This window comes from Carcharhinus amblyrhynchos, unplaced genomic scaffold, assembly GCF_965287045.1.
Source record: "Carcharhinus amblyrhynchos unplaced genomic scaffold, sCarAmb.v2.hapA scaffold_52, whole genome shotgun sequence".
NCBI lineage: Eukaryota > Metazoa > Chordata > Chondrichthyes > Carcharhiniformes > Carcharhinidae > Carcharhinus > Carcharhinus amblyrhynchos.
The window spans coordinates 1,988,762-2,053,517 of record NW_027649793.1 but is presented as its reverse complement, the minus strand read 5'-3'; the positions used below and the strand labels follow the sequence as shown (position 1 = coordinate 2,053,517).

General features: G+C 46.5%; 1 protein-coding gene across 1 annotated transcript; it reads right to left on the bottom strand.

Annotated features, from left to right (window-relative positions):
- Positions 1-28,065: 28,065 nt before the first annotated feature.
- Positions 28,066-60,171, bottom strand: LOC145337533 (proline-rich transmembrane protein 1-like). The gene is made up of 4 exons (XM_080182325.1): positions 60,018-60,171; positions 41,465-41,760; positions 31,835-32,020; positions 28,066-28,346 (listed from the first exon to the last, which is right to left on the bottom strand). The coding sequence occupies exons 1-4, from the start codon at positions 60,034-60,036 to the stop codon at positions 28,170-28,172; spliced, it is 678 nt and encodes a 225-aa protein (XP_080038451.1). The 5' UTR covers positions 60,037-60,171; the 3' UTR covers positions 28,066-28,169.
- Positions 60,172-64,756: the final 4,585 nt, after the last annotated feature.

The window sequence follows — 64,756 nt, the reverse complement described above, 5'->3', positions numbered from 1 at the left end:
GGGAATCAAACTGGGGTCACTGGCGCTGTGAGGCAGCAGTGCTCACCACTGTGCACCCTCTTTTCTTTGGCTTCAGCTCCGTCGAAAGGTCACCCAGATTCGAAACGCTGGCTCTATTCTCTCTCCACACAGATGCTGTCAGCCCTGCTGAGATTTTCCAGCATTTTCTGTTTTTGTGTCTAACATTACCAATCACTGGCTTGAGCCCATGTCCCCTCATCCTGCAGGAGTAATGAAAAGAATTGAATGATTTTCATTCCAGCGCATTGGAGCTGTTGGTCGCTGTATGTTTGAGCTGTGTTTCAGCTTATCAATGAGTAAACAGAGAAATGTGCTTTATTATCTGGGGAGTGTGGTTAATAAGTAGCAGAAGGTCAATGAATTCTCTTAACAGGAATAATGCTAATATAACTGGGGTAAAATCTGTGGCCTAGCGGTATTATTGCTCGAGATTATTAATCAAGAATAGTGTTCTGTGCTAATTTTCCGTGGACCCGGGTTCAAATCCCACCATGGGAGATGGTGGAATTTGAATTCAATAAAATAAAATCTGGAATTAAGAATCTACTGATGGCCATGAATCCATTGCTGATCGTCAGAAAAAACCCATCCGGTTCACTAATGTCCCTTTAGGGAAGGAAATCTGCCATCCTTACTTGGTCTGGCCTACACGTGACTCCAGAGCCACAGCAACGTGGTTGTCTCTCAACTGTCCTCGGGCAACTAGGGATGGGCAACAAATGCTGGCCAGCCAGCGACGCCCATGTTCCACCACCCACCTCTACCATCCTCCCAGGTAGCGATTTCAGGTCCTCACCACCTTCTGGGTAAAGGCGTTTTTCCTCAAATCCCCCCTAAACCTCCTGCACCCCACCCCCCACCTTGAACCTATGTCCCCTCATGTCTGACCCTTCAACTAAGCTGCTCCCTATCCACCCTGTCTATGCCCTTCATAACCTCGTACACCTCAATCAGGTCACCCCTCAGTCTTCTCTGCTCCAGAGAAAACAACCCAAGCCTACCCAACCTCTCTTCATTACTTAAATACTCCATCCTGGTGAATCTCCTCTACCCCCTCCAGTACAATCCAGTCCTTCCTATAATGTGGCGACCAGAACTGTACACAATAATCCAGCTGTGGCCTCAACAAAGTTCTATACAACTCCATCATAACCTTCCTGTTTTTGTAACCTCTGCCTCGATTGACTCTTGGAGGCCTTGTCAGGGTAAGAAGCTGTTTCTCCTTGGTTTGGAATGGCGGGGGGGGGGCGCATAGTCTCAGGATTAGGGATCAGATATTTAGGACTGTATCATAGAATCAGCCATGATGAAAATGAATGATGGAACAGGTTCGAAGGGCTGAATGGCCTACGCCTGCTTCTAGTTTCTGTGTTCCTACGAGATAGCAGCATGAAAAATGATCTGATTTTGACTAAGCCTGTTCGCCCATTACCTTTGCAATCCCACTGACACCGGCCTTTGATGGATTGTTCCAGCTATAGTTCCCTCGGTGAGATTACGAGCTTGGAGAATGAGCTCGGTGCTGCGAAAGCCCTCACTCTTTAATAGCATTTCCTTGTTGTGATTTAGAGAAGTTGTCAGAAACAAACATTTTTTTTGACACTGGCCTGTCGCAGGATTTATGTTCGGGACTCGGCAAACCAATTAATTCCTTTCATTCACACAGTCGGGAAGGTGGCACTTGTCATTCTCTTGTCAATTAGGTTTGAGTCTAAAACATGCTTTTAACAAGGCTTTCTGAGGCTTGTGAGTGATTGCTTATCTGTGTGTGTCACTCAGAATAATAGCAGGCGTAACTCACCAGCAAGGAACAAGTCTGGAGAAGTATTTGTCCAACAGAGACCATTCTTCATTCAGCATTGCTCATTATATCTAATAGAGTTCCAAATTCCATTCCCTGTCCTGAAGTCTCGGCGAAGCTTGTCACCATCCCTCACCTCCACCAGCCCGACAATCCTCCGCACTCCTCTAATTCTGGTGGGAGCTCCAACTTGGAGAGAAGGAGGGTGGCCCCAATCTGAGAGGCCTTCAGAATGAGAGACCTTCTGACTCAAGTTGGGGGTGGCACGGTGGCACAGTGGTTAGCACCGCTGCCTCACAGTGCCAGGGACCCGGGTTCAATTCCAGCCTCGGGTCACTGTCTGTGGAGTCTGCATGTTCTCCCCGTGTCTGCGTGGGTTTTCTCCAGGTGCTGCAGTTTCCTCCCACACTCCAAAGGTGCGCAGGTTAGATGGATTGGCCGTGTTAAATTGCCCCTTGGTGTCAGGGGATTAGCAGGGTAAATATGTGAGTTTACGGGGTAGGGCCTGGGTGGGATTGCGGCCTGTATAGTCTTGATGGGCCGAATGTCCTCCTCCTGCACAGTAGGGATTCTGTGATGGAGAAAGGTTATTTTCCCCCTCTGTTTCACACCTTACGCTCACCAGCACCCACTCCCTAAAAAATACAGCTGGGCAGAAAAGGGCCTTTAAGTGGCCCTCAAGTAACCATTTAAGGGCCTTAAGAAGTTTAACTTTATTTATTAGTGTCACAAATAGGCTTGCATTAACACTGTGAGAAATCTCACAACCCCAGGCTAAAGTTCAACAGGTTTATTTGGTAGCACGAGCTTTCGACGCACTGCATCACTCACCTGAGGAAGGAGCAGTGCTCCAAAAGCTCGTGATTCCAAATAAACCTGTTGAACTTTAACCTGGTGTTGTGAGACTTCTTACTGCGCCCACCCCAGTCCAACACCTGCACCGTCACATCATGGCTACCACTTATATTAACAATGCAATGAAGTCATTGTGAAAATCCCCTTGTCGCCACATTCTGGCGCCTGTTTGGTGACACTGAGGGAGAAATTAGCATGGCCCATGCACCCTAACCAGCGTGTCTTTCGGACTGTGGAAGGAAACCGGAGCGCCCGAGCGAAACCCATGCAGACACGGGGAGAATGTGCAGACTCCACACAGAAAAAGACCCAATCCCGGAATCGAACCCAGTTCTCCACCCTGTCAGGCAGTAGTGCTAACCACTGTGCCACCGTGCCACCCTTACTGGGCGTGGGTTCCTTTTGCTGAAGGGTTAAGGCTGATTGATATTTGTACTTGCTAAACTCTCGCTCATTGCTAATTGAGGGTTTTTATTGTTTAAAAGGATTGTATTGTTGTGTGATTTCTGCTGCTGAGGCCCAACCTCTTGGACAGGTTGCCACTGCCAATGAGAATTGGCTCCCAGTTGAGGCATCTGGTTAAACATAGGTCAAGGAAAATAAATAAGGAAATTGTCAACATCAGCTCATCAAATATGGGCAGGGCATCAATACCCAACTGCTAAAGAAAGATATGATTGTGTCAATGGAGACATACGCAATAGTCTCTCCTTTAATATCATTGAGAAATACATGCAAACGAACAGTTAGGTTTTATTTGATTCTTAGTGTAAGGTCTACGAGTATGAAGCATTTAAACAAGGACCCTGTTCTCAAAGTCACTCTCCTTGCTTTGGGCTTGATCCATCTTGCAGCTGTAATGTTTCCTTGTGTTTATGAGAATTGCGAGGATAACCATCAGGGAGCTGTTATCTGTCTTCCCCATAGCAGCAGAGTATAGGGTGGAAATTGAACGTGTGTGTAGGATGAGGAGCTTAGATCAAATCATTGGCTTTTAACACACACAGTTAGTGAAAGGTTTATGAATCGAGAAGAATGGGCTTCCCCCAGGATATTATCAGTGCATTAAATCTAGGCACTAAACATTGTACAAAAACAGAGAGCCCGTTCCTGGTCTTGGTTTGCCACAGAGAACCATGTCCATGGTTGAGGTGCTGCCAGGCGGATGGTTCTGGGTGTCTAACAGGGTGCTGCTCACATCACACAAGGTCCGGGCCCGAGCCTCACTCCTACAGCAAGTGCAATGACCAGGTTAGCGACAGAAGGTGGAGTGTGCAGATGAAACCTCTGGAGCACAGCTGTAAAGAGGAGGGAGAGCTCCACCTTGGCCAAAGTCTCTCCAGCACAAATCCTGCGACCTGCAGGGTAAAGAGAAGGAGAACTCATACAGTCTTACTCAAAAACTCTTGGCTTCTTCAAGCTTATGGGGCTAGAGGGAGTTGCTGTCATGGTAACAGCGCAATTGTAGCAGTGGACTCCACTATCAGGTACAATATGATACAACGTGGGGTCAGAGCAGTTTACAACAAGGGTTTCCTCTGGGTGCTCCGATCCAAAGACGTAGGTTAGGTGGATTGGCCATGCTAAATTGCTCCTTAGTGTCCAAAGATGTGTATGTTAGGTGGATTGGCCATGCTAAATTGCCCCTTAGTGTCCAAAGATGTGCAGATTAGGGGGATTGGCCATGCTAAATTGTCCCTTAGTGTCCAAAGATGTGCAGATTAGGTGGATTGACCATGCTAAATTGACCCTTAGTGTCCAAAGATGTGTAGGTTAGGGGGATTGGCCATGCTAAATTGCCCCTTAGTGTCCAAAGATGTGCAGGTTAGGGGGATTGGCCATGCTAAATTGCCCCTTAGTGTCCAAAGATGTGCAGGTTAGGTGGATTGGTCATGCTAAATTGCCCCTTAGTGTCCAAAGATGTGTAGGTTAGGGGAATTGGCCATGCTAAATTGTCCCTTAGTGTCCAAAGATGTGCAGGTTAGGGGAATTGGCCATGCTAAATTGCCTCTTAGTGTCTAAAGATGTGCAGGTTAGGGGGATTGGCCATGGTAAATTGTCCCTTAGTGTCCAAAGATGTGCAGGTTTGGGAATTAACCGTGGGAAATGTGTGGATTGGGTGGAAGAGAGGGTATCGGTCAGATACTCAGTCAGAGTTGGTGCAGAGTTGATACAATGAAGGGATTCTATGACTCTATGGTGGTTGCAAATGCATGTTCCTGCTTTGAATTTTATTTAATTTAATCATGGGACGTGGGTGTTGTTGGCTGGGTCAGCATTTGTTGCCCATCTCTGAGAGCACTGAAGCGTTAATGACTTCGCTGTGGCTCTGGAGTCACATGTAGGCCAGACCGGGTAAGGACGGCAGATTTCCTTCCCTAAAGGACATTAATGACCCAGATGGATTTTTTTCGACAATTGATTTTTTATTGAATTCAGTTGTCACCTTGGTGGGATTCGAACCCTGTTCCCTTGGTCTCTGAATTACTAGTCCAGTGATAATACTACAAAGCCACTCCCTCAGTATTATCAGCATTGATTTTCGCACTCAAGGTCTGAATCATAGAGTCATAGTGATATACAGCGCAGAAACAGGCCCTTCAGCCCATCTCGTCCATGCCAACCAGGTTTCCTAGACTGAACTAGTCCCATTTGCTTGTATTTGGCCCATATCTCTCTCTAAACCTTTCCATCCATGTAACTGTCCAAATGTCTTTTAAATGTTGTAATTGTACCTGCCTCTACACCTCCTCTGGCAGCTCATTCCAAACACGCGCCGCGCTCTGTGTGAAAAGGTACCCCTCAGGTCCCCTTTCCCCTCTCACCTTTAACCTACACCCTCTAGTTTTGGACTCCCCTTCCCCGGAGGAGAGACCTTGCTATTCACCTTATCTATGCCCCTCATGATTTTATAAATCTCTACAAAGTCATCCCTCATCCTTCTATGCTCCAGGGAAAAAAGTCTCAGCTTATCCAGCCTCTCTTTAGAATTCAAACCTTCCAGTCCGGTTAACATCTTTGTAAATCTTTATTGTGCCCTTTCCAGTTTAATAACATCCTTCCTACAGCAGGGTGACCAGAATTGTAAGCAGTGCTCCAAATGTGACCTTACCAATGTCTTGTACAGTTGGAACAGAACATTAGGGCGATCTGGTGGTACAGTGGTTAGCATGGCTGCCTCACAGTGCCAGGGACCCAGGTTCAATTCCAGCCTCGGGTCACTGTCTGTGTGGAGTATGCACATTCTCTCCATGTCTGTGTGGGCTTCCTCCGGGTGCTCCGGTTTCCTCCGACAGTCCAAATGTGCAGGTTAGGTGGATCGGCCATGCTAAATTGCCCCTTAGTGTCAGGGGGACTAGCTAGGGTATATGCATGGAGTTATGGGGATAGGACCTGGGTGGGGTTTGGGTTGGTGCAGACTTGATGGGCTGAATGGCCTGCACTGCAGGGATTCTATGTCCCAACCCCTGTACTCAATGTGGAGACAAGTGTGCCAAATGCCTTCTTCACCACCCTGTCTACCTATGATGCCACTTTCAAGGAGTTGCACCTCTAGGTCACCCTGTTCTGTGGAGCTTGTATTTAACCAACGTCCTTTTGACTGGGGCAGGGGGGAGAGGAGGGCAGCACGAGGGCGCTGCCCACTGAGCCACAGTGGCTGGCTTGCCTCTCGCCACTTTGGCGGTAAGCTGGGGAAATGGGCGCCCGTCGGCAGTGCCCGCTCCCACATCAGTGGAAAGAAAGCTTTCCGAAGGTTTGTGCAGTGGGAAGTTGGAATGAGGATGGATGTCTCCCTGGATGGACTGTGCGCTAGTGGCCGTGTTTGCTTGACTTTTAGGCACTGAAGAGTTGGGGAGGAGGGGTGGGGGGGGTGGGTTGGGGGCGGGGCGGGCTACCCGTCAGTGTTGAAGCTGATCGGTTCCAGGATAATGCAGCATCAGGCTCCAGTGCTATTGGTGTGCTTTGGGATTTAACCCTTCTCTCTGCTATCCAGTGTAAGCAGCAGAATGCAGGAGAAACCATGCGTATCATGTAACACGGACACCTCAGTGGCGAGATCCAAGTTCACGGTATTATTGAGTCAAACAGCGCAGGAAAGGGCCCTTCGGCCCATCGAGTCTGAACTAACAATAACGACCACTAAAGGCGCGCTTAATCCCATTTCCAACACTTGTCCCACACCCTTGAATGTTAGGGTGTTTCACATGCCCTTCCAAATACTTTTTTAAAGGTTTGTAAGGTATCCAGCCTTCCCATGCAGCACATTCCAGATTCCCACCACCCCTCTTTTTTATCCTTTTGCGGGACGTGGGTGTCGCTGGGCCAGAATTTATTGCCCATTCCTAGTTGTCTTTGGAGGGGAGTTGAGAGTCAGCCACTTTGCTGTGGACCTGGAGTCACGTGCAGTCCAGACTCGGTCGGGGCAGCAGATTTCCTTTCCGAAAGGAAGGGTGTTTCCAATAATTGACATTGGTTTCGTGGTCATCAGTAGATTCTTAATTTTAGATGTTTTTTATTCATTTCCACCATCTGCCATGGTGGGATTCGAACCCAGGTCCCCAGAACATCAGCTGAGTTTCTGGATTAATAGCCTAGCGATAATACCACTAGACCATCACCTTCCCCTGTTAAAGTTTAAAGTTTATTTTACTTGTGTCACAAGTAGGCTTACATTAACACGGCAATGGAGTTACTGTAAAAAACCCCTCGTCGCCACATTCCGGCGCCTGTTTGGGTACACAGAGGGAGAATTTAGCACGGCCAATGCACCTAACCAGCACGTCTTTCAGACTGTGGGAGGAAACCGGAGCACCCGGAGGAAACCCATGCAGACATGGAGAGAATGTACAGAATCAGCACAGACAGTGACCCAAGCCGGGAATTGAACCCAGGTCCCTGGCGCTGTGAGGCAGCAGTGCCAATCAGAGTGAAAATATTGGGGTGAGTAAACTCACTGGGAGGAGTAATAAGATCCTACATAGGTGACCATTTATCTCACTCAGATATCCTCCGGAGTAGTGGGAGAGTAGGGGGAGAGTTCTCAGACTGGTTGCAATATAAACAGTAAGGGTTCTTCTCCTAAGATGAGACAGAGCAGGAGCCATACATAATGTTCCTATACGTGCCTCCTGTTCTGCCCAAGACCACAAGAAAGTACAAAGGGTCATGAACGAAGCCCAGTCCATCTCGCAAACCAGCCTCCCATCCATTGACCCTGCCTACACTTCCCACTGCCTCGGAAAAGCAGTCAACATAATTAAGGACCCCACACACTCCAGACATTCTCTCTTCTACCTTCCTCCTTCAGGAAAAAGATACAAACTTCTGAGTCACGTACCGACCGACTCAAGAACAGCTTCTTCCCTGCTGCTGTTAGACCTTTGAATGGACTTATCTTGCACTAATTTGATCTTTCTCTAGCTATGGCTGTAACACCACATTCTGCACACTTTCCTTTCCTTCTCTATGAAAGATATGCTTTGTATGGTGTGTAAGGAACAATACTTTTCACTGTGTTCTAATAGATGTGACTATAATAAATCAAATGGTGTCGCTGGATGTTTGGGGGGGGTAGTGGGGGCAGGCACAGAGGAAACTGAGTCCTTTGAACCACAGAGTGAGGGGAGAGGAAGACTCGAGGCAAGAACACTCCAATAGACGGACACTAATATTGCGAGCCAGTGATTGGTGTGAATGAGGTTCAAACCCCTGAAACGTCGGATTTAGAGGCAGGAATGTTACCGCTGAGCCAAGGGTGGCTGGCACTGCCGCTCCTGTTGAGTGCTACTTCAAGAGGGCCTCTCGAAGGGGTGGCCAACCACTCACCTGCAGAGAAAGACACGAAGGCATCCTTGTTCACAAACCTCCCCTCGACATCCAGAAAGTGATCCAGGTTGAACTCACCCAGCCTTTCCCATTGAGGGGTTTGGGGGGGGGAAGCAGAGGGGGCGTCTATCGTCAAACACAGAGGTCAGCAGTGGCGAAACATACAATTCCCCGGGAACGGTGGGGGCAGGAGAAGGGTGGTTGTCCTGGCAACCTAGCTTCTGGTGACACTCAGGTGGTTGCCAAGGTGATGACCTCACAGTGGGTTGTCATGGGGACGTGACAGCTCTGCCGTTGCTATGATGTCATTGCTTGGATGCCAAAATGTCTTTGACTGTGGTGTTTGTTGTGGGTTGGAGACCACCTCCGAGTTAGAGCCCAGAACATCAGTAACAGGACGCAGAGAGAGTGAGTGTTGTGTTGTCCTTTCAATATTGAGACATGTTTCGTCGCTGTCACCTCAAGGAAGGTTTATTATGCATTGGCCCCTTAATGAGATTGTAATGAGTTTCATTTATTGACACAAAAGCAATGCTAGCAAAAACCATTAACAGAACATTGAAACCCTGCAGAAGAGGGAGATCTGAAATAAAAACAGAAAATCTCAGGAGGCCTGTGGATAGAGAGAGCGAGAGAAAAGCAAAGTTAACACAACGGGAGTACTGTGCGCAGTTCTGGTCATCACATTATGGGAAGGATGTGATTATACTGGAGAGGGTGCAGAGGAGATTCACCAGGTTGCTGCCTGGGATGGAACAGTTCAGCTATAAGAGAGGTTGGATAGGCTTGGGTTAGTTAGGTGAGTGGAGAAGACTGAGGGGCGACCTGCTCGAGGTGTACAAGATGATGAGAGACATGGACAGAGTGGATAAGGAGCAGCTGTTCCCCTTAGTTGAAGGGTCAGTCACGAAGGGGAATAGGTGAGGAGTTGGGAGGTTTAGGGGGATCTGAGGAAAATCTTTTTACCCAGAGGGTGGTGAGGGTCTGGAATGCATTGCCTGGGAGGGTGATGGAGGTGGGATGCCTCACATCCTTTAAACATTCAGGGCTATGGGCCAAGTGTTGGCAGATGGAACTAGGTGGGAGGTCAGGTGTTTCCAATGTGTCAGTGCAGACTCAATGGGCTGAAGGGCCTCGTCTGCCCTGTTTCAGGCCTGGTCTGGGGAAAGGCCACAGACAGAAGGGTGGTGGTGAGGTGGTTGGGGGGAAGGGGGCGAGATTACAGTCTGAAATTATTGAATTCAATGCGAGTGTAGAAAGTTGTCAGGTTCCTGACTGAAAGGTGAGGCACTGTTCCCCAGGATTACACTGAGTTGCATTGGAACCGTATAGGAGACTGAGGACTGAGGGGTGAAGATGGTGGAGAAGCAGAATGATAGGCAACTGGAAGCTCAGGGTCACACTTCGAGATGGAGCGGAGGTTCACTGCAAAAGTGTCCGCCCAGTCTTGCATTTGGTCTCCACGCCTCTTAGTAGGAGGTCTTTACTGAAGTACGCTCAAGATGTCCATCCCCAGAGGAAGCCTCACGGCAGAGTGAAATGACTACGGAAAGCCAGCTGTGTCAGACTGGTTACATTTCAAAACCGGTCACCCCACTGGAAGGTGGACCACGCACCCAGCAGAAGTATATTCAATGTCAGAGGCCGCAGGTTTAAGGTGAGAGGGGGAAAGTTTAAGGGAGATGTGCGGGGAAAGCTTTTCACACAGAGGGCAGTTGGGACCAGAATTGAACTGCCAGTGGAGGGGGTGGAAACAGGCACATTAGCAACACTCAAGGTGTAGCTTGATAGATACGTGAACAGGAGGTGAACAGAGGGATAGAAACCATGTATTGGTGCAGGCTTGGTGGGCTGAAGGGCCTGTTCCTGTGCTGGGGTGTTTGTTGTTCTTCAGCTGCAGGTAGATTGCTATTACACCTGGAAAGAATGGATATTTGGGCCGTTGGATAGTAGGAAGGAGGTTAAAAAGGCAGATGTTTGTGTGGAAAGGCGATGTACTAAAACTGGGGGATTGTTGGGGGTAACTGAAGATTGGATGAGGGTGTCATGAAAGGAATGGTCCCATTGGAATGCAAACCAGCCTCCCATCCACTGACTCTGTCTACACTTCCCGCTGCCTCGACAAAGCAGCCAGCGTAATTAAGGACCCCACGCACCCCGGGCATTCTCTCTCCCACCTTCTTCGATCAGGAAAAAGATTCAAAAGTCTGAGGTCACCTACCAGCCAACTCAAGAACAGCTTCTTCCCTGCTGCTGCTGTCAGACTTTTGAATGGACCTACCTCGCACTAAGTTGATCTTTCTCTACACCATAGCTATGACTGCATCAATACATTTTGCACTCTCTCCTTCTCTATGAACAGTATGCTTTGTCTGTATAACGTGCAAGAAACAATACTTTTCACTGTACACTGTGTGACAATAATAAATCAAATAAAAAAGATCTGAAACCAGTTCATCAAAGTTTTCAGTGCAGAAGGGAGCCTGCACCAACAACAATCCCACCCAGGCCCTATCACTTTAACCCCACATATTTACCCTGCTGATCCCCCTAGCACTCAGGGGCAATTTAGCACGGTCAATCAACCTAACCTGTACACCTTTGGACTGTGGGAGTGAACCAGAGCACCGGGAGGAAACCCACGCAGACATGGGGAGAATGTGCAGAGTCCGCACAGGCAGTGACCCGAGGCCAGAATTGAACCTGGGTCTCTGGCACTGTGAGGCAGCAGTACTAACCACTACACCACAAAGGCAGTAGCGCCTACAAAGATATTTTTTTCCTCAGATATTTTGCCAGGATGAGTGATGAGATTGTGATCAAAGGAAAATAAGTGTTGCTAGGAGCCAAAAAAACTAACAAACATTCACACTTGTGATGTTAACTAAAATGGTCTATCAGACGCCATCTACGGGCACTTTTGGGCACTGCACCTCAGGAAGGGTATATTGGCCTCGGTATATTGGCTCTTCAACATTCAGATTTTTAACCAACTCAACCCCATCCTGTTTCTGGGGTTAATGTTACCCCTGAAAATTTGAACCATGTTCCTTTGAAAGAACCATCCAATTCACCCCACTCCCACTCCAAATTGTCTTTTCCTTTTCAAATATTTATCCCATTCCCTTTTTGCAAGTTATGCCTGCACCTCCCTTGGTACATCCCAGATCAGAACAAAGATTCTCCTCCTCGCTTGGCCCTGTTACCAGTTAGCTGAAGTCGATGTCAGCTATCTGTGATAAATGTGACTCAGGCACTTGCGGCCCTTGTGCATGGCTCAGTGCACAATGAGGAACTCAGTGATTGAAGGAAGTGAACTGGAGATGTGCCAGGATCTCAATCATCACAGCCCCAGGGATCTCGAATCTCAGGGTTGGCAATCAAGGCTGGTCAAAAACTCAATCTGGAAAGAAGCTCATTCCTTCTCTCCCTCTTTTGCTCGCTCTCTGTCTCTCTTTCCCTCTCTCTCTCTCTTTCTCTCACTGCCTCTCTCTCTCTCTCTCTCCCTTTTTCTTTTTTTCTCTCTTCCTCTTTCCCTTTCTCTGTTTCTCTCTTTCCCTCATTTTCTCTCTCTCTCTCCCCCTCTTGCTCTCTCCCTTTCTCTCTCTTTCTTTCCTCCTTTCTCTCTCCCTCTTTTTCTCTCTCTCCCTCTTTCTCACTCTCTGTCTCTCTCTCTCTTCTCCTCTCTCCCTCTTTCTCTCCCTCTCTTCTCTCTCTCTCTCTCCCTCTTTTTCTCTATTTCTCTTTCCCTCTCCCTCTCTGTCTCTCACTCTCACTCTCTCTCTTTCTTTTTCTCTCTTTCTCTCTCTCCCTCTTTCTTTCTCCCTGTTTCTCCCTCTCTCTTTACCCTCTTTCTCTCCCTCTTTCTCCCTCTCTGCTTCCCTCTTTCTCCCTCTTTCTCTCTCCCTCCCTCCCTCCATCACAAATACGTATATATATGCGTGTGGACACAGAAACACATACAGCCTAAACAAACCCCCACTGACAGCAGTTCAGTTAAACTGAGCTTCGCTAAGACTTTGTACAAACTAACTGGTTAGGATTATATTTACTGGAGTTTAGAAGGGTGAGGGTGGATCTCAGAAACTTATAAAATTCTACCAGGGTAGATTCCGAAAGAGTGTTCCTGATGGTAGGGGAGTCCAGAACTAAGGATCATAATTTGAGAATAAGTTTTTTTATGTTTGTTTATTTATTACTATCACAAGTAGGGTTACATTAGCACCGCAATGAACTTACTATGAAAATCCTCTAGTCATCACACTCCAGCGCCTGTTCGAATACACCGAGGGAAAATTTAGCATGGCCAATGCACCCTAACCAGCACGTCTTTTCGACTGTGGGAGGAAACTGGAGCACCCAGAGGAAACCAGAGCACCCAGAGGAAACCCATGCAGACATGGGAAGAAGGTGCAGACTCGCACAGACAGTGACACAGACAAGAATCAAACCTGGGTCCCTGGTGCTGTGAGGGGTGAACCTTATAAAACTGAGGTGAGGAGAAATCTCTTCGCCCAGAGGGTGGGGAATGTGTGGAATTCACTCCCACAGAAAGTAGTTGAGGCCAAAACGTTGTGTGATTTCAAGAAGAAATTAGGTATAGCTCTTGGAGATAAAGGGATCGAGGGACATGGGGGGAAGGGGGGGAATCAGGATATTGAATTTGATGATCAGCCATGATCAAAATGAATGTTGGAGCAGGCTCGCAGGGCCAAGTGGCCCCCTCCTGCTTCTAGTTTGTGTGTTTCTATGAACTGATGTACAGAATGGAGTGGTAAAATTGGACATGGATTGGGAGATGTATGAGTTGAGACAGCTTTATCACCTGTTGATGCCACATACCCAATATTGCATTGACTGATGTCAATGCGGTTAATTAGGGAGGGTAAGTGTATAACCGCAGATCCATCTGGCAGCTGCTCTTTGCCAGGCTACGGCTGGGATTTTCAGTCATAATGGGACCCGCGCCCAAGGAATTTCAGCAGCCCCTATCCCAAAATCCATTGGCGCTCGGCGGGACAGGACAAACACTGCTGGTGGGGCTGGAAGATACTGCCCCATACCTTGGATCAGAGGGCACCTGGTATACTGGACCCTAAACCCTCTCCCAAAACCTCTCCAACTCCATAAAACACCTCCCTCCCCTCACCCTCGTTCCAACTTTACTCTCCTTAAAACTGATCCCGTCGATGAAGCTTTCCTGACCGAATATCTCCTCGCCCAGCCCGGGGTCATGTGGTTGTCTGATAACCCTCCTGCGAATTTCCTTGGGCTGTTTGATGGACTGTGTTACGTGTACTGAATCAATGTGAGCTGTTGTTATTGGGGTCCTGGATTAACATAAAGTTTGGACGCTAAGACGGATTTCTGGATGGATGGCCTCTCGGAACACTGGGATTTGACAAAGACAAAGACAAAGAACAACACAGCACGGGAAACAGGCCCTTCGGCCCAACGAGCCCGCGCTGCCGTCCCACTGTCTCAGTGACCTATTCATGATTTTAGTCTACGCCTAATGTGCGAGGATCAGGGAGGTCCAATTTAGGGACAATTTAGTACCCAACCAATCAGCCTAAAAGCACATCTTTGGGGATGTGGGAGGAAACCGGAGCACCCGGAGGAAACCCACGCAACCACGGGGAGAACGTGCAAACTCCCACAGACACAGGCCCAAATCCATGTGTCCGCACAGCAACAGAGATAGTCTCTGAGCTGTCATGTTGCCCTCGAGATGGTCCAGTTTAAGCACACTAACGACATGAAGCAATAGGCAACTCCCGAAGCAATGTCCAAGAGCAGCCCACTACAACCTGCCGCATGCATGCCCCTTGCTGGACTTAAATGCCTGTGGAGACAAAAAAATTCATTATTAAACAGGCAAAGACTAACATCCCTGAGGCAAAACGTATTCCCGAGCCTACAATGTTTAGTAAGGCCTACTATATCCCCCTATATGTAGCCCGCTCATGTGGCTGTCTAAGTGACTCTTAAACAACCCTAGCGTGCCTGCTTCCACCACCTTACTTTGGGAGACTTTGTGTCACCACTTCCAGGAAGAGATTGGTTTCCGTGTTACGTATGGGGTTAGACACTCAGCTCCATTTGTGGGCAGAACAGTTGGAGGTTTACACGGTCTGTATTCTTGTTCTTTGATAATAGATTCTAATACTGAACCACTGCAAGTGTCAATCTAATACATGTTTAATTCTCAGGACCACTCTTTCTAGGATTCAATATTCAATAGAAAAGAAGTAGGCCATTCGGCCCATCATTTCTGTGTTGACTCTCTCGCACCCCGTCCCACTCTGACAGGGCTGGACAATCTGGATGCACGGATGTTGTTTCCCTGGCTGTGGGATTAGGAGAAGGGGTCATTGTTTCAGGGTGCAGAGTGGGCCAGAGGGTGGTGAACCTGTGGAATTCTCTACCCCAGAAAGGAGGCCAAGTCATTGAGTCCATTTTAAGAAGGACATTAAATGGATTTCTCGAAACTAATGGGCTGGAATTCTACCGGCCAACCCGCCTGGGAATCGGAGCGGGCGAGGGGTGGAAGATCCTCGGGTGGGATTTTCCAGTCTTGGGTCAAGCGAGGCTGTAGAATCCCGCCCGAGGGTCAAGGGAAGAGTGTGGGAGAGTGGGGTTATGATAGAGGATCAGACATGATGAATCATCCATGATGAATGGTGGAGTAGGCTCGATGGGCCAAATGGCCTACTCCTGCTCCTATTTTCTGTGTTCCTCTAACCTTTCCCTCTAGCCCTGTGAAGATTTTTCTTTTCAGACAGTTATCCAGTTACCTTTTGAAGGTTAAACAACCCTTGCTGTGTAAAGGGAGTTTCTCCTCATTTCGCTTTTGGTCCTTTTGCCAATCACCTTAAACGGGAGCGCTGCAATTCCCAGCATTCCCGCCAACGGGAACAGTTTCTCCCTGTCTACTCTGAGTAGATTGATTCTCCTCTCCGCCTTCCCTAAGGAGAACTGAAACAGCCTTTCCAACCGTTTCTGAAGCAAGGTTTAAATAAGGTTCAGCTGCTTCCTAACACACGTCATAGCTTTTCCTCACAGTCCGTTATTCGGTGAAGTGTATCTGCCAGGTTTCTGATCACATCTGTCTACGTTTTCTTACTCCTTTTTACAGTCGGCTGCTCCTAGTCAAGATGCATAATGTAACTTTAAGTGCTCCCTCTTTCTAATGATCATCTTTCTGTGGAAATAAAGCACTTCTTCCCATCAATATTATCCACAGTAAAGGGACTGCGGTGTGGTATACTTTAGATCAATTATAAAGCTTCTATAAGATCACTGGTTCGCTAAATATCCCAGTGCATTTCAAAGTAGTATTATCAAGTTAAATTTATTTATTAGTCACAAGTAGGCTTACATTAACACTGCAATGAAGTTACTGTGAAAATCCCCTAGTCGCCGCACTCCGGCGCCTGTTCGGGTACACTGAGGGAGAATTTAGCACGGCCAATGTACCCTAACCAGCACGTCTTTCAGACTGTGGGAGGAAACTGGAGGACCCAGAGGAAACCCACGCAGGCATGGGGAGAACAAGCAAACTCCACACAGTTTCCTATTTCCTATGTTAGAGACACTCAGTATGAGGGGCCATGGGCTTAAGGTGAGGGGGGAGAAGTGTAACACAGATATTAGAGGGAGGTTGTTCACACAGAGGGTAGTGGGGGTATGGAATGCTCTGCCAAGTAAGGTGGTGGAAGCAGGCACGCTGGAGTCATTTAAGAGTGACTTAGACAGGCACATGAGTGGGTTGGAGATGGGAGGATATAGGAGATTGTTTTAAATAAGGTTCATTAGCATTGGGACGTCCCTGGTAATGTAAAAGGATGTGATATGATAATAATGTTTTTTCTCTTTTCATTCACATGTTTTAAGTTGGTCCGCCTTGTTGTCCAACGAGGGGCATACACGCGATGGGTCGTACTGGGGCTGCTCTTGATTGTTCGAGATTGGCCTAGTGCTTCATGTCGTTAGTGTGTGCCTAAACTGGACCAGATACTGGGCAAGACGACAGCTCAGTGACTATCACTGATTGCTGTGCAGACACATGGATTTGGGCCGGTGTCTGTGGGAGTTTGCGCATTCTCCCCGTGCTTGCGTGGGTTTTCTCCGGGTTCTCCGGTTTCCTCCCACACCCCAAAGATGTGCTGTTAGGCTGATTGGAGGTAATAAATTGTCCCTAAATTAGTTTCCCTCAATGTGGATTGCCATAAACAATAGATAAGGGTCATGGGTGGAGGGGGGGACTGGTAATGTTAAAATGGCGGCGCGGGCTTGTTGGGCCGAAGGGCCTGTTTCCTGGGCTGTTTTTGTTCTTTGTCAGTGACCCAAGCCGGGAATCGATCCTGTGTTTCTCGCGCTGTAAGGCAGCAGTGCTAACCGCTGTACCAAGGAAAGCATTCTCAAATTCTCATCCTTGGTTGCAAATTTTCAGCGTCCCTGTCTCTGTAAGCTCCTCCAGCCCCACTGCAGCTTGAGAAACCTGCGCTCAGCTAATACTGTCCTCATCCAAGCCACATGTGGAAGCCGTCTCATCAACTACCAAGGCTCTAAACTCTGGAATTTCCTCCTCAAACACGACCGCTTCTCTATGTCCCTCTTTCCTCCTTGAAGACGCCTCCCATAGCCACCTCTTTGACCGAGCTTTTGTCCCACTCTCCAACAGAACTCAGGCTTTGGGGCCCAGTCAGTTGAAGGCAGGGTTAATAATGGTGTAAGCGTTAAAATTGGGGATGCTGAAGAGGCCAGAGTTGGAGGTGGACAGTTGTTCTGCAGGGTGCCTGGAGGAGATTACAGAGATAGAGTAAGTAAGTCGCCATAGTCCCACATGACCACATGCTGCTCTTTCCTTTGAGGGGGAGAGCTGACTGGTGGTTTAACATTGAGGCATTGCTTTAACAGGAAGGTCAGTCGGCTTACTGAAGGGCCTGACATCCATCTTATAAATACTCCTATACTCGTCTGTGCTGAATACAAGCCTCATGGTGTGGGCAGGATAGGCGGGGGCTGCTTTCTGTGGAAAGGTGAGATTTGATTGAGCTGTTTAGGGCATTGGTGTGTCCACACCTGGAGTATTGGGTGCAGTTTTGGTCTCCTTATCTGAGGAAGGATGTTCCTTGCTATAGAGGGGGCACAGCGAAGGTTTACCAGGCTGATTCCTGGGATGGCGGGTCTGTCATATGAGGAGAGACTAAGTGGGTTAGGATTATATTCACTGGAGTTTAGAAGAGTGAGAGGGGAATCTCACAGAAACTTATAAAATTCTAACAGGGTAGATTCAGAAAGAATGTTCCCGATGGTGGGGGAGTCCAGAACTAGGGGGTCATAGTCTGAGGATAAGGGGTAAATCTTTTAGAACTGAGGGGAGGAGAAATTTCCTCACCCAGAGGGTGGGGATTGTGTGGGATTCACTCCCACAGAAAGTAGTTGGGGCCAAAACGTTGTGAGATTTCAAGAAGAAATTAGATATCGCTCTGGGGGTTAAAGGGATCGAGGGATATGGGGGGGAGAGGGGATCAGGATATTGAATTCGATGATCAGCTATGATCGTAATGAATGGTGGAGCAGCCTCGAAGGGCCGAATGGCCTCTTCCTGCTTCTATTTCTATGTTTGTATGGATAAGCCTGTGAGGGGCCTGGATAGAGTGGATGAGAAGGATGTTTTTGCTTCGAGGAGAGCTCAGTGACTATGGGGCGCAGGTTGAACGTGTTTGGTAGAAGCATTGGAGAGGAGATGAGGAAGAATGTTTTCATCCAGAGGGTTTGGCTGAATGCCTTCTTCTAGGCTATAATATTTCTGTATCTCCTAATGCGGCCAAATTTTATTTGATCACACTCCAGAATGCTGACAGGATCCAAGCTGAAAGCGAGATGTGGAGTTTCTCTGTATCGAAGGAGTTTATTGGCTTGCTGAGTCTCTCAGCTCTCCTTCCGCACAGCCCAGTGTCCCAGCCATCTCCTGTTTCGATGTGCTCAGGCACCCATCAGCTGATTCTCTTTATCTTAACAGTGTAATTAACATAATGTTAACAAACCGTAACAGTGTCACTGACGTGACATTAACAGAGTACAGCAATGTAATTGGCGTGACACTGATAGATCGTAACAATGTGATTGACGAAACATGAACGTGCTGAAGCATCTTGGGATGTTTCACTGCCTCCTGGGTGCTGCAGGAATGTGAGTCATGGCTGATGCAGGCGGACAGAGGAAGAAATGTTTGTCAAAGTGCTAAGCTTTAATTAGATTCTTGAAGGAGGAACAACAGAGACAGAGATTGGAGAGGACTGGGGGAGGAATTTCAGTGCTGGAGGCCAAAGATCCCATCTCCAATGGTGAAGTCAAGAGATGTGAGTCAGACTAGGAGGAATGCAGAGTTCTCCAAGGGTTACAGTTAAAGGTTACAGAGTTTCAATGGTCAATTGCAGCCACTTGTTGTATTATTTACAGTACGGATCATTATCACTGGCCCCCAACACCATCCAACACAGAGCTGTAAAATAAATGAGACTACATGGCTACCATTAAAACAGCCTGGACCATTCCCCAGCTTCAGTTAGCTCAGGACTCGCAAGACCCAAGTGGAACTCGGTCTCCGCACTTTACCACCAGAGCACGCCCTATTCCTCTGAGGTTGTCACCTTCCTATCCTTCACTCAGGCTCACTGGAATAACGCAAAATGGCTCAGTAGCAAGCTCTATCAGCGGGGAAACCACATGGGAGTTTCAATTCTTCACAGTTCCATAAATTAATCCACAAACTTGGCACTCAAGCAAGTAGGTTTCGACATTATCGAAAAATATTCAGACACAAAGATTTGGATGGCTCCCCTTCCATTTTATTGGGAATTTATATGTGACTGTGTTTTACATTGCAAGTTTTTTATATCCCAACCCAATTACTTGCAAATGCAATTTCATGATAGACGCTCAATACAAATGCATGCATCTGTATAGCCCCTTTTAACTCCCAATTCTCCCAAAACAGCACCATGTTGGCCAACACGGATTCATTCATGGGCCTCGCTGGGCCAGCATTTATTGCTCATTCCAGCTGCCCTTGTTCAAAGGAAAGTTGAGAGTGAACCACATTTCTCCGGCTCTGGAGTCACATATAGGCCAGACCGGGTAAGGTCGGCAGATTTCCTTCCCGAAAGAACACGAGTGAGCCAGATGGGTTTTTCTGACAATCGACAATGGTTTCATCAGTAGGTTCTTAATTCCAGATTTTTTTATTGAATTTAAATTCCACCATCTGCTGTGCTAGGATTTGAACCTGGGCTCTCCAGAACATTTATGAGTTTCTGGATTAATAATCTAAGTGATAATACCACCCCCGTTCGTCTCATTCTGTGCAAGTTTCTCGAGAACATCTCTTGCCCTGTTGTGTTCCTTCTTGGCAATGAACCTGATTAAAACCTGTAAGGGTTAACTTTTTACCTTTGAAGCATTGGATTTATTCCAACAGATAAAATCTCATCTCTGTCCATCTCCCCAAGCCTCAAACCAGCCCCCCAGATGAATTAGAGGCGCGTTATTCAGGCTTCAGTCACTTTGGTTCACATGCAATAACCTTGAGAGGCAGCACTGTTCATCCAGGAACAAAATAAAACCTGGCAGCAGAGAAACATGTGAAAAGAGAAATAGACCTGGTGAGGGAGAAGGTTAGCTGATCTGAGAAAGCTTTCTGGATCTTACCCTCCTCATTTTACCCACCCTCCAACCCCACACCCACCCTCCATCCCACCCAGAGGTTGGTGACCAATTAAGGCCATTAAGTGACAGTAATAAGTCCTCAGAGGCAGAAGTCCCTTCACCAAAATCCCTTTCTTTGTAAGTCTATTTATAGTCTATGCTAGGAGTCCCAGAGGAACTGACATTCCTGGTACAAAGTACAAAGCAAGGCTTCCTGATTGGCTCATCAATTTGGCCCTTAATCAGGGAGCTCATATTTTAATAGGCTAATCTCAATCGCCTGATTAATGTCAGGAAAGTGACAGTAGCCGAGCAGCACAGTATATTGGGGAAAAGAGAGATGTGTTACTGAAGCTTTGCGCTCATCAAGACAAATGCAGGAATGCCAAATTTCAAATTGCCATGACAGTTTAGACAACTGACATGAGGGGTGCCAGTTGGCTGGCAAACTGGTTTCCATTGGCCAAAGTTTTGCCAGTGGGAATTTCCAATGAATACTCTGAAAGTGGTTCTTGACACCAGATGGACATCTTTTTGCTTGAGAGCAGCAGTGTAGTCATATGTAGGCCAGACCGGGTAAGGAAGGCAGATTTCCTTCCCTAAGGGACATTAGTGAATCAGATGGGTTTTTCTGACAATCGACACTGGTCATCAGTCGATTCTTAATTCCAGACATTTTTTTACTGAATTCAAATTCCACCATCTGCCGTGGTGGGATTTGAACCCGGATCCCCAGAGTATTTGCTAAGTTTCTGGATTAATAACCTAGCGATAATACCACGAGGCCATTGCCCAATCTCAAATATAAATTCAATAAAAGAATATTTGGAATTAAAAATCTAGTGATGACCGTGAAACCATTTTCGGGAAAACCCATCTGGTTCACTAATGTCCTTTAGGGAAGGAAATCTGCCGTCCTTACCTGGTCTGGCCTACATGTGACTCCAGAGCCTCAGCAATGTGGTTAAACCTCAACTGCCCTCCAAGGGTAATTAGGGATGGGCAATAAATGCTGGCCCAGCCAGCGATGCCCATGTCCCACAAATGAAAAAAACTCCCAGCCTCTCTTTAGAATTCCGGTTTAATACTGTGTACAGTTCTGGTCGCCCTGTTATAGAAAGGATGTTATTAAACTAGAAAGAGTGCAGAAAAGATTTACTAGGATGCTACTGGGACTTGATGGATTGAGTTAGAAGGAGAGGCTGGATAGACTGGGACTTTTTTTCCCTGGAGTGTAGGAGGCTGAGGGGTGACCTTATAGAGGTCTACAAAATAATGAGGGGCACAGATCGGCTAGATAGTCAATATCTTTTCCCAAAGGTAGGGGAGTCTAAAACTAGAGGGCATAGGTTTAAGGTGAGAGGGGAGAGATACAAATGTGCCCAGAGGGGCAATTTTTTCACACAGAGGGTGGTGAGTGTCTGGAACAAGCTGCCAGAGGCAGTAGTAGAGGCAGGTACAATTCTGTCTTTTTAAAAGCGTTTAGACAGCTACGTGGGGAAGATGGGTATAGAGGGATATGGGCCAGACACGGGGCCATTGGGACGAGCTTAGGGATTAACAAAAAGGGGCGACATGGACAAGTTGGGCCAAAGGGTTTGTTTCCACGCTGTAAACCTCTGTGACTCTAATAACATCCTTCCCACAGCAGGGAATCCAATTTTCATATAGAAATTGATAGCATATAGAGTGTAGGATCAAACTGGATTTATTACAAACAATCTCACAGTATAGAATAGATTTATAACACAGGAACTGTAGAATATTGGATTCATTTATGATGCGGAAGCTCATGTTATACAAAATATAGGAACAATTTGATTTGTAATATAGAATGTCATTATCTGAAATATAAGAGGAAGTCCATTTTTGATACAGGATCTGATAGTATGTACAATATAGGAAGAATTGAATTTGCAATACAGGGATAGTCAGTGTACCTATTATATAGGGGGAATTCGATATTTGATATAGGGTCTGACAGTATATACAATACAAGGGGACACAGCATAACAGAAAATGGCCAAATTATCCTCAGATAACAATGCAGACTGAGCTGGTCAGCACATAGACCCCTGCTCAATGTATGGACCGTTCCTGGTCAGCACATAGACCCCTGCTCAATGTAGGGACCATTCCTGGTCAGCACATAGACCCCTGCTCAATGTAGGGACCATTCCTGGTCAGTACATAGACCCTGCTCAATGTAGGGACCATTCCTGGTCAGTACATAGACCCCTGCTCACTGTAGGGACCATTCCTGGTCAGTACATAAACCCCTGCTCAATGTATGGACCATTCCTGGTCAGTACATAGGCCCCTGCTCACTGTAGGGACCATTCCTGGTCAGTACATAGACCCCTGCTCAATGTAGGGACCATTCCTGGTCAGTACATAGGCCCCTGCTCACTGTAGGGACCATTCCTGGTCAGTACATAGACCCCTGCTCACTATAGGGGACCATTCCTGGTCAGCATATAGACCCTGCTCACTGTAGGGGACCATTCCTTTGCCCAAGGTTGGAGTTCGGGGGGGACTTCCCAGGCTTTTCCCTGACCTGTTTAGGGGAACATAGGAGACAATTCGGCCTCTTAAACCTGTTCTAATACATCATCGCTGATCTATCAGTGAGCCCCACTCTTAACCACTGAAAGGTTGGTGCAGTCCATTTCACCAGGCAGAGACTGTCTCCAGTCCTCCCTTAAACCAACCAGATGTGGAGGGGGGAGGAGGGGGGGGTGGGACATTCTCTCTTCCACTTTCTTCCATCAGGAAAAAGATACAAAAGTCTGAGGTCACGTACTCCAAAACATCTTCCAGCTGCTGTCAGACTTTTGAATGGACCTATCTTGCATTAAGCTGATCTTTCTCTAAACCCTAGCTATGACTGTAACACTACATTCTGCACTCTCTTGTTTCCTTCTTTATGAATGGTATGCTTTGTTTATGTAACGCACAAGAAACAATACTTTTTCACTGTATATTAATACATGTGACAATAATAAATCAAATCAAATCTTTTTTTTCAGTTCTGCTTTTGTTACTCAGCTATTCCGATGCATTCTTGGATGCCACCCCACCCCCTCCACCTCCTCCACCACTACCCCCATCCACTCCTGTGAAGCACCTTAGGGAGATGGGTACACTAAAGGGGGCTATACAAATGCAAGTTGCTAAAGGTGTGAGGTGGGCTGAGCAACTGACTCTACATTCCAAGTCACGGCAAAGAACTGTAACCGGACCCCCCCCCCCCCCCGTCATTTACTGGCAAGACCTCCTGTGGCCTGTATAGCAAGAATTAGATTTCCCACAGAGGGACTAGCAAGGAGATATGGGACAGACAGCATAAAAAAGGATTGCTTTCATAGTGACAAGGTGGAATCTTCGCCCCAGTCGCTGAGCTCAGTCCATTTTTTGGAATGATAAATTCACTTTGATTTTGGCAGTGAAAGCCAGTCTCTACATAAACTAGCACAACAACACTTGAAGGAACAAGTCAGGGACACCTGGACTGCATTCTTCCCAGAGAACTGCAGTATTTTGTGACATAAATGTGATGATTGTATACTTTTAAGAAATGTATTTTTTATTATCTTTCTTGTAAGGGGTATGTTTAAAATTCAGCTCTGTTTTACAAGGTGCCGATATGTCTAGGCCAGGCAGTTCACATGCTCAGAAAGCAGGCTAATGATTGATTTGAGCTAGGGATGTGTTTGTTTTAATTTGAGGATTGTGATACTTTGTAACATAAATGTGATGATAGTGTGTTGAGTTCCTAATGTGATGATACTGGGCCTTTACAAAATGTATTTTTATCATGTTTCTTGTGAGGGGTAGGTTTAAAATTCAGCTCTGTTTTACATGGTGCCAATTTGTCTGCACCAGACAGTTCACAGAATGCAGGCTAATGATTGATTTTAGCTAGGGCTGTGTTTGTTTTAATCTGAGTTCATGCATTTTAGTTCATTTCTCCCTGGGGGTTTCAGAGTAGGGTTTGAATAGATTGATTGACAGAGACAGAGTCATGTGAATGGGAGGAGCTAAGCTTGCAGGGAAAACATACAGTTCTCTTTTATTTTTTAAGCAGTTTGTTACTACCTGAAAGAAGCAAGTGGTATCTTTCTGTCTCTCTCTCTCTTTCTCTCTGGAGGCTGCTGTTTGGGATTGTCAGAAGAAAGATATCTTTCACACTCTCTTCAGAGATGTTCAAAGGCTGTTAACGAGTACCAGCACATAAGCCAGTGTGTTTCTTACTGATTTTGAAGAGGTGTTTAAGATTATAAGAGGAATATTGCTTGAATTAGAACTAACAGAGATAAGTTAGTAGTTAAGAATTGTACCTTTTCATGTTGAAATATTTCAATTGGTGAAAGTTAAGCTAATTCATTTGTTATAGTTAAACCATATTGTTAAATAAAGTTCATTTTGATAAAATATTTCTAGTGTGTCCATAGAATCTCACCAGGGATGAAACACCTTATCCTCACACTAATGCCAAAATAAAAATACTGTGTGCTCCATAACATATTTTGGAGTTTCTGTTCTGGTACTCCAACATAATGAATGGAACTATACATTTAAAGAAGAAATTAGATTTCGCTCTTGAGCCTAAAGCAATCAAGGGATATGGGGGATCAGGATGTTGAATATGATGATCAGTCATGATCATAATGAATGGCAGAGCAGATTTGAAGGGCTGAATGGCCTACTCCTGCTTCTATATTCTCTATTTCTATATAGAATTTATATATCTATGATACAGATGTTTGATTCAGTTATGGTTTGGGTCTTTTGCATGCACTGATATGGGCAAAACTTTACAGACCCATTAAGATAAGAGGCGGGTTGGAACATGCAGCAAGCCATGTAAAAATCCATTCACCTCAGCAGGGTGGGCAGCTAGGGTTGGAGAATTCTGCGGTCTGTTTTATGACTGATTTTCACCAGTATCTCTCAGGAAGTTGCACATTTGCTTTGAGATCAACCCATTCACTGTTGGCCTTGCAGGTTCCAAAGTCACTCTGGACTTGGAGGCAAGTCTCTCAAGCAGTCGCTGCACCTTTAAGAGCACTTAAAGGGGCACTCTGGCCATTGTGATACCTCGCGCACACTGTGGTGTAGACAGGTAGTAAGGGCGCAGTCTGCCAAGATGGGTCTCTGCTGTAAACTATCCATGGCACAGAGAAAATGTGAACCCTTCACTTTGCATGAAGTACACGTCTAGAGTGGTGGGAGATATCCTCCCCTAATACAGAGGTGCGATATTACCGGGTGTTGTTTACACCAAGGGATATGAATTCTTTTGAACAAACCACAGGCGCTGGAATGAGTCAAGGCCTTGGTGATGAATTGAGACCTGATAGAGACATGGAGTCGTACCGATCTTGCTTCCAGAAAAATCTTGGAAGAAGCCTTGTCTCTACCACTCTGAGTTTACCTCCGCACCCCTCTCATCCCCCTCCCTTGGCTGCTGGAAATGGGGGTGGGAGGGAAGAAATAATAAGGAGGCAGAGTACCCATTACCCACCATGTCTTGCCCATTGGGATTGGGGCTGTCTCGGGAGGATAGCAGATCTAGGCCTCACTCTCCCACTACAGTGAATTGAAGCATGCTGCAAACTGGAAACTCTTGAATGGTAAGTGAAAAGGGGCTACAATTTTCACAGAGAGTCCCCTAATTCCCACTATAATCCTGGCCTGAAAGACTGTAAACATCTCAGTTGTATCAATTCTCCAGAGTTTCCAACAGGAGATGATCAAACCCTACATCATTCCATTGGAAATTCCCAAGTAAATCATACTCCTAAGATCCAGTCACTTTTAGCCACCATGATGATGGCCCTGCCCTTGTTTGGTGAAATGCATCCTGGGTATATTGCTGTCCATAAGCTCTATCTGTAGCTGTGTGTTATCCATTGGGGTTAATGGTCAATGTAGAGTGATCACATTTAGAACCATAGAACATAGGCCTGTTGGTAAGTTCTTGGCTGTGCCGAACCATTTCATTCCAGTCAGAATGGAAATGTTTGGATTGTTCCCCTGTCGATCATGCTGGTGGTCTCACAGCAGCAGGAAATTAAACTTATCTGATGTACATCGTTTGGATTGTGTGACTATCCTCAACTCACTGCATTTTGCTAACAAGATGATCCTGCCTTTACTCTGTCGTTCATTGTGAGTTATATTTTGCATAGTTCATAGAGATTTTTTTAAAAAGGATTCCATTAACTCTTAAATAGAGTCTTTTTAGTGTAGGGCTCTGTTTAAATAGACTCTGTTTAGTGTAGGGCACTGTTTAAATAGACTCTGTTTAGTGTAGGGCACTGTTTAAATAGACTCTGTTTAGTGTAGGGCACTGTTTAAATAGACTCTGTTTAGTGTAGGGCACTGTTTAAATAGACTCTGTTTAGTGTAGGGCACTGTTTAAATAGACTCTGTTTAGTGTAGGGCACTGTTTAAATAGGCTCTGTTTAGTGTAGGGCACTGTTTAAATAGACTCTGTTTAGTGTAGGGCACTGTTTAAATAGACTCTGTTTAGTGTAGGGCACTGTTTAAATAGGCTCTGTTTAGTGTAGGGCACTGTTTAAATAGGCTCTGTTTAGTGTAGGGCACTGTTTAAATAGACTCTGTTTAGTGTAGGGCACTGTTTAAATAGACTCTGTTTAGTGTAGGGCACTGTTTAAATAGACTCTGTTTAGTGTAGGGCCCTGTTTAAATAGACTCTGTTTAGTGTAGGGCTCTGTTTAAATAGACTCTGTTTAGTGTAGGGCACTGTTTAAATAGACTCTGTTTAGTGTAGGGCTCTGTTTAAATAGACTCTGTTTAGTGTAGGGCTCTGTTTAAATAGACTCTGTTTAGTGTAGGGCACTGTTTAAATAGACTCTGTTTAGTGTAGGGCTCTGTTTAAATAGACTCTGTTTAGTGTAGGGCACTGTTTAAATAGACTCTGTTTAGTGTAGGGCTCTGTTTAAATAGACTCTGTTTAGTGTAGGGCTCTGTTTAAATAGACTCTGTTTAGTGTAGGGCACTGTTTAAATAGACTCTGTTTAGTGTAGGGCTCTGTTTAAATAGACTCTGTTTAGTGTAGGGCTCTGTTTAAATAGACTCTGTTTAGTGTAGGGCCCTGTTTAAATAGACTCTGTTTAGTGTAGGGCTCTGTTTAAATAGACTCTGTTTAGTGTAGGGCACTGTTTAAATAGACTCTGTTTAGTGTAGGGCTCTGTTTAAATAGACTCTGTTTAGTGTAGGGCACTGTTTAAATAGACTCTGTTTAGTGTAGGGCTCTGTTTAAATAGACTCTGTTTAGTGTAGGGCTCTGTTTAAATAGACTCTGTTTAGTGTAGGGCACTGTTTAAATAGACTCTGTTTAGTGTAGGGCTCTGTTTAAATAGACTCTGTTTAGTGTAGGGCTCTGTTTAAATAGACTCTGTATAGTGTAGGGCTCTGTTTAAATAGACTCTGTTTAGTGTAGGGCCCTGTTTAAATAGACTCTGTATAGTGTAGGAGTGGAGGGGATGCAGAGCTTCAGAGGTCCTAACTGGCACCCTTCCACCCTTGGGGTCCGTACTCAATACTGGCACTCAAGTGACTGATTGGCACTTAATATTGGTGTGCCTTCACCAGTGGAGGTGATGTTTGGCTCCGATGGGTTCTCCATCTGAGGCAGCCCCACCCCCCATCACTAATGTTAAGTTCCACCCAAGGTTTCACCGACTGCCCACCTTCACCCACTCTGCCCCAATGGCGCCAATGCTTTTGGGCTAAGAATCAAGCATGTTCTTTGAAAATGAGAAGTCATTTTGTTTTTGCCATTCCCCCACCCCAGCCCCCCTTCCCACTTTTTCATTGTTCCTTGTCACAGTGTCCAGGAGATCCACTCCGGGAGCACTCCAGGAGTGCCGGGATCCCCGATGCCACCGTGACTCAATTGCCAGTCTTGCCCACTCTCGGCCTACGGGTCCCATTCAGCGTCACGGTGCTTGGCCTCGATCACCACCACAATTACCAGGATGGCGCAGAGCACCATGGCCGCGATGCCCACAGCCAGGCTGACGAAAGAGTAGTTACGAGCCTGGCGGGAGGCGATCTCTGCCGATAGCTGGTCACCCCGTGTCAATGCGGCTCGAGTCTGCAGCGGAGGGGAGAGAAAGAAGAGTGAGGAGATTTAGAAACCATTCATAACCACAGTCAAAATCTGTCACCTGTGTCCCAAGCGCACCAAGTCCCACCTACCCCAGGCTCACTGCCCAAGGACTGGGCTCTGAGGAAGAACTTCCCTCTTCTTCCACCCATTGGAAAGGTTTTTTTTATCCATCCTTGGGACACTGGCATCATTGGCTGGCCAGATTTTATTGCCCATCCTCAGTCGCTGGAGGGCAGTTGAGAGTCAACCACATTGCTGTGGCTTTGGAGTCACATGTAGGCCAGACCAGATAAGGATGGCAGATTTCTTTCCCTAAAGTACATTAGTGAGCCAGATGGGTTTTTCCGACAATCGACAATGGTTTCATGGCCATCAGTAGATTCTTAATTCCAGATATTTTTTGTTGAATTTAAATTCCACCATCTGCCGTGGTGGGATTCGAACCTGGATCCCCAGAACTTTCGTTTCTGGATTAATAGTGCAGCGATAATACCACTAGGCCATCGCATCCCCAATTCTCGCACCACCGACCTCTCCCAATGAATAGTTACTGTGGCCTGTATTCAGGCAGAGGAGATTCATTTCTTCACCAGAATTGTCAATGTTGGTGATATTTTGGCTCTGATATTTGCAGGAACACATACTTTGCAAGCTGGGTTAGATACCGAGCTGTGATTATTTCTGACATACATCAAAAAAATCATCCCATTTTGGATTTTGTAGGAAGATGTGAGGGGACATGAGGTTCTATTCATAGCCAATGGAGAGCGGGTAACTGTATCTCCTATCGAGCCTCATTAAAGCTGAAGGGGGTCACATAACTGGGGTCACACGCTTGGGGTCAAAGTCTCAAAATAGATATGGCGGAAAAAAGTGTCAAGGAGCAGAAGCAAAGAGATGTTTTATTCTGTTTACTCATTCGTGGGCCATGGGTGTCCAATATTTTGGTAGATTGAACCAGGGCAGGACTTAATCAGATAATGGTAGAGTGCTGGGGAGAGTTACAAAACAAAGAGATCAAGGAGTACAGGTTCATAGCTCCTTGAAAGTGGAGTCACAGGTGGACAGAGTGGTGAAGAAGGCATTCGGCATGCTTGGTTTCATCGGTCAGAACATTGAATACAGGAGTTGGGACGTCTTGTTGAAGTTGTACAAGACATTGGTAAGGCCATAGTTGGAATACTGTGTACAGTTCTGGTCACCCTATGAAAGATATTATTAGACTAGAAAGGGTGCAGAAAAGATTTACTAGGATGCTACCGGGACTTGATGGTTTGAGTTGTAAGTAGAGGCTGGATAGACTGGAACTTTGTTTCCCCTGGAGTGTAGGAGGCTGAAGAGTGATCTTATAGAGGTCTATAAAATAATGAGGGGCATAGATAAGATAGTCAACATCTTTTTCCAAAGGTAGGGGAGTCTAAAACTCGAGGCCCTAGGTTTAAGTTGAGAGAGGAGAGATCCAGAAGTATCCAAAGGGGCAATTTTTTCATACAGAGGCTGGTGAGTGTCTGGAACAAGCTGCCAGAGGTAGTAATAGAGGCGGGTACAATTTTGTCTTCTAAAAACCATTTTGGCAGTTACATGGATAAGATGGGTACAGAGGGATATGGGCCAAACATGAGCAATTGGGACTAGCTTAGTGGTAAAAAAACTAGTCTGCATGGACAAGTTGGGCCAAAGGGCCTGTTTCCATGCTGTAAACCTCCATAACTCTATTGCCCATTCTTAGAGCCCTTGAGAAGGTGGTGGTGAGCTGTCTTCTTGAATCGCTGCAGTCCATGTTCTGCGGGTTGACCCACAGTGCTGTCAGGGAGGGAATTCCAAGATTTTGACCCAGCGACTGTGAATGGAACGGCGATATATTTCCAAGACAGGACGGTGAGTGACTTGGGGGAGAAATTGCAGGTGGTGGTGTTCCCATGTATCTGCTGCCCTTGTCCTTCTAGTTGGAAGTGGTCGTGGGTTTGGAAGGTGCTGTCTAAGGATCTTTGGTGAATTGCTACAGTGCATCTTGTAGATGGTACACACGGCTGCTACTGAGCATCGGTGGTGGAGGGAGTGGATGTTTGTGGTTGGGGTACCAGTCAAGTGGGGCTGCTTTATCCTGGATGGTGTCAAACTTCTTGAGTGTTGTTGGAGCTGCACCCATCCAGGCAAGGGGAGAGTATTCCATCACACTCCTGACTTGCTCTTTGTAAATGGTGGATAGGGTTTGGGGAGTCAGGGGGTGAGTTACTCACCGCAGTATTCCTGGCCTCTGACCTGTTCTTGTTGCCACTATGTGGTGAATCCAGTTGATTTTCTAGTCAATGGTGACCCCCCCAGGATGTTGACAGTGGGGGATTCAGTGGTGGTGAGCTGCTGGCTCACCTGAATCATTGCAGGCCCAGGGATGTAGGTACAGGCACAGGACTTGTTGTTAATGAAGTCACAGGCAGCAAAGGTTTGGATGATTTCAAGCGTACAGAGGGTAGACTGAGGGGGACCAGCCGGGAGAACATGGGAATAGTCACAAATATAAGGCATGAATAAGGGTTTCTGCAACAGAGAAGCACTGAAGCCAGGCAGTGTTAGGAAGGTGGAAATAAATAGTCTAATTGACAATGTGGCTCAACAGTCAGAGTTTACTTTGAGTCCCGTATAACAGTAAGGTTATGAATGGGCCCGTTTTATCTCAAATAGTTGCCAGTCAGAGGGTGGAGTTGGTAACTAGGGATTTATTCAGCCAGTTTAGAGTGTTGAATAAGCACTCCAATAACGTAAAGCAAGTTTATCCTTAATGCCTGATACGGTGGCACAGTGGATAGCACTGCTGCCTCTCAGTGCCAGAGACACAGGTCCAATTCCCAGTCTCGAGTGACTGTGTGCAGTTTGCACATTCTCCCTTTGTTTGTATGTGTTTCCTCCGGGTGCTGTAGTTTCCTCCTAGAGTCCAAAGATGTGCAGGTTAGGTGGATTGGCGACGCTAAATTGCCCCTCAGTGTCCAATGATATGCAGGTTCGGGGAATTAGCCAAGGTAAGTGTGTGGTGTTATAGGGATTGGGGGGGGCAGGAGGGAGAGGGCCCCCCCCGAGAGAGAATTGGTGCAGGCTCGATAGGCCAAATGGCCTCTTTCTGCATTGTAGGGATTCTATGCTCATATTCCAGTTCGGAAAAAGCAAATGGAATATTCTAAATGCATTTAATGGGAACTAGACAAAGATATAAGGGAGAAAGGAAGAGAGGGATAGATTTGGATGAGGGAAAAGGAAAGGTGATTCGAGTGGAATTGGATGGGCTGAACGGCCTATTTACTGTGTTGGACGTCCTAGGCAATCTTATGGGCTTCTCACATCAGGTTGGCATTGGGTTTTAATGTTCATGAATCTGTCAGTTGGACATATCTCAGGGAGATGGAGTGAGGCCAGTCACGGGACTGCCTTTGTTACGGGTGGGTGAATCAGAGTGAGTACACCAAGTCTAGTCTGCTTACTTCCAGTGCTTTAATGATGGCAATAATCCCTGTTGGCCAGAAGCAGCAAACGGTGGTTAGAATCGCGATGGGGAGGTAGTCGTGAGGCGGTCGCTGTGGTTCCAGGATGCGGAATCCTGACGGCATCTGAGGCTGCTGAGAGCCCGGAGAAATCCCACTGTATCCAGGCAGGTAAGGCGGAGGATGCTGGAATGATGAAAGAGAGTGGTGTTACATATCCCTGCACAGATCTAATAACAGTACGGATAAAACCTCAGCTTCACACCGCTGCCTGATATTATCCAGTGTTTTACCAGCAAGGTAAAGCCAGCATTGCAACCAAACCCGTCCCAACACGTGGACTGGGTGAAATCGAGGTTGTCATAGATTCCCTACAGTACAGCAAGAGGCCATTCGGTCCATTGCACCAACAATAATCCCACCAAGGCACTATCTCTGTAACCCCACATATTTACCCTGCTAATCCCCCTGACACTAAGAGGCAACTTAGCCTGGCCAAACCACCTAATCCACACACCTTGGGACACTCAGGGGCAATTTGGCGATGACCAATCCACCTAACCTGCGCGTCTTTGGACATTAAGAGGCAACTTAGCATGGCCAATTAACATAATATGCATATTTTTGGACTGAGAGAGGAAACTTTAGCAATTGGAGGAAACCCCTGCAGACATGTGGAGAACATGCAAACTCCACACAGACACCAGAGGCTGGAATCGAACCTGAGTGTCTGGTGCTGTGAGGCAGCGGTACTAACCACTATGCCACCGTGCCACAGTCCAAAGATGTGTAGGTTAGGTGGATTGGCCATGCTAAATTGCCCCTTAGTGTCCAAAGATGTGCAGGTTAGGTGGATCGGCCATGCTAAATTACCCCTTAGTGTCCAAAGATATACAGTTAGGGGGATTGGCCATGCTAAATTGCCCCTTAGTGTCCAAAGATGTACAGTTAGGGGGATTGGCCATGCTAAATTGCCCCTAGTATCAAAAAATGTGCAGGTTAGGTGGATTGGCCATGCTAAATTGCCCCTTAGTGTCCAAAGATGTGCAGGTTAGGTGGATTGGCCATGCTAAATTGCCCCTTAGTGTCCAAAGATGTGTAGGTTAGGTGGATTGGCCATGCTAAATTGCCCCTTTGTGTCCAAAGTTGTGCAGGTTAGGTGGATTGGCCATGCTAAATTATCCCTCAGTGCCCAAAGATGTGCAGGTTAGGTGGATTGTCCATGCTAAATTTCCCCTTAGTGTCCAAAGATGTGCAGGTTAGGTGGATTGGCCATGCTAAGTTGCCCCTTAGTGTCCAAAGATGTGTAGGTTAGGTGGATTGGCCATGTTAAACTGCCCCTTAGTGTCCAAAGTTGTGCAGGTTAGGTGGATTGGCCACGCTAAATTGCCCCTTAGTGTCCAAAGATGTGTAGGTTAGGTGGATTGGCCATGCTAAATTGCCCCTTAGTGTCCAAAGATGTGTAGGTTAGGTGGATTGGCCATGCTAAATTATCCCTCAGTGCCCAAAGATGTGCAGGTTAGGTGGATTGGCCATGTTAAACTGCCCCTTAGTGTCCAAAGTTGTGCAGGTTAGGTGGATTGGCCACGCTAAATTGCCCCTTAGTGTCCAAAGATGTGTAGGTTAGGTGGATTGGCCATGCTAAATTGCCCCTTAGTGTCCAAAGATGTGTAGGTTAGGTGGATTGGCCATGTTAAATTGCCCCTTAGTGTCCAAAGATGTGTAGGTTAGGTGGATTGGCCATGCTAAATTGTCCCTTAGTGTCCAAAGATGTGCAGGTTAGGTGGATTGGCCATGTTAAACTGCCCCTTAGTGTCCAAAGTTGTGCAGGTTAGGTGGATTGGCCATGCTAAATTGCCCCTTAGTGTCCAAAGATGTGTAGGTTAGGTGGATTGGCCATGCTAAATTGTCCCTTAGTGTCCAAAGATGTGTAGGTTAGGTGGATTGGCCATGCTAAATTGCCCCTTAGTGTCCAAAGATGTGTAGGTTAGGTGGATTGGCCATGCTAAATTGCCCCTTAGTGTCCAAAGATGTGTAGGTTAGGTGGATTGGCCATGCTAAATTGCCCCTTAGTGTCCAAAGATGTGTAGGTTAGGTGGATTGGCCATGCTAAATTGCCCCTTAGTGTCCAAAGTTGTGCAGGTTAGGTGGATTGGCCATGCTAAATTGCCCCTTAGTGTCCAAAGATGTGTAGGTTAGGTGGATTGGCCATGCTAAATTGCCCCTTAGTGTCCAAAGTTGTGCAGGTTAGGTGGATTGGCTATGATCAATGTCCAAGGTTGCGGGGTTAGGGTGAGGGATTGGCAAAGGTAGTATGCTCTTTCAGAGGGTTGGTACAGGCTTGATGGGCCAAATGGCCTCTTCTGTTCTGTAGGGATTCTATGATTCTAACCAATTACGACCACATCCCATGAATGATTTTTTAAAAAATTGTTTCCTCCTGAATCTTTTACACAGCTTGTTTTCTGGATTAATAGTCTGGCAATAATATCACCAGGTCATCCCCTCCCTGTAGGACTTCGCTCTCCTACATCTGGCTTTTAAGTAGAAGGCAGAGGTGATGGAGAGATGCTTGTTGGCCTTTCCCGAAGGGTTTGATCTCACTGCCCTCCCTCAGAGATCCTATACCTGTACAGCCCATTAGACTGGCGCAGCTGGTAGTGTGTGGGCATCTGTGAGCGGAGAAATCTGTCTGTCTGTCAGAATGATAACACGAGGCAAGCAAATCGGGGGACATACCCTCTGCACCCTGTCTGTGTTTGTAATGGAGGCGCCCACTTGCCCACTGTATCTTTGCCTGCAGTTCCCACTCGCCACTGAGAAATCGGTCGCAGCGCCTGGCATCTGTTGCCCGGGGAAATCCAGACAACAACCTGTTCTAACAAAGCGGCAAATTGGATGAGATTCCCTCCCCAGCCGCCTTTCTTCACACACCTCCGGCTTCTTAATGTGGGAGGGCGAGGGATTTGCTTACAAGCTTTTCTCATTTGTTAAGACGCTGTCTCCATTAAGAGTGACGGCGGACTTTATTCCCGAACAGCTGCGGCACTTGTCATGTCGAGCAACATCTGTCGAACCTCCCCGCGGCTTTGCTAGGTCAGCTCAGAAGGCATTCAGAATCAATGGAGAGGGATTGTAGGCTGGAGCGCTATGTCAGAAAGACAAAACAGAGTTGCCAGTTCCCCCATTCCTGAGGGACACTATTGACACAGTTTACTTGGTTCCGACAATCTGGCTGCTGCTAATGATTCATTAAATTCACTTTTGTGGCTTGCCAACGTGAGATCTGAACCTGCGACATCTGGGCTGTTATTCCAGTTGCAACACACGACCTCGGATGATACCATGTAAGGTGAGTGAGGTCAGCTATTTCAATCCATTTTGAAATTACAGGGGACAAAACGCCCCACCCCCCCCCATCAACTTTCAAACAACTCCAAGCAAGGAATAAACAAGGCTAATGGAATGCTATCCTTTATACCAAGAGGAATTTAATGTTACAGTAAAGATGCTTCAGGGCATTGGTGAGATGACAGATACCGTGTGCACTTCCAGTGTCCTTATTTAATGTAAGCCCACAAGTGGGCTTACATTAACACCGCAATGAAGTTACTGTGAAAATCCCCTACACTCTGGCACCTTTTCGGGTACACTGAGGGAGAATGTAACACTGCCAAGGCACCTACCCAGCACATCTTTCAGACTGTGGGAGGAAACCAGAGCACCCGGAGGAAACCCACGCAGGTACAAGTGCAGATTCCACACAGACAGGGACCCAAGCCGGGCATTGAATCCAGGTCCTTGGCACTGTGAGGCAGCAGTGCTACGTACATTGGAGACGGTTCCAGGAATCAGTAGCAGGCTGATACCAGGAATGAGCAAGTTATCGTATGAGGAAAGGTTAGACAGACTGGCCTTGTTTCCACTGGAGTTTAGAAGAGTGAGGGGTGATCTGATTGAAGTTCTAAGATGATAGAACCATAGATCATGGAATCTCTGCAGATCAGAAGGAGGCGATTCAGCCTGCACTGACTCTCCGATAGCAATTTTACCCAGGATCTATCTCCATAATCCCGATAATCCCCCTAACTTATACGTCTAGGGGCACCAAGGATCAATCAATCCAACCCACATATCTTTGGAGTGTGGGAGGAAACTGGAGCACCTGGAGGAAACTCATACAGACATGGGGAGAACATGCAGACTCCTCACGGACTCAAGCTGGGAATCAAACCCAGGTCCCTGGTGCTGTGAGGCAGCTGTGCTAACCACCGTGCCACCCTGAACAGTCTTGACAAGCTGAGTTTGGAAAGGATGTTCCCCCTTATTGGTGAATCCGGAAGTAGGGGGGCACTGTTTTAAAAGCAGGGGTCACCTTTATGGGACAGAGGCCAGGAGGATTTTGCCTGAATTTGGAATTCTCAGCATCAGAAGGCAGCGGAAGTGGGGTTACTGAATATTTTTCAGATGGAGGTAGATAGATTCTTGTTAGGCACGGGAATCAAATGTTGATGGGAATAATAAGTTCAAAACACAAGCAGATAAGCCACGATCTTATCGAATGATGGAGCAGGCTCGAGCTCAGGCCTACTTCTGCTCTTATTCCACATATTTTTATATATTTTGATACCATTCTTGGAAAACATTTACAGCTTATTTGCTGCCCGTAACAGGAAAAACCGCTTCCTCCAATCCAGTTAACCGGAGTTAATTTCTGCGGATGCTGGAAAATCTCAGGTGGGTCACCCAGACTCAAAACATTCGCTGCGATCTCTATCCTCCGGGATGGAACTTTCCTTCCATTGCCTTCTGAGGAAGAGGGTTCCAGAGACTCCCCACCCACCCCCCCGAGAGGAAACATTTCTCCTCGTCTGTTTTAAATGGGCAACCCCTTATTTTTAAACCCCTGGTTCTAGTTTCTCTCACAAGAGGAAACCCCCCACCTCAACCCCGTCCCCCACCCCCACTCCCACCCCCACCTCCACCCCCACCTCCACCCTGTCAATCCCCCCTCAGTATCTTATAGGTTCCAGTCAAGTCACCTCTCACTCTCCTAAACTCCAGCGAATAAGAACCTAACCTCTCCAACCTCTCCTTATGAGACAACCCGTTAATTCCATAGAACCATAGAAAATTACAGCTCAGGAACAGGCCTTTTGGCCCTTCTTGTCTGTGCCGAACCATTTTTTGTCTAGTCCCACTGACCCACACCTGGACCATATCCCTCCACACCCCTCTCATCCATGAACCCGTCCAAGTTTTTCTTGAATGTTAAAAGTGACCCCACATTTACCACTTTATCCGGCAGCTCATTCCACACTCCCACCACTCTCTGTGTGAAGAAGCCTCCCCTAATATTCCCTTTGAACTTTTCACCCTTAACCCATGTCCTCTAGTTTTTTTCTCCCCTAGCTTCAGTGGAAAATTCCTGCTTGCATTCACTCTATCTACACCCATCAAAGTCTTATACACCTCTATCAAATCTCCCCTCATTCTTCTACACTCCTGGGAATAAAGTCCTTACCCATTCAACCTCTCTCTGTAACTCAGCTTCTCAAGTCCCAGCAACATCCTCGTGAACCTTCTCTGCACTCTTTCAACCTTATTTACATCCTTCCCGTAACTAGGTGACCAAAACTGTACACAATACTCTAAATTCAGCCTCACCAATGCCTTATATAACCGTACCATAACACTCCAACTTTTATACTCGATACTCCGATTTATAAAGTCCAATGTACCAAAAGCACTCTTTACAACCCTATCCACCTGTGAGGTCTTGGTGTTAGTCTGGTAAAACTTCTCGAAACGGCTTCCAAAGCATTCACATCTTTCCTTCTGTGTAAGTTGTTGTTAATATTCACTCCCAATGTTAGAGAGGAAGATTCCAGATATGAACATTACAAGATTGTTCCCTGGGACACTGAAGAAAGAGAGAGACACACACACACTTACAAACAACATGCACAGAGAAAATGAGAGAGAGAGAGGCTGAGATACCCCATCCCCTCACCCACTGATCATTGGGAGCCTGATCTGAAACACTTACAAAGAGAGGAGAGACACACAATAAGAAAGAGGGAGACACACGCACACACACACACACACACACACACACACACACTATGTATGAGAGAGTGACACACACACACGCGCACACACTGTATGTGAGACAGAGAGAGACACACACACACTCACACACACACTGTGTATGAGAGTGACACACACACACAGTATATGAGAGACACACACACACACACACACTGTGTGTATGAGAGAGTGACACACACACACAAAGTATATGAGAGACACACACACACACACACTATGTATGAGAGAGTGACACACACACACGCGCACACACTGTATGTGAGACAGAGAGAGACACACACACACACACACACACACACACTGTGTGTATGAGAGAGTGACACACACACACAAAGTATATGAGAGACACACACACACACACACTGTGTGTATGAGAGAGCGACACGCAGTATATGAGAGACACACACACACACACACACACACACACACACTGTATGAGAGAGAGAGGGACGGACACACACACACAGTGTATATGAGAGAGTGACACACACACACATACACACATAGTGTATGAGAGAGAGAGGGACACACACATACACACACACACACACACTGTATGAGAGAGAGAGAGGGACACACACACACACACACACACACACACACACACACTGTATGAGAGAGAGACACACACACACACGGTGAGTGAGGGAGAGAAGAATTGAGAGAGTGAGAGGAAAAGAAAACAATCACAGGAGAGTAGGAAATGCTGCCAACTATCAGAAGCAGATAGCTGATGAATAATTCAGTGTTTCCCAGCCTGTGTTAACCTCCTGAACAGTGACATTTGGGAATCAGAACTGAATGAAGCCTCCCTGTTAATGATGTATCAGCAATTAGCAATCAGAATGGGGGCTGAGTGGATGTAAAAATGACCCACTCAATCCATTCAGCACCATCCAATTGAAAGCACCAGACTGAGAGAGTTGTACTTATCACGATGATGAAACCTTAGTGCCAGCGGAGTAAATACACTAACACCAGAACAAACACACTGATTGGACGGTTCCACACAGAATAAAGCTCCTCTGTTTTAACCCAGGACGGACCCCTCAACACAACAACAACAACCTGCATTTCCAGAGCACCTTTAACAGGGCAAAATATTCAAAGTCACTTCCCAGGGCTGATTTGTAAAGAGAAGTGGACACATCAGCAGCTATTCATAGAATCCCTAGTGTACAGAAGGAGGCCATTCAGCCCATCAGGTCTGCACCGACTCTCCAATAGAGCATCCCACCCTGACCCAGTCTCCGAAACCCTACATATTTACCCCGACTAATCCCCCCCAAATGTCTTTGGACACTAAGGGACAATTTACCATGGCTAATCCCCCAAGGTGCACATCTTTGGACACTAAGGAGCAATTTAGCACGGCTAATTCCCCTAAACTACACATCTTTGGAGTGTGGGAGGAAACTGGAGCATCCGGAAGAAACCCATGCAGACATGGGGAGAATGTGCAGCCTCTGCACAATCAATCCCAAGGCTGGAATTGAACCTGGGTCCCTGGCGCTGTGAGACAGCGGTGCCAACCACCGTGCCAGCCATTCCTTGGTGTAATGTAGGAAAAGTGGCAGTCAGTTTGCGCGCACTCAGGAAGAGCGGCAACGAGATGATCAGGGTATTTACATTGTTGGATGGGGGATAAATATTGGCCAGGCTCCAGGGGAGAACTACTCTGCGCTCCGACAATTAGTTTTGTGAGGCCTGTGACGTTCTCCTGAGGCTGGGATGTTTCACCTGAAAGACAACAGCACCCCCTCCATTCTGCACTGGGAATGTCCACATGGATAGAACAGCGAAGTGTACTGCACAAGGAGCAGGCTGCGGCAAACATGATGCCAAATTAAACTAGTCCCCTCAGCCTGTCCTAGGTCCGCATCCCTCTATTTCTTGCGTACTCATGTGCTTATCTAAAAGCCCCTTCAATGCCCCTATTGTATCTGCCTGCTCCACCACCCCCAGCAGTGCTTTCAGACACTCATCACTCTCAGTGTAAAAAAACATGCCCTTCACATCATCTTTGAACTTTCCCCCTCTCACCTGAAGTGCATGCCCGTTAATATTAAACATTTCAACTCTGGGAAAAAGATCCTGACTCTTAACCCTATCTATAATTTTATAGACTTCTATCAGGTCTCCCCTCAGCCTCCACAACTCCAGAGAAAACAACTCAATCTTGTCCAGCCTCTCCTTATAGCTCATATCCTCTAATCCAGGCAGAATCCTGGTAAACCTCTTCTACACCCTCTCCAAAGCCTCCACTACTTCCCTGTAATGTGGCGACCAGAACTGAACACAATATTCTAAGTGTGGCCCAACCAAGATTTTTAAAAACTGCAACATGACATTCTGCTTCTTGCGCTCAATGCCCAGACCAATAAAGGCTGGCATGCCTTTCTTTACCATCTTATCTACTTCCGTGACCACTTCGGGAAGGTAGGCACTTTTTTATTCATTTCTTTAAATTCATTTGGGGGCCATGGGCTGGCCAGCATTTATTGCCCATCCTGAGTTGTCCTTGGACTGTAGTTGAGAGTCAACCACATTGGCTGTGGCCCTGGAGTCACATGTAGGCCAGACCAGGTAAGGACGGCAGATTTCCTTCCCCAAAGGACATTAGTGAACCAGATGGGTTTTCGACGATGGTCATCAGTAGATTATTAATTCCAGATATTTTTTATTGGATTCAAATTCCACCATCTACCATGGCAGGATTCGAACCTGGTTCCCAAGAACACTCTGGATTAATAGTCTAGTGATAATACCACCAGGCCATCACTTGAACCCCAAGATCTCTCCGTACGTCAATGCTGTTCATGTTAACTGTATATTTACCCTCAACATTTGATTTCCCAAAGTGCAGCAGCTCACATCTGCTCAGATTTAACTCCATCTGCCATTTCTCCATCCATATCTGCAACTGATCTATATCCTGCTGTATCCTTTGACAACTTTCCACACTATCCTTAATGGGCTCAAATCCTGGGAGCAGGACTTAGGATCATAGAGTTCCTACAGTGCAGAAGGAGGCCACTCAGCCCATCGAGTCTGCACATTCCCACACAGACCCTATCCCCATAACCTCACATATTTATCCTGCCAATCCCCCCAACACTCGGGTCAATTTATTGTGGCCAATCCACCTAACCCGCATATCTTTTCAACTGTGGGAGGAAACCCATGTAGACCCGGGGAGAACATGCAAACTCCGCACAGGCAGTGATCCGAGGCCGGAATTAAACCCGGGTCCCTGGCGCTGTAAGGCAGCAGTGCTAACCACTGTGCCACCGTGCCATTCATCGAACACACAACCTTCTAACCCAGCCATGAGACTGATGGAAGGTGAAATTTTATAAAGGGGCCAGATTTATGTTTGTGCGCTCTTGTCATCACCAGCCCTGCTCCACTTCACACCAATCATACATGTGATTTCCCACATGAGTTAATATTAATTTGACTAATGTCCGAAGTTAACACAGATACCTCCCTGCATGGATTCTAGGAGATTGTACTCACATTCCCGATGGGATAGACTGGGACCAGAGTTGTGTAGGGTTGAAGCTGTACGGCGTAGCCTGGGGGTGGTGGCGAGATGTATGTTCCTGCTGCCATGGGACCATGTGGCAGCAGGGCGGTGTATCCCGGTGCCCTGCTGTGGAACTGCGTCTCCTGAATGTAGCCCCGCATGCCCAAGGGAAGAGGGGACAGCTGTGGGGGCACAGAATACCCCGGTGGCAAGACATTGGGGCGCGTCTCGATCACTTGGTTGTAGGGAGGAGGCGAGGTGGGCTGGGCAACTCCGTCTGATGAACCTGAAATGCAAAGGAAGGGGGGAAGATTCATGGCTTATTGCCAAACACTTCATACCATAAATACAGAGGAACCCACAAACTGAATAGCAAAGCCCACAACTTGAATCTTGCTGAAAAGAAACACGCTGTCGAAGCTTTTCCTCTTGCACTCATCAGGACAAACACAAGTTTGCCAAATTTCAAACAATCACAACAATGTATATTATAGGAGAAAAAGGTGCTGATTGTTTTAGTTGACTCTGATTGCTTTCTTCTTCATTGTTAGACCTCAACCAATGGAGAAATGTATGGTCTCTAAACTCCTGGGTAATTTGAAAAAGTCTTGAACGTATTCCATTTGTTGCAGAGAATGGGTCCTAGTGAATGAATGTATTTCCCTTTAGCAGCGTGAGAGAACCACATCAGGAGTTCGACTGATTATCTAAAATTGGTTATTGTATAGTTCTTATCACACTCAGGGTTGTTCTATAAGTGCTGCCCAATTACAGAATCACACCAAACAGTTGATGTTTTGTTGTGGATTTTGCGAGCACAGACTGACTGAATATGGTCTGTACTCTGCCTATGACGAACAAGTGAAGGAACATCACAACTGATTCAATCAATCGGAGGAACAGACCTGGCATCTAACCAGCACTGACATTCGTACCTGAATGTGTGATCGGCAGAATATCGTTTTAACTTGAGAGCAGTGTCCTGTCAGTGGAAAGTACTACTGATATACTCCCAGCACAATCTGCTGTACTGGACTGGAACCTCACTCTCTGTTGTGTGTGTGTGTGTGTGTGTGTGTGTGTGTGTGTGTGTGTGTGTACCTGACTGCTCAAACCTTGAAGGTAGGGAGTTGAATATCACCACTTACATCAGAACAGGTGGGTAGACAGCTGCAGGAATACACGTACGCACTGTGCTGGCCGTGTATCAGTCAGTAGCACTCTTGCCCCCGAGACTAAAGATCAAGGGTTGAAAGCCATGGTCCAGAACCCGTGCGCTAAACTCATTGATGACCCTCCCAGCACCCTACTTATTCCTTCAACTGGATGTCAAAAAAATCCAGGAAACTTCCTGATCAGGTGGTCACAAAGGGATATGAGATGCTTCCCTTTATCAGTGGAGGTATTAGGGTTTTTGAGAAACATTAAGGTAGACAAGTCCCCAGGGCCCGATGGGATATGCCCCAGAATACTGAGAGAGGCAAGGGAGGAAATTGCTGGGACCTTGAGAGAAATCTTTATATCCTCACTGGCTACAGGGGAAGAGCCAGAAGATTGGAGAATAGCCAACATTTGTTTAAGAGGGGCAGCAGGAATAATCCAGGTGAGCCTTACATCAGTGGTAGGGAAATTACTAGGGAGGATTCTTCGAGACAGGATTTATTCCCACTGGAAATAAGAGGACGTATTGGCAAGAGACATCATGGTTTTGTGAAGGGGAGGTTGTGTCTCACTAAGTTGATCGAGTTTTTCGAGGAAGTGATGAAGATGGTTGATGAGGGTAAGTCAGTGGATGTTGTCTACATGGACTTCAGTAAAGCCTTTGACAAAGTCCCTCATGGCAGACTGGTGCAGAAGGTGAAGTCGCATGGGATCAGAGGTGAGCTGGCAAGGTGGATACACAACTGGCTCGGTCATAGAAGACAGAGGATAGCACTAGAAGGGTGCATTTCTGAATGGAGGGCTGTGACACATGGCGTTCCTCAGGGATCAGTGCCAGAACCTTTGCTGTTTGTGATGTGTATAAAAGATTTGGAAGAAAATGTAACTGGTTTGATCAGTAAGTTTTCAGACTATACAAAGGTTGGTGGATTCGTAGATGGTGACGAGGACCATCAGAGGATACAGCAGGATACAGATTGGTTGGAAACTTGGGCGGAGACAGGGCAGATGAAGTTTAATCTGGACAAATGTAAGGTATTGCATTTTGGAAGGTCTAATACAGATAGGAAAGGTACAGTAAATGGCAGTACCCTTCAGAGTATTGATAGGCAGAGGGATCTGGGTGTACAGGTACACAGGTCACTAGAAGTGGCAATGTAGGTGGAGAAGGTAGTCAAGAAGGCATACATCATGCTGCCTTCATCAGCTGGGGCATTGAGTTTAAAAATTGGCAAGTCATATTGCAGCTTTATAGAACCTTAGTTAGGCCGCACTTGGAATATAGTGTTCAATTCTGGTCACCACATTACCAGAAGGATGTGGAGGCTTTGGAGCGGGTACAGAAAAGATTTACCAGGATGTTGCCTGGTATGGAGGGCATTAGCTATGAGGAGAGACTGGGGAAACTTGGTTTGTTCTCACTGGAATGACAGAGGTTGAGGGGCGACCTGATAGAAATCTACAAGATTATGAGAGGCAGGGACAGAGTGGATAGTCAGAAACTTTCTCCCAGAGTGGAAGAGTCAATTACCAGGGGGCACAGGTTTAAGGTGTGAGGGGCAAGTTTTTGACACAGAGGGTGATGGGTGCCTGGAACTCAGTGCCAGGGGAAGTAGTGGAAGCAGCTACAAGACTGAGTTTTAAGGAGCGTCTTGACAAATGCATGAATAGGATGGGGATAGAGGGATATGGTCCCCGGAAGGGTTGGGAGTTTTAGTTCAGTCGGCAGCATGGTCAGTGCAGGCTCTGCGGGCCGAAGGGCCTGTTCCTGTGCTGTAATTTTCTTTGCTCTTTGCAGACGGTGGACTTTCCGATCCCACCATGTTTTCCAGTGACGGAGGTGTCCCACAGTTGGCCGCATGTTGCATGTTCCAGTCTCGTCGATGTCTATGGCAGTTTGCCTTGTTCACCCATCCTGCTGCTGGGGAAGAGGGAGGTAGAAGAGTTACAGGGCAGGAGGAGGCCATTTAGTCCCTCTTGTCCATGCCAGCCGATGAACACCATTTCTAATCCCACCTTCCTGCACTGGGCCCTGCACCTTGCAGCATTTAAAGTGCAGATCCAGGTACTTTTTAAAAGAGTTTTGGATCTCTGCCTCCACCACCGACTCAGACACCCACCACCCAAGGATGGTGGATAGAACTACCGTTTTGCTCTGGAATGATCGATCGATATTATCATTTTAAAACAGGAACATTTTGTGTGCTTTGGAGCTCCGTATATTTGGAATCGGGGAGTAATTAGATTATGGTCCAGCCAGCCACCTCCCACTGCTCCTGTCCAGATACAACACCCTCCAATCAATTATCACCTCTGGACATCACTGATACATTTCCAGTAACAGCAGGAAGTGCCACCACCTTCTGGGAAAGACAGGAAGGTCTCACTCTGCAGCCCTGAGACAGCTGGCTCAATCTTCTAACCACACAATCAACCATGAAGCCTCTCACAACTTACACTCACTGTTAATCCCCTTCTCTGAGCAGAAGGTATTTTATATCTAAATGTGCATTCATTCATGCTGCATTATCCAAACTCCATTGTAACAAACATCCTATGAATTCCATTAATTCCAAATTTCTAATCAGCATTCCTTTTATTCATTTGAGGATGTGTAAATTGCAGTGTTTGTTACATATTCCTAATTCCCGTTGAGAAGGTAGGGGCCAGCTGCCTTCTTGAATCCCTGGAGTCTACCCAGAATATCTTTGTTGTTTATTCATTCTTGGGACATGGGTGTTGCTGGCTGGGCCAACATTTATTGCCCATCCCCACTTGCCCCTTGAACTGAATGGCTTGCTTGGCCATTTCAGAGGGCAGTTGAGAGTCAACCACGTTGCTGTGGATCTGGAGTCACGTGTAGGCCAGACCAGGTAAGGATGGCAGATTTCCTTCCCTGAAGGGCATTAGTGAACTGTTAGAAAGGGAGATTCGGGACTCTGACACAGCAGCAGCTCCGAGTCAGCTTGTGTGTGGCTTGGGAGAGGGGTTTACAGGAGGTGATATTCCCTCGGCTGTCCTCGGCATTCTGGATGGTAGATGCCACAGGTTTGGAGAGTGCTGTCAAAGGAGTCTTGGAGAGTTGCCGCAATGTGGGTCGCGTGCATCAGTGATGGAGGGAATAGATATTTGATTGGGTGCCAATCAAGCAGATTACTTTGTCCTGAATGTTGTCACACGTGAGTATTATTGGAGCTGCACCCATCCAGGCTAGTGTGGAGTATTCCATCACACTCCTGACTTGTGTCCTTGTAGATGGTGGACAGGCTTTGGAGGAGTCAGGAGGTGAGTTACTCACCGCAGGATTCCCAGCCTCTGACCTGCTCTTGTAAATACACTTTTTTTTTGTTCATAGGATGTAATTGGCTGGGCCAACACTTATTGCCCATTCCTGAGGGCATTTCAGAGTCAACCACATTGCTGTGAGTCACACGTAGGCCAGACCAGGTAAGGACATTAGTGAACTAGGTGGACTTTTCCGATAATTGACAATTGTTTCAAGATCATCAGTAGTTTCTTAATTCAAATTCCACCATCTGCTGTGGCAGGATTCGAACCTGGGTCCCTGGAACATTCGCTGAGTTTCTGGATTAACAGTCTAGCGATAATACCACTGGGCCATTAGTACATTAGAGGACATTAGTGTACAATTCATACGGCTGCTCTGCCTCGGTTTCCAGTCAATGGGAAGTGGATGGTGCAGTGGTAATGGAGTCACTGGAGATGTGTTGCAGGCGAATATTCTGAGAGACACAGGTTCAAATCCCACCACGGCAGCTGGAGGAATTTCAATTCAATTAAGGAAGAAAGAAACAGCCAGCATTGAAAGCTCAGCTCTGTCATAGCTTCCATGAAATATCATTAAAACATATCTGGTTCACTAATGTCCTTTAGGAAAGGAAGTTCGCCGTGTAAGAATACTTCACATTGACTGTGACTCTTCTTCAGGACTTATTTTCACAGTTGCTGCCAGAATAATTCCAGAACTTTCTGTTTTGAGGGTGGAGGTTAAAACCCTTACAGATTTTTAAGCACCCACTGGATAGTGTAAAGGTAGCGCAGTGAGAGGAAGGGACTTCAAATCGAGATTGTAACGCTCAGCGCCGAACTGAGAGTGTGTGCCTCACTGCCAGAATCATAGAATCCCAACAGTGCAGAAGGAGATCATTCGGCCCATCGAGTCTGCACTGACTCTCTGACAGAGTGTCTTACCCAAGCCCTTTCCCTCACCCGATCCCCTTAACCCCACACGTTTACCATGGCTAATGCACCTAACCTACACAGCTTGGGATCATAAGACCAGAAGACCATAGGAGCAGGATTAGGCCACTCAGCCCATCGAGTCTGCTACGCCATTCTATCATGGCTGATATTTTTCTCATTCGCATTCTCCTGCCTTTTCCCCACAACCCCTGATCCCCGTATTAATCAAGAACCTATCTATCTCTGTCTTAAACACACTCAATGACCTGGCCTCCTCTGTGGTAAAGAGTTCCACAGATTCCCCACTCTCTGGCTGAAGAAATCCCTCCTCATCTCAGTTTTAAAGGATCGTCCCTTCAGCCTGAGGTTGTTCCCTCTGGTTCGAGTTTTTCCTACTAGTGGAAACATCCTCTCCACATCCACTCTATCCGGGCCTCGCAGTATGCTGTAAGTTTCAATAAGATCACCCTCAGCCTTCTAAACTCCAATGAGTACGGGCGTGCAAAATCATTTAAATGGCCATCGCGCCCGTTTTGGCTGTGGTCCTGACTGCGGCCATTTTCGGGCCTTGGTAAAGGGGGAACGGGTGCAGGGGCCGTCACAGATCGCGCTACTCACCTCATGCCCAACTTTACCAAGTCTTTGTGCCCAAGAATGGGCACGGCGCAATGGTAAAATCGGGCCCTAAGGATCAATTTAACATGGCCAATCCACCTAACCCGCACATCTTTGGAGTGTGTGAGGAAACTGGAGCGCCTGCTGGATAGACACGGGGAGAATGTGCAGACTCCACACAGGGAGTGACCCAAGCCAGGGACTGGACCCGGGTTCCTGGCGCTGTGAGGCTTCAGATCTAACCACTGTGCCACCGTGCCACCCTCAACCTTCAGCACACTGACTGCTTATTGAAAGGTTGGGTGTAAGCATTTTCTTGGACGGATGAGTGAAGAACATTCACCGTGACACTGTAACAGCCACTGGGAGGCACGAAAGAACTCGCCATTTCCGGGTGACAGTGACCTGTTGCCGGGGTTGCTTTTAGCATTAAGCAGCGCCATCGAGAAATGAGGCAAAACCAAAAGGAACGTCATTTTCAGACGTACTGCAGAATGCAGCACAGACTCAGTTTCAAGCCCTTTGCTCAGTGCTAAATGAAACCTCTCAGCGCTGAAAATAAAGCAGCAAAAATCTGTCACTAACTCTCCTCTCGCCCACTTACAGGATAATTAGTGAGGCTGCAGATCAGATTCCACACTGGAAGACATCTACCATTTGTTTGCGAGTAAACTGTCAACATGACTGCTGGAGCAGAGCTGATTTAAGAGGGGTTTATTTTGCTGTCACTTTGAAACAGGGAACAGCCGGCGATAACCTTTAACCTCTCAACCTGCATCAATATAACACCCTTCACAATCACAGGACACCCACAGCACCTTCGTGTCAATTAAATACTCTTGAACTGTCGTCAATATTCTAAAGGGATAATTAAGCGGCGTGCGACAATGTTAGTGTGACACAAGTGCAGATTATTGCTGTCGATTTGAAAACAGCAATGAGGTCACGACCGAATGACCTGTTTTTAAGAGATGTTGGTTGAGGGGTGAACTTGCAAACATACAAACAGGGAACAGGAGTAGGCCATTCAGCCCCTCGAGCTGCTCCACCACTCAATAAGATCATGGCTGATAGGATTGGGACCTCAAATCTTCAGCCCGTCTGCCCTGAGAGTCTGTTACCCCCCCCCCCACCACCCCCACCACCCACCTCACTTACCAGGGAAATATCTGAAAATTATTCAAAGGCTCTGCTTCCCGCGCCTTTTCAATAAAAGTTCCAAAGACTCACAACCCTCTGAGTGAAAGGGAGGAAATACAGAGGAAGTCCACTTTGTGCAGCGCGGTGGCACAGTGGTTGGCACTGCTGCCTCGCAGTGCCAGGGACCTGGGTTCGATCCCCGGCTTGGGTCACTGTCTGTGTCGAGTCTGCACATTCTCCCCATGCCTGCATGGGTTTCCTCCGGCTGCTCTGGTTTCCTCCCATGCCCCAAAGATGTGCAGGTTAGGTTGATTGGCCACGATAAACTGTCCCTTTAGTGTCAGGGAGGTTAGCTGCGTAAATGAGGGTTACAGATATAGGGCCTGGGTGGGATTGTGGTCTGTACAAATGGCCTCCTTCTGTACTGTAGGGATCCTATGATTACTTAGATTGATTCCAGAGATACGGGGCAAGATTCTTCAGACCCCCAGCTGCATGTTTCCCATGGCAGGAGGTGGTGCGTTGTTTCCCAGTGGTGAGACTCGCTAGTCCCGCCACTGCCAATGGGAATTCCTCGGGGGATTCCTGGTGTCCGTCCTCTTCACCTTCTCACTGACTGCCTTTAACCACTTGGAGAGTGTGGTGTTTGGGAAAGACTTTCGAGCAAAGATATTTCCACAGATCACAGTGTGCTGGCTGTTATCCCTCTTTGCATCAGCTCTTGCCCATCGAGTCTGTGTAACTACACGCATCATCCAACAAGAACATAAGAAATAGGAGCAGGAGTAGGCCATCTAGCCCTTCGAGCCTGCCCCGCCATTCAATAAGATCATGGCTGATCTGTCGTGGCTCAATTCCACATTCCCGCCCTCTCCCCATAACCCTTAATCCCCTCGCCTATCAAAAACCTATCAACCCGCGTCTTAAATATACTTAGCGAGGCAGCCTCCACCACTTCAACGGGCAGAGAATTCCAGAGATTCACCACCCTTTGAGTGAGGAAGTTCCTCCTCAACTCCGTTCTAAACCGCCCCCACTTTATCTTGAGACTGTGCCCCCTAGTCCTACTATCCTTTCTGAGCGGGAAGAGCCTCTCCACCTCTATCCTATCCATCCCATTCATCATCTTGTACACCTCAATAAGATCTCCCCTCATCCTTCTAAACTCTAACGAGTACAAGCCTAGTTTATTCAGCCTCTCCTCATAGCTCAACCCCCTCAACTCTGGTATCAGCCTAGTAAACCTCCTCTGCACTCCCTCCAAGGCCAAAATATCCTTGCGTAAGTACGGCGACCAAAACTGCACACAGTACTCCAGCTGCGGCCTCACCAATGCCCTATACAGCTGCAGCAAGACCTCCCTACTTTTATATTCAATCCCCCTCGCTATGAAGGCCAGCATCCCATTCGCCTTCCTGACCACCTGCTGCACTTGCAGGCTGGGTTTTTGCGACTCATGCACAAGGACCCCGAGGTCCCTCTGCACTGTCGCCTGCTGCAGTTTTTCGCCACGTAAGTAATAATCCTTCCTACCATTATTCCTACCAAAGTGGACCACCTCACACTTGCCAACATTAAATTCCATTTGCCAGCTCCTCGCCCATTCGCCCAGCCTATCTACATTCCACACCCTCCGCACAATTTGCCGTTCCACCAATGCCAGTGGGAGACCCACGGGCTGGGGTGCGCTGCTGGCGGGACTGGAGAATCCCACTGGCCAAAGAATTCCGGCCGTGGGGTTTTGCTTGCGATTGGCCCACAGTCCTGGGAGCTTAGAAGAATGAGAGTGGATCTAATTGGAGTGTACAAAATGATAAGGGGGATTGACAAAGTAGACACGGGGAAGGTGTTTCCTCTAGTGGGGCAATCTAGAACTTGGTTTGAGGATGAGGGGTAGCAGATTTAAAACAGAGATGAGGAGAACTTACTTCTCTCAAAGAGCTGTGAATCTGTAAAATTCATTATCCCCAAGTGAGGTGGGTGCCAGGATATTGAGTAAATTTAAGGAAGAAGGGGACAGATTTTTGTAATGGGTTTGAAGGGCGATGGTGAATGAGCAGGAAATTAGAATTGATGCTAAGATGAGATTAACCATGCTTGTATGAAGTGGTGGAGGAGGTTCAAAGGCCAATGAGGTGCCAGTGGGGGCTTGGGAATAGTTGTAGCCCAGGCACTTACTCAATTCCCTTTTGAAAGGTTAGCGATGTTCTACAATGTTAAAGACAGGGTTTAAATCAGGCTTCTGTTACAGAATGTGTTTGGAACCAGCATCAGTGATCCACGTGAAGACACAAATACTATATCAAAGTGAAGTAATGCATTGATTGCTGCAGGGATTTGATGTGGGTGATTGTATTCTGAGTGACTGGATGGCACAGTGGTTAGCACCTCTGCCTCGTAGTGCCAGGGACCCAGGTTCAATTCCAGTCTTGGGTGTCTGTGTGGGTTTCCTCCAGGTGCTCTGGTTTTCTCCCACAGTCCAAAGATGTGCAGGTTAGGTGGATTGGCCGTGCCAAATTGCCCCTTAGTACTAAAGATGAGCAGGTTAGGTGGATTGGCCATGCTAAATTGCCTCTTAGTGTCCAAATATTTATAGTTTAGATGGATTGGCCATGCTTAATTGTCCCTTAGAGTCCAAAGGTGCGCAGGTTAGGTGGATTGGCCATGCTAAATTGCCTCTTAGTGTCCAAATATTTCTAGGTTAGATGGATTGGCCACATTAACTGTGTGAGGTAACAGGATAGGTTTGGGGAAAGGGTCTGGGTAAGGTACTCTGTCAGAGAGTCAGTGCAGACTCGATGGGCCGAATGCACTCTTTCTGCACTGTTGGGATTCTGTGACTGACACTTCTATAGATGCACAGAGACCTGTCTGGAGCATTTTGTACAAATGGTGAGGAACAGATGAAAAGATGCAAATTCCTCAGAGAGGAATAGGATGGGAAGCTTGACAGATTGAAGTAAAGCGATGTGGTTGGATGATGAGGTCCGAGATGGATGAGAAATAGATTGAGCCACTCTTGCAGTCCAGTGCACAGTTTTAGTTTCTATATTCTGGAAAGAATATTGATTCACAAGAATGATAAGCAGAATTTGGAAGATTGTTTATCGATAGGATCTCTCTCTCGAGAACAGATACTACACGGGGAAGACATGGAGAAAATCTCTCCATCTGTGAGAGAATCCAAAACCACATCCTGTCAACCAACCAAAACAACCGCCAAAAAATCCAACTGAGAATTCAGGAGGAATCTCGTTACCCAGGGCGACAGTGGATAGACCATTAAACTCACAACAACATGGGGCAGATTCACTGGAACCACAGGCATGGATAGATTCACTGGAACCACAGGCATGGATAGATTCACTGGAACCACAGGCATGGATAGATTCAATGGAACCACAGGCATGGATAGATTCAATGGAACCACAGGCATGGATAGATTCAATGGAACCACAGGCATGGATAGATTCAATGGAACCACAGGCATGGATAGATTCAATGGAACCACAGGCATGGATAGATTCACTGGAACCACAGGCATGGATAGATTCAATGGAACCACAGGCATGGATAGATTCAATGGAACCACAGGCATGGATAGATTCAATGGAACCACAGGCATGGATAGATTCAATGGAACCACAGGCATGGATAGATTCAATGGAACCACAGGCATGGATAGATTCAATGGAACCACAGGAGGAAGGAAAGAATCAGACACAGGAATGAATAGGAATGGGCCATTCAGTTCTCCCATTCTGTCTCCGTATCTTTCCAGAAATTAGGAGTGGCACGGTCGCAGCACCAGGGACAAGGGTTCGATCCCCGGCTTGGGTCGCACATTCTCCTCATGTCTGCGTGGGTTTCCTCCAGGTGCTCTGTTTTTCTCCCATGCACCAAAGATGTGCCGGTTAGGTGGATTGGCCGTGCTAAATTGTCCCTTAGTGTCAGGGGGATTAGCAGGGTAAATATGAGGGGTTACAGGGATAGGGGCTGGGTGGGATTGTGGAGAGTGCAGATTCGATGGGATTGTATGGAATCTATCCATTTCTGTCTGGAACATGCTCGCTGATGGAACTTTCACAGCCCCCCGGGTTTGGGAATTCCCGAGATTCACCACCCCTCCAATCTCAGTCTGAAATGGCCTGTCCCTCACACTGAGAGATGCCACCTCTGATTTGTCACCCCAGCAGCCAGGGGGGACGCTCTGGGTGTGGCCTTACCAGCCGTTCACACTCCCACTGCAGCAAAGTCGGAGAATTTGGCCGGCTGAATCTCGGGAAATTGTGCGGAGGGTGTGGAGAGTCTGCAGAAGGATCTAGATAGGCTGGGCGAATGGGCCAGGAAATGGCAAATGGAATTTAATGTTGGCAAGTGTGAGGTGGTCCACTTTGGTAGGAAGAATGGTAGGAAGGACTATTACTTACGGGGCGAAAAACTGCAGCAGGCGACGGTGCAGAGGGACCTCGGGGTCCTTGTGCATGAGTCGCAAAAACCCAGCCTGCAGGTGCAGCAGGTGGTCAGGAAGGCGAATGGGATGCTGGCCTTCATAGCGAAGGGGATTGAATATAAAAGTAGGGAGGTCTTGCTGCAGCTGTATAGGGCATTGGTGAGGCCGCAGCTGGAGTACTGTGTGCAGTTTTGGTCGCCGCACCTGCGCAAGGATATTTTGGCCTTGGAGGGAGTGCAGAGAAGGTTTACTAGGCTGATACCGGAGTTGAGGGGATTGAGCTATGAGGAGAGGCTGAATAAACTGGGCTTGTACTCGTTAGAGTTTAGAAGAATGAGGGGAGATCTCATTGAGACGTATAAGATGATGAATGGGATGGATAGGATAGAGGTGGAGAGACTCTTCCCGCTCAAAAAAGACACTAGGACTAGGGGGCACAGCCTCAAGATAAAGGGGAGGCGGTTTAGAACGGAGTTGAGGAGGAACTTCTTCACTCAAAGGGTGGTGAATCTCTGGAATTCTCTGCCCGTTGAAGTGGTGGAGGCTGCCTCGCTAAATATTTTTAAGAAGCGGGTTGATGGGTTCTTGATAAGAGAGGGGATTAAGGGTTATGGGGAGAGGGCGGGAATGTGGAACTGAGCCACAACAGATCAGCCATGATCTTATTGAATGGCGGGGCAGGCTCAAAGGGCTAGATGGCCTACTCCTGCTCATATTTCTTATGTTCTTATGTTCTTATGTTCTTATGAAATCCCGCCAACATGAATGGCCATAACATTCCGGCCCCCCTGTGATACGGTCAAGAATTTTAAGTTTCAGTGAGATCAGCCCTCATTCCAGGATACACAGACACAGTCTCCCTGATCTCTCCTTGTAAGACAATCCAGCCATCCCAGGGATTAATCTGGTGAACCTCCATCTCTCTCTCTCTCTCTGGCAAGCCAGTCCTTCCTTAGGGTATGTTGGTAGGGTTAAATGAAGCAAGGTGGGGAGTGGGAGGCAGCATAGACTGTGACGTAGACACTTTGTGATAGATTGCGGAGGAAGAGAGAACTGGAACAAAGTGTTTCTCCGAGTGTGGATCTTGACAATTGCCCAAAAGCAGGGGGCTGACAGCAATATTTCAGCAAACCTGGTGAGGAGGCCATTGTTCAGATCTAATTTCGGCTCTCTGTGCTGATTCTCTCATTCTCAGATCTGTCACTGGCTTCTCAGGAGGTTGGCTGGGTTCCTCTCAGCCTTCTCCATCTCAACAACCAAGATCTCCTCCCCCAGGAATCTGCATCTCACACTGAACTTATCCCCACATTTACACCGTAAGCAAGACAGGACAGGCATGGACGTTTTCATGTCGTGTTCAACGCCATAATCCTGTTACGGCCATTAGACTCAGAAGGAGGCCATTCAGCCCATTGGGTCTATGCTGCCATTCAGATCTTGGAGAGCTGTAGGAATGAGAGGCTTAATTTAGCGTTTCATCCCAGGCTGTCCTGGGTCCTGATAGTGGGGCAATGCTCCCTTCGCCAGCCCTGAGCATTAACTCTTAAAAAAAATCACAAAGGGAGGCCATTCAGCCCATCATCTGACAGAGCATCATCCCCATCCTATCCCTGTAACCCCACGCATTTACCCTGCTAATCTCCCTAACTTACATGTCATGGAGCACTAACGGGCAATTTGGTATGGCCAATCCATCCAACCTGCACATCTTTGGAGTGTGGAGGAAACCGGAGCACCCGGAGGAAACCTACGCAGACACAACAATCTCACAAATGAGATTGAAACGGATACTAATGAGGAGCAGGATCTTTTCGATTCTGGGAGAACGGGTCGGGAGACTCAACAAGAGGTTGATGGGATTGGTGGGGGGGGGTGCAGAATTCAGCGGGAAAGTCTATTTTACATTGGTGTGAATTTCCCACGGGATTTTGTTTTCTGGTGCCTGCCACAGCGAATCGGGAAAACCATTGGAAGGCAGTGGGAAACCTCATTTGAATCGTGCGAATAGAATGCAGATGTAGACCTGACCTCCGACTCCCGAATCTCTATGGCACCAACAGGAAAACACGCTAGTACGGAATATATTTGGAACAACATAGAACCCTTACAGTACAGGAAGAGGCCATTCAGCCCATTGAATCTGCACCGATCACAATCCCACCCAAGCCCTACCCCCATATCCCTACATATTTTACCCCTCTAACATACACATCTCAGGACACTAAGGGACAATTTCAGCATGGTCAATTAACCTAACCCACACATCCTTGGACTGTGGAAGGAAACCGGAGCACCCGGAGGAAACCCACGCAGACATGAGGAGAATGTGCAAACTCCACACAGACGGTGACCTAAGCCGGGAATCGAACCCAGGTCCCTGGAGCAGCAGTGCTAACCACTGTGCTACCGTGCCAACATGGTGTGCAAATATAGGGACTCACCTGAAGAACGCCAGGGACTGCCTCCCAAGTTTGGGATGGAGACCATCGGGAATACTGGACCCCGGAACATCACAGCAGTGTGTGGAGGGGCTGGTGGGTGGGTGGAGTATCTACAGTTGGACCTTCCAGACTCAGTGTACCAAAGAGGAGGGAGGAAGTCCATCTTCTGGCCTCAGAGTATTCCCACAGATCCATTACCATTTTCAGAAGATCAACCTTCTTCCTTCAGTTGTCACGCTGGATGCCTTTTCAATATGGCGCTCAAATAGGATGACAGCAGACTGTGTGATATCAGGCCTCCAACTGTGCCTTTAAGAAAGGTATTTTAAGCATTTGTCTGCAGTTCTAAGCATTTTCCAATGTTGCTGACCTGTCTGATCAGGTGTCCTTTTATTGCTACTTAAATGGTTTAAATGGGGTTTTGTTTATTTGTAATCTAATGTACTCTCTGTGAGTTTATGACCTTTATTGAATTGTTGTGGGAAGATTGATTGACAGGTCAGGTGGGATAGTTTTTTTTCTCTTTCCCAAGAGTTCTTTTACTTTCAGTTATGGCTGCTGGCTAGTTAGAAGGTATCTAGTTCCAGGCTGGTGGCACTTTATTTATTTCTCTCCCTGGTGTGAGAAATTCTGCTAGCTAGCTGGAAGCAGGTTTTCCTGCCTGCTGGAGGGAAAATTGTGCTGTTGCTGGAAGCAAGCAATGGCACTATCTCTACCCCGAGGTGCTGGGATTTCCAGAATGGAGAAACCAGAGATTCAATTCTGCAACCAAAGGACTAATCCATAGCAGGTGGTTGCATAAACCACATGAGCATTCTTGTTTTCTGTGCTAAACCTGGGTTAGGTGTATGTTTGTAAGGAAGTTTATCGTGTTGGAACAGTGCATTTAATTGTTAAAGTGTATACAATATCATGGCTGTCTGTTTCTTGTTTATAACTGGTAAAAGTTATTGCTAATTTTCTTTCTTTACATGTTAACTCTACTCTTAAATAAGTTTTGTTTGATAAAAGTTCCCCATTGAATCGTACCTGGAGTGAAACGTAATTCTCCATGCCAAAAATTCAACGTGCAAAGTTTATGGCCTAGGCTGACTCTGTCCCAACAGGGAATAAAACACCCGGTTGCATAATTAAAGTTAAAGTTTTAGTTTATTTATAAGAGTCACAAGTAGGCTCACATTAACACTGCAATGAAGTTACTGTGAAAATCCCCTAGTGGCTACACTCTGGCATCTGTTCGGGTACACTGAGGGAGAATTTAGCACGGCCAATGCACCCTAACTAGCACGTGTTTCGTACCATGGGAGGAAACTGGAGCACCCGGAGGAAACCCACAGAGATACGGGGAGAACATGCAGATTCTGCACAGGCAGTGAATTCATTAATGAGGTTGCGGCCAAAAGATTTGATGTGTTTTCCCCGTTCCCCTCCGCAGCGGAAAACACTCCACCTCCCTGCCCCGTCACAAGACTGAGTCCAAGGATGGGAGAATTCAGCCCAGAGTTTTATTACCATTCCCCAGATGAATAAATCAGACTGGGAAAAATGTTTCTCTCACTTCAGTGCAGAATCATGGGAAATCAGAGGGGTTCAAATTTGATTTCAACACCACAAAAAGGCAATTTGAAAGTCACACAGCATTGCGCACCTACCTGTGATGGCAGTGATACAATTGTAAATATGCCTTTTTCTATCAGTTAATACAAGAGTGTGTATCTGCCTGGAGTCTACCTCTACCCCACTGCCTGTCATCTCTATTTATATAAAGCCCTTAACTAAATTTATTAAAACGCATTTGTGGGACATCGGCTTTGACAAAGAGTCGTTTGGACTTGAAACGTCAGCTCTTTTCTCTCCTTACAAGATGCTGCCAGACCTGCTGAGATTTTCCAGCATTTTCTCATCTGGTTCACCAATGTTCCTTTAGGGAAGGAAATCTGCCGTCCTTACCTAGTCTGGCCTACATGTGACTTCAGATCCACAGTTTTAGTCTAACTTTTCCTTTGCAATCTACCCTATTGTGTCTATAGTCTCTCTCTCTCTGCAATATTTTGATATCAAAAGTTTCTCAAAGCAGTGTATCTCTATTTGTGTCTAGTTAAAGTCTGTCTCTTTCTCTTTCTCATATATTTTTCTGCATTTAAAGTCATTCTCCTGCCGCAGATCCATCTAAAATCTCCCTGTCGTATATTTTTATTTGTATCCAGTTAAAGTCTGTCTATCTTCCTCTGTCCCTCTGCAGCCTATCTATCTGTATCTATCTAAAGTCTCTCTATCTCTGCTCTATGGCCCTGCTTCTATCCAAACTCACTCTCCCCCCCTTCTTGCACCATATTAACATCTGGCTAAAGTTTGCCTCTAGCTCCGAGCGTCTCTGCTTGTCCGCAGTTCCCTGTACTTAGCCCATCCATTTGTGGGAGAGCTGCTCCTCACATGGGCTGTGTGTAGCCACACGTCAGACTGATTGTAGCTCCAGGCATGTTTCTACATGACTGCATCCCTGCATCAAAATGCAGATATCTGGCCTGCGCTGATATGTTTCCATTATTTAACCAAAAAAAAAATCACCCATTGCCTGCTGGATTTAATAGCAGCGTGAACACAGGGATACGATCACAGAAAACAGAAACATACACACACACGGTAAATCAATCAATGGATTTAAGTCCCTTATCGCCTGAGCCCCTGTAAATAAACTCCACACATTACTTCAACTCCCTTTTACATGGGAGATGTTCACATATCTCAGGAGAATCGTTGGTGACTCCGGTTTTAATGATTTTGCCCGAAAGTGTTCAGCCCCACAGAAATAGTCACTCCCCACCCCGGTTTATTCACCAAAATGAACTTTAACAGGGAGGGAAAGGCCAGCCCTCCCTAAACTGACATGTCCCACATATCAGATTATAACGGCCAGTGGGACAGAGAGACAGACAGAGAGGAAGGATGGAGACTCCTTCACTTTGGAGTGTTTGCCCGAATGTCAACATTAGCACCGAGCAGCTGGGGCAAAGATGTCCCCGGCAACCAAAGCAGCCCAGGCTGAGGAGTGGGCCGCAATGGGGGGGATGGTGGAGGTAGGGGGTGAGGGGGCTGGGGGGGGGGCCTCCTTCATCCCAACTGGGTCGCAAGATTGAAATCGGACTTCTTCACTAACCACGGTCCCGTGAGTGAAATTAAATACATTTAATACACGTGGAATACTTCACAAGGAGTTACAGAAAATGCTGAATCATTTATATATTCATGGAACTATCATCAATTTCAAGTGAAAGAAATATTTGCACTTTGAAACATGGAAACATAGAAGATAGGAGCAAGAGGAGGCCATTTGGCCCTTCGAGCCTGCTCCCCCATTCATCACGATGATTGGCCAACTCAATAGCCTAATCCTGCTTTCTTCCATAACCTTTGATCCCATTCACCCCAAGTGCTTTATCCAGCCACCTCTTGAATACATTCAATGTTTTGCTACTTCCTATGGTAATGAATTCCACAGGCTCACCACTCTTTGGGTGAAGAAATGTCTCCACATCTCCATCCTAAATGGTCTACTCTGAATCCTCAGGCTGTGACCCCTGGTTTCTGGACTCCCCCACCATTGGGAACATCCTCCCTGCATCTACCCTGTCTAGTCCTGTTAGAATTTTATAAGTCTCTGTGAGATCCCTTCCTCATTTGTCTGAACTCCAGCAGAAGCAATCCTAACCTAGTCAATCTCTCCTCGTACATCAGTCCCGCCTTTCCCAGAATCAGTCTGGACGCAGAGGGGACGCACGACTCTCACAGTTAATGTTAATGTGTGCGAACAGCACGCGCTCACTTCACGTGGCCTTACCTTACGTGCATATCACCTTCAGTCACGCCAGTGTGGAAAAAGACAAAAATCAGCAGAATGTGACCACGCTCTGTATACAGGCAACGGTCAATAAAATGACTGGTGGGGCCAGAAGCCCCCAAGCCGCAAGTTGACCACCGCTGTTCCAAAGAGAAGACAATTTTACCGGCCCGAGGCTCATACGATCCCACCCAAGGCCAGTGGAGAATGTCTTTGTCCAAGACTCGAGTGCACCCCACCCCCGGAATCCCCCGAGCATGCTGGTAAAATTTTGGCCAAAGAGTGAGCAGAAGAGTGGACAGGAAGGGGCATATGGTACTCACAGCTGCCACTGTAAACTCTGAACAACTTCCCTCTGGACATGAACAGTCAGCCCATATGTCAGTGGGAAAGAAACCAAACAGGAAAAATAGTCAGCAAGGAAGGCACGTGTCATACTTGACACTAGCCATCCTGGGTCGTGTAACGCTGTAACCCCAGGACACCAGCACACTCATTCGCTATACCCACCACCTTAATGGCAAATTGCCACAATTAACACCACTTTGCATTTGCAGAGAGGATTTTTTTTCTCTTTAAATCTGCCACGTTATTAGGATCTCCCCCCACCCCCAACTCCACCAAATCCATCAGTACATCCCAAGCTTAAAAAAAAAGGGCTTGCACAGCACATCACTGGAAAATAATTTTACCTGCTTTCTCAGTTGCCATGTTCTGTGTGTTAAAAATCAAAATTTAAATAACAGAAAAAAAAGGACTGGAAACATTCGTCAGATCAGAGGCTAAACAGGAAACTAAAACACACTCAAATGAAATTGCTGGAGTGAATTGCTTTTTCTGCACCCATTCCCCTAGCAGTTGGATCTGTTCTCTCTCTGTTGCTCTCCCCAGCTCGCTTGGCACTGCATCGCTTGCCTCTGTACCACCTCCTCCCAGCTCATTGGTGCTGGATGCACAGGGTCGCTCCCCTCTGTGGCAATCCACCCTTCCGGAGTGCTCAGTTAACACGTCAATCACCGATGGAGGTTTTTCCTCCCTTCTGTTGGTTGTACTGAGTCGGGGCTGCCTCCTCGTATTTAACCCTTTGTCTCCCCAGCACTGCTGCTGAAGGAAGACTTGGCATACGGTTTGTACACACTTGTGCCTACACGTGTGGGGGCTCCCCTTCAACTGCTGTCCAACGCTCATCTGGATCAGACAGCCATTCCCACTCAGTTAGGACTTACCCATTACTCATCTTGTTTTTTGAAATTTCACTGAACCAGTGAAAATGATTCAGGAGTGAAATTTCCCAATGTGTTACCTCAGCTGCAGTAACTTGTATTTCTTTCTAGAATTTTCAAAAGATATTCGATACACAACAGCCTTGTGAGAAAATTCAGGCAGTGAATGGAATAAAAGGGACAACAGCAAATTGGATAGAAGATTGGCCAAGTCATTGGAAACAGAGAGTAATGGTCAATGGATATTTCTTCGGAGTGGAGGAAGATTTGTAGTGACCTTCTCCAGGGGTATTAAGGACCCTTGATTTTACATTGGCAATTTTGGTGTAATGGGGACAGTTTCAAAGTTTGCAGCTGACACAAAGCCTGGAAGTGTTGTAACCTGAGAAGAGGACAGTGTAGGACTTCAAAAGGACCTGGACAAATTGATGGAGTGCACAGATAGGTGGCAGATGAAGTTCAATGCGGAGAACTGTGAGGTGATGCATTTGCCCTTAGTGTCCAAAGATGTGTAGGTTAGGTGGATTGGCCATGCTAAATTGCCCCTTAGTGTCCAAAGATGTGCAGGTTAGGCAGATTCATCAGCTAAGCCCCTGCAGGTCTAAAATGAGAACTTATCCTGTACGTCTAGCTGCCAACTTAAAGGTTTTGCTAGACAAATTGGTGCCTTTAAAAATGCCCCTTACAAGAAACATGCTATAAATATATTTCTTAAAGGTCCAATATCAATACAAGGAATACAGTGAATGTTGGCTACTCAAAATTCAAAAATGTGCAGGGACAGAGAGACTTAGGGGCACAGGTCAGGGGTGATACAAGTGAATTGATCTACAGGATATTTTGAGGGAGTGGTTAGCAAAGCAATTGGGATTTTGGGCTTCATAAGTAGAGATATTGAGTATAAAAGCAGCAGGGGGATATCATGAGGAAACTTTATATAACTCTGGTTAGGAGTCTGTAATATACTAACAAGGTGAGGGGTTGTGGGTTTTAGCAAAAAGAAAAGATGTGGCTTGCAAACTAACAACAAGGTTTATTGTAAGAGCTCTCGCCTGTACAGAGTAGAAATTGAAACTAAACAATGGCCTGTGAAACATCATGATCAAGTATGATCAGCTCCTAAAGCAACCATACAACCACTTAAACATATAAGATCTCTTGCCTTTAATTCTGTGGTCATGACAACAAAGTGCCACGATGTAATACATTAGGATACTCTAGACAGAGTACTAAGCACATTAATTATTATACAGAGTCAATAAGAAAGTTGATCAGGAGAATGTCCATTCCGCTTTTGTTCTGGAATCTGGCTGTCCTTGATGAAGTATCATTTTGGAACTTCAGTGGACACATCTTCTCTTGGAACTGATTCTGTATCATTCTCACATGGTGCAGTAACAAAGTCACAATTATCAAGTAACTCAGATTCCACAATATCTTCATAGTAGTATTCACAACACTAAGGATTAAAGATGTTGGTCCATCTGAGAAATCATTTTGAGATGACAATTGGTCGGCATGGTGTTGCCAAACTAGTCCATCTTCAATTTGAACAGTGTAATAAATTGGACTTGTTTTTGCTAAAACTATGGCTGATAACATTACATATACAGATGTATATGTATATATATATAAAATTACTGTCTTCCCAGCACTCTCCTTTCTAATGTGGAGACTGTTGATTTGATGTAGTTGGCTTCAAATGGACCCAGCTGTACAACAAAGTATCCGTTCTTTACATCTGTGTCTGGATCTCACACTTCTCTGGAAAACCCCTGTCTTTTAAAACCACATGGAGAGCATTTTCTTACTTTGTCTTCCTGCAATAGCATTTCAACTTTTAACCCTGTTGTTGATTTTCCCCCGCCTTCTAATATTGCAGCGTGAAAACCCACAATGGTTTATTCTTTCGCTCTTCTTAGGATCTTTTCTTGATATTCTCAATGAAACAAAATCCTGACCTTTCATCAATTTTATTTTTGTAATGTCCTAACTATGGTAGGAATTGTGGGTTTTAAAGGAAAATAAAAGTTTTAGTTTGCACACGTTGATTTAAACTGACAACTGCAAGATTTCTTCCAAAGAGTACTTTCTTACACAGAATAGAAACTGAAACTAAACAGCAGCTTGTGAAACACCCTAATAATATCACAATGAAATCATGTGACTGACTCTTAAAGCAATCATACAACCCCTTAAATATATAATACATCCACTTGGACCGTTGAGACCAGTTCAAGAAACTATACCTTAGGAAAGATTTGATTTGATTTGATTTGACTTATTATTGTAATATATATTAGGGCGCAGTAAAAAATATTGTTTCTTGCTTACTATACAGACAAAAGACATAAAGGTCACATACCAACTGACTCAAAAACAGCCTCTTCCTTGCTGTATTCAGATTTTTGAATGGACTTACCTTGCATTAAGTTGATCTTTCTCTACACCCAGTTATGACTGTAACACTACATTCTGCACCCTCTCATTTCCTTCTCTATGAACGGTATGCTTTGTATTGCGCGCAAGAAACAGTACTTTTCACTGTATACTAATATATGTGACAATAATAAATCAAACCAAAATCAAAATCAAACGTAAATGAGAAGGAAAGGAGAGGGTACACAATATGATGTTACACTCATAGATAGGGTATAGAGAAAGGTTAGCTTAATATATGGTAGGTCCATTCAAAGTCTGATAGCGGCAAGGAAGAAGCTGTTCTTGAGTCAGTTGGTACGTGACCTCAGACTTTTGCATCTTTTTCCTGATGGAAGAAGGTGGAAGAGAGAATGTCTGGGGTGTGTGGGGTCCTTGATAATGCGAGTTGCTTTTCTGAGGGAAGTGTAGACAGAGTCAATGGATGAGAGGCTGGTTTGTGTGATGGACTGGGCTATGTTCACAACCCTTTGTAGTTTCTTGCAGTTTTGGGCAGAGCAGGAGCCATACCAAGCTGTGATACAACCAGAAAGAATGCTTTCTATGGTGCATCTGTAAAAATTGGTGAGAGCTGTTGCGGACATGCCGAATTTCCCTGGCTTCCTGCGTTGAAGGCCTTTCCTAATTATAGTGTTGGCGTAGAGGGACCAGAACAAATGGAACGACGTGGAAGTCCTTGAGCACGTGCAGAGGAGATTTTCCAGAATGGTTTCAGGAATGGGATGAAGGAAACTTTGTGGTTACATGTTTAGTTTGGAAAGACTCCCTTGAAACAAAGGAGACTGAAGGGAGATTTGATAGATGTGTACAGGATTATGTCAAATCCAGATAATGCAGAAAAGGGAAAACTACCTCCTATTAACTGATGGTACAAGGTCTGGGATTTAAGTATTGGGCAGGGGGAACGTGAGATAGGAGATTATCTTACACAGCAAGCAGTGAGGATCTGGGACCCACTGCCTTTGAAAGTGGTGGAAATGGAAATAGTGAATGAGGTCAAAGGGGAACTGAGCCGAGGGGCTAAAATTGCAATGCTGCGGGGATCGAGCACGAGGTGGATTACTCCACAGGGAGCTGGCTTAGACTTGATGGGCCGAATGGCCGTCCCCTATGCCATGAATGATTCCATGACTGAGATAGAATTGCAATCTGTCTCCTTCTGCTGCTTCTAAGAGTGGAAAACATTGGCAAACCGTCGCTGAATAACAAAATGAAGCATCGGCAGACAGGAGTTGCCCTCTGGCTGAGCACACAGAATAATTAACAGGAATTACAGAGAAGAGGAGGATTTGACCCATTTAAAATAAGCTTATGTTAGTGACTTATGTCAAGATGCTGTGATGAGGAATGGGTTAAGTTTAAAAGCTACAGGAAGTTCGAGGCTCAAACCTAAAAGGAAATGGCTTTCGAATCTGTGTCATTTTAATCACTAATGTCTCTTTCAACTTGCCCCTGATGCTGACAACTCATTCATCCGTACATTTCTATTTGCAATCAGTCACTGGCCTGTTGTTAATGAGCAATATTAACCCTTTCATGCATCTATTCTTACAGTCCGCCTGGTTAGGAATGATCCTTCCAACCTCCAGAGCCAGCAGGACTTGTCCTCTCACCCATCGCTTTTTGAAAATGATATTCATTATGGGACGTGAACATTGCTCGTATTTATTACCCATCCCTTCTCTCTAAAAGAATCAAAGGATCCCTATACTGTAGAAGGAGACCATTCAGCCCATTGAACCTTCACTGACAACAATCCCACCCAGGTT

Bases quoted from the DNA above. Each gene is read 5' to 3' on its own strand.
- LOC145337533 (XM_080182325.1), bottom strand. The intron at 32,021-41,464 runs GTGAGTACAATC...TCATCATTCCAG, and splicing joins CAGTCTATCCCATCGGGAAT to CATCCTCCGCCTTACCTGCC. The intron at 28,347-31,834 runs GTAAGCAGACTA...CCTCCGCTGCAG, and splicing joins CCATCATTAAAGCACTGGAA to ACTCGAGCCGCATTGACACG.